The sequence below is a fragment of the Mobula birostris genome, chromosome 6 (assembly GCF_030028105.1).
Source record: "Mobula birostris isolate sMobBir1 chromosome 6, sMobBir1.hap1, whole genome shotgun sequence".
NCBI classification, from domain to species: Eukaryota; Metazoa; Chordata; class Chondrichthyes; order Myliobatiformes; family Myliobatidae; genus Mobula; species Mobula birostris.
Window position 1 is genome coordinate 141,080,574 of NC_092375.1, and position 64,086 is coordinate 141,144,659.

The following is a 64,086-nucleotide window of genomic DNA, read 5'->3' on the forward strand; positions in this document are numbered from 1 at the left end:
TTCCCATTCTGATATGTCAATCCATGGCCTCCTCTACTGTTGTGATGAGACCACACTCGGGTTGGAGGAACAACACCTCATATTCCGCCTAGGTAGCCTCCAACCTGATGGCATGAACATCGAATTCTCAAACTTCTGGTAATGGTCCTCTCCCCTCTCCTTTATTATTCCCCTTCCACTTTTCCCTCTCACCTTATCTCTTTGCCTGCCCATCGCCTCTCTCTGGTGCTCCTCCCCCCTTTCTTTTTTCCATGATCTTCTGTCCTCTGTTATCAGACTCCCCCTTCTCCAACCTGAATCTCTTTGACCAATCAACTTCCCAGCTCTTTACTTCATCCCTCCCCCTCGGTTTCACCTATCACCTTGGTTTTCTCTCTCCCCTCCCCATCCTTTCTTAGAGAGAGGGCCAAAAACCTCTTACAATACTCGAAATGTGGTTTGACCAATGCCTTAAAGTGAATATTAACATTATATTTGCCTTTGTTACCACCAACTCAATGTACAAGTTAACCTTTAGGGAATCCTTCACTTGAGCTCCCAATTTTGTTTGCACATCCAGTTTCTGAATTCACTTCACTCCCTATTTAGAAAATAGTCCCCATCTTTATTCTTCTGCTAATGTTCATGACCATACACCTCCCTACACTGTATTCACTTGCCACACTTCTTTGTCTATTTTCCTAAATGTCCAAATCCTTTACCGACTACCTGTCCCTTCACTTATCTTTGTATTGTATACAAACTTGGCCAGAAAGCCATGAATTCCATCATCAAGATTATTGATATATAACGTGAAAAGTAGCAAACCCAATACTGATCCTTGAGGAGCACTGCTAGTCACCAGCACTCAACCAGAAAAGGCTCCATTTATTCCCACTTTTTGCTTTCTGCCAGGCAGCCAACTTTCCATTCATGCTAGTATCTTTCCTGTAATGCCATGGCTCTTATCTTGTTTACCACCTTATGTGTGGCACCCTGTCAAACGCCTTCTGAAGATCCAGATCAACAATATCCACTGACTCTCTTTTGTCTATCCTGTCTGGTATTTCCTCAAAGAATTACAACTGATTTGTTAGGCATGATTTCCCCTTAAGGAAACCAAGCTGACATTGGCTTATTTTATTGTGTGAATTCAAGCACCCTGAAACCTCTTCCTTAATAATGGATTCTAACATCTTGCAAGTACTGAAGTCAGGCTAACTGCCCTATAATTTCCTGCCATTTGCCAGCTTCCCTCCTTAAAGAGTGGAGTGACATTTGCAATTTCTGGTCCACTGGAACTATTGATTTTATTCTATTTCGCTGTTCTACTGTGAAAGCTTGCAAGAAAATGAATCTAAGGTAGTGTATGGTGTAACATACAGCATACTTTGAAAATAAATTTACTTTGAACTCTGAACTTTCAACCATTTCAGAATCTAGTAATTCTTCAAAGATTGCTACTATTGTTTTACAATCTCTTCAGCTACTCTTTCAGAACTAAACAAAGAATTATTAATGATGAATTGTTAAACCTGGGCACTTCAAAGTTGACATTCAAAGGACTGAACAAGTCTTTGCCAAATATGTACATCATATTCTGCATCGTTATTGAGCTGTAATGATGTACATCATTAAGCTGTAATGTCGATAGATAAACTAATTAGATTGATGTTTTGCATCAAGAAGCATAAGTAAATGGGAGCAGAAGTAGGTCCCTCTACCCCTCGAGCCTGTCCTCCATTCAACATGATCAAGGATTATCTGACTAGGTCGCATCTCTGCTTCTGTTACAGATTCTCAACAGCTCCCTAATTCCTTAATCTTTCAAAGATTTATCAACCTTCTCTTTATATGTCTCCAATAGTCTACCTTCCACAACCCTCTGGAATAGAAAATTCTAGAGTTCTGGCACCTTCTGCAAGAAAAAGTTGTTATATATCTCAATTTTAAATGACCATTCTTTATCTTGTAACTTTGCCCCTAATTCAAAACTCTCAACCTGCCCCAGTTGTATAGACTCCCCTTGCATATGCTATTTATGAGTGTTGTCTATAATCATAGATCACTCCAAAATTAAGTGAAGAAGAAACACAGGCCAGTGTGGAAACTCCAATGCACAGGAACTCAAGAGATTACAGAGACTGGTGGACTCAACACACTCCCAGCACCTTTGCTCAAAGACATCCGCAAGGAGGGAATGCCTCAGGAAGGTGGCATCCACCATCAGCAAACCCACCATCACAGCAATGCCCTCTTCTCAAGGTTACAGGAGCCTCAGGACCCGTACCTCAATGTTTAACAAAACCTTCCTTCCCACTGCTGTCAGGTTCTTGAACCAATCTAAAAAAGTCCTAACATTACCCTGGACTATCTTCTTTCTCTCCCCACTTTCCACGAATGTTGCTATGTTTAACTTTTTCTTTGCTTTGCACATGTGTCGGTCATAAACAATTTATGTTAATTTCAGTTTGTGTTTACTTATATTGTACTGTGCTGCTGCTGCAAATTGTTAATTAGCATGACATTTGTACTGTTTATGTATGTCTATCATAACAATAAGCTTGAACTTGAGTTCTTCCTCAGGAACAAGTTAACAATGTTTGGAGAGCTTCCAATAATGTTCAAGAACAACATCCCCTCTCCCACTGGCACTGTGCAGACATTTTAATAACTAATAACAAACTTTATTCAGGGCATTTCAATCTAGGCTGCAGTATTTGATTGTAGTTACAAATCCCCAGCTGAACTTGTATTTCAATACACTTCTGGTGACGTTCCTTTTGACTCTTTTTCTTTTGATCTGCCTTTGCCGATATGAAAGTATTGATAATGAGATGTTTATTACCAGTTCATCGACATCTTTGAACTGTGAACATGGATTTATTCATCAGGTATAATTCCAAGCGGCTCAGGATGCTGGGATGTGAGGTCGATGGATATTCTACTGGGATCGAACACATGTCATCCACTGTTGTATCTCTGATCCATGACTAAGGAAAGCCAGCACCATTTTGCTATACTAATGCTGGGAATCCCATATAACACACACAAAATGGTGGTGAAGCTCTGCAGGTCAGGCAGCATCTGTGGAGATGAATGAAGAACTAGGCTCTGATGTCTGCAGAGTTCCTTAAGCATTTTGTGTGTGTTACCTAATTCCTATTACTGGCAATGATACAACAAAACCTGCTCTAATATTGCTGTCCTTTCCAGATGTCCAATCAAGCCTTATTTATCTGCAGAGGAAAGCAAACTCCTTGATGCTGGGATCAATTCAGCATTCATTTACCAAATGTTGAAACCTTCACTGAACCCTCAGGGTAGAAGTTGAGCTTCCCATGTGCTCAAACTAAAATTATGTTGACCATTTACACTGCACTCACTCTATTCATATAGCTTGAAAAATCTAAATGAAAATAATAAAAAAAGAGTCAGAAGCTAGTAAAAGTATTTAAAAACACTGTTAACTCATTTCAGATATTACAACAGACACAAATAATTATAAAAGTTATCTTATTCTTAACTTTGTTTATTCATGGTTGAAAATATCCACTGAAAATGATGCAGCTTGCGATTATAAGTAGATCCAACCTGCTGTAGCTTCACCCTGTTTTATGCTCCCTGCTTCTGAGTTCTGTGCCTGGATATGTAGAAGAGCACCCTGAAAGATCTGTCAACGGCATATCTCCATAGACATGTTCAAAGTGACCAACTGAGACCCAGAGTTCTCGATGGATCAGCTGGTGTTCGTCAGCTATCATTCGTGGGGTGACCAACGAATGTTAGGGTAGGGTAGGGTAGCGGTTAGCACAATGCTTTACAGCGCCAGTGCCAGAGATCACCAATCAGGGTTCAATTCCCGCCACTGTCTGTAAGGAGTTTGTATGTTTTTCCTGTGACTGTGGGGAGTTTCTGGGTTCCTCCTACATTCCGAAGTCATACAGATTAGAGCAAGCTAGGTTGGTGCCGTGAGCCTCCAGCTCATCCTTGGACTGTGTTGGTTGTTCACGCAAATAACACATTTCACTGTATGTTTTAAAGTTTTGATGCACATGTGACCAATAAAGCTAATCTTCATAAATACATGATTAGGAAATGAGATCAACAAATAAGATGTCTAACAAATTCCTAATCTACACTCAGATATGAAGTATCTTTATAAGATATCTCTTTTGATTTGGTTTTGTCCCATATTATAAATTTAGATTGACATTGTTGACATAAGGCTTCAGTAAATAGCCTCATGCAACAAATCCTATTCCCCTAAATTGTATAACTGTGAAGCTACCTTAATACTGGTTTCACCCCATTCCCATCAGTCACTCCTGCTGCCAACTGTCTTCAAACCTTCACACTCAAGTTCAAGTTTAATTATCATTCGACCAGACACATGAATGCAGCTAAATGAAACAGCATTCCTCTGAGGCTAAGGTGCAAAACATAGATCCAACAGTCACACACAGCCCATATAGTTACAATAGTACATACAGTCAGAAAAAAATAATACTAGCAGAAGTCCCTGAGTGTCATGGCCTGAAGATTGGTGGTGCATGTGATGTTGTCCTGGAGCCATGTTTCTGCAAGAGCAAGCATGCAGCAGTTCCTCATCTCGCGCTGGGTCAGCTGCAGAAGATAATCAGCTTGCCTCACACTGAACCAGACGCCAACAATCCTGATTGTCTTCCCGGGAGTGAACACTGGAGGGCAGCACCAATGGGAAGGGTCAGCACCCAGCCCAGTATGGATTCCAACTGTTCTGTCCACTGTGCCTCTGTTCTCTCCCACACCGCCTCCCTGGGTAGCTGCCCAGATAACGCTCCGGCATGAGGGCCTGATCTGTGCAACAAATGAGGCCACGTAGCTTCCCTGCCATCTGTCTCACCATTGAAGCAATGAACTGCTTACAGTATTTAGTATTACTGATCTCCATCACAAGGAAAACATTTAAGATACACATTTGCACCACATCAATATCAATGACATTATCAGCAAAATATGCAGCATGGCTTTTACAAAAAACTCTCTCTTGTCAATGTAAAGTAACATGTAATAAGATAATAGATGACTGTGAATACAAGACTGCAACAAGAAATGAAATACAACACACATCCAAGCCTATGCAGACATATCTCAGCACTAATGTTCCTTTCGAGGATATAATTCACTAACCACAGGGTTCCCAGTGATATAACTCAAGAATCCAACCTTTTTTCGATATGAACACTTTGGGTGGTGATCTTGGTGATTTCATTCAGCCTTTGAGCTGATGCTCTCCAAGTGTTGGCAGTCTTACAAAGAGAAAAGCCAAGCAAAACTAAATTATCAAAAATTTTCAGTGATTTTTACAGCAGCGATGGTGAGGAGGAAGGATTTCATTCTGCTTCATGTGAGATCAGCTGGCTTGTTCCTCTGAGCGAAGGAGCTGCTTCTCTCTTTCTCTGCCTCTTGATCTGCCTTCAGCTTCATCTCCTACACCTCAAATACTGACTCTGTGAAACTTATAGGCACAAGAACCAGTTGATGGGCAAGCTTCCTCTTAATATCATCATTGTGTGTGGGTTTGGTGGAAGAGGAGAAGAAATGATCATCCACAATGTCTACGAATTCTCATTCTTACTTCATGGAATTATTCATTATGATGTTAATGTTATTTGAATCATTTCCTGATGAGCCATTATCTTGGAAAGGTTGGCTATAACCAAAGACCTGTTCTAGCATTACTGAATTGAAAGGAAATCATAATCCAGATCTTGTATGATCCTCCTTCCCTCCTCTCATTTTAAATGTATTTCCTATCCGCCCCTTTTTTCACTCTCCCTTACGATGTTGTCTTTTTGGGGACTGGCTCATTGACTCCCCGAAGATGCCCTTTGCCTTTCCCATGTTTGACATCTAAATGGAAAGAGCAGCAAGTACTCAGCGTCAGAAGGCAGGACCAACGTTCAAGTACATTCATCCACTGCGTGGGGCTACTTACTGATCCACAGCCGGAACCCTGGGTGCTTCCTCTCCCACCACTGGCAAGGAGCAAGGAGTTATCATTCATCAAATGCATCTGATGATGATATTTCTGAGCATGGGGTGGGTCACTTTGGGTTATATGACACAGTTCCTAAATCAACTATCAGAGATGGTCAGCCTCAACTTTTCTTGAACTTTTCAGGCTTCCATTTTTTAAAAATCTAAACCCATTTGATATTTCACAGAGACTATCGACCATTGTGTTTACAACAGGTAACTATGGCATTGATCTGAAGTCTTTTATGAATGTAGCACTTTTAGATCCATTTGTTGCTATTCAGGGAGCACCGACCATTGTGTTTTCAATGGGTAGCAATAGTATTGGTCTGAAACCTTTTGTAAACGTAGTACTTCTAAATCCATTTGATGCCACTTAAAAACTATAAGCCATCCTATTTTCAACATGTAACACTTTGATCTGAAACCTTGCATGAATGCAGTGTTCCTTTAAAAACCTGGAGAAGTCTTTTTATGTCAGAACAAACCTTTCAGAAGTGAAGATGTAGCATCCATGGGTGCTGGCCAAATTTCCTTGTGTTTTTATGAGGGCTGATTCTTAGATTCATATTTAAGGTATGGTATACAGTAGATTGCTGCTGATGCTGAGACTGGAGCTATTCATTCAGCTAGCAATCCTCAAAGTTATGCAAAGGCCTCTACAGAAATACAGCACTCTAGTAGCAATTGGAAATTTGAGTCCAAGGCATTGCAATTATTTCAGGTAGAAATAAGTTTGAACATACTTTTGTTTCACTGTAGTGTCCTGAACAACACTCCTCAGCCTTTCATACCTCACAGTGTCAATTTACTATATAAAAGACTCTGGAAGGAGCCCACAGCAAACTCCAGGGTTTCTCTGCTTCACGTCACCGACAACAGGGGCCAGTCATCAGCGAGCGTGGGTGCTGCATGCAGAGATTTACTTTCGTCCAGATTCTTGTTGACAGTTGTGGAGAGGGTTGTGCTTGTTGCTTCCTGCCTGCCCAATTTGGAGTGGTCTCAGGCATGTGGGGGAGGGGAAGGATTCAGAGGCAGGAATGTAGAAGATGTGGGTGAGGATAATTATTGGTGGAGTAAACAACTGCAGCGGGAAAATATTTATTAAATCACCATCATCGGCTCAGAACATTATGTGACTGTAAAGAATGATTAAAGTGAACAAGAAGAGGATTGTGGAGATTACACTCTTGGGACTATTGTAAAGCTAAATCTGTTCTTCCAGATCAGTCTTTGCCATAAAACTGCACCATTGCCCAAAAATCTGAATAACAACTATACGATATGTTTGTACACTAATTATATTTTATCATTCTGACTGTTTTTCCCAGTTTACATTTCGAATTCTTCTTTATTTTCTCAACATTGACAAATGATTTCTGATGTACATGCACATAAATACAAGGCAGGGAGAAGTTATGAGTTTATGCAGCTCACATTTTTGAGTAGTTTACAAGGTGCTCAGCCTGTGTTCTTGCCCATAGGTAGTTTGTATCTCACTTCAATTGGTGCAATAAGCAGTGGTCATTCAGCATCTGCAGAGGTAAGTGGACAGTCAACATTTCAGTTTGTTGTCCTTCATCTGATCAGTCCAGTTGAAGGTCCTCGACCCAAAACCTCGACTTTCCATTTGCCTCCTCAAACGCTGCCTGATCTACTAAGTTCCTCCAGCAGGTTGCTTGTTGTTCCATATTCCAGCATGTACTGTCTCTTTCTGTCTCCATGGTGCAATTACTCATCTTTTTCAGAAATTATTGATTTGTAAGAACATTTGAAATGAATGATATTACATCCCATGTCATATAGCTCTCACTGGCAGTTCATAAGACATGATTAGTGACTGAAGAATTATTAAAAATGACTTGCATTCACACAGTTCTTTTCATAGTCTCAAGAATCCCAAAGTGATTGATAACAATTGGAGATCTTTTCTAAAAGCAGCCAAGTTTCACACAGCAGGTGAATATGACCCAACAATTTGCTTTCGGGAAGAACACTGGCGAGGAAGCAGGCAAAGCTGCCATGCTCTTCCTCAGGGTGTTGCACTACAAATTTCCCATTCTGACACTGGATCATTCACCTGAAACAGTAACGGTTTTTCTCTATTTAGTTGTGATACCTGACCTCCTGAACGACCCCAGCACTTCCTGATTTCCAGCCTCTGCAGTGTTTTTGATTTTCGATGTTTTCTTTGTAACCTCTGCGAAGTTATTTAAGATTTCTCTTTAACCTCTGCACATTGCCTAAATCTTTCAGCCTCAGTCTTGAGCTGGGCATTCCGGAGCAGGATTTGAACTCACCATCTACTAGTTCAAGACCAGCATGCTGCCTACTCACCGCAGCTGAATTTTATGTCACTGCAGAAAAAAATTATGTCAAATACAAAAACTTTTGTAAATAAAAGTTCACATCCAGAACGTTAGCTTCTGTTCTCTTGGTCTTTGAAAGAGTAGTGAGGCTAATTATGTTTCCAGAGTGAAAAACAAACTGCAGGAGGAACTCAGCAGGTCAGGCAGCGTCTGTGGATGAAAATGGTCAGTCGAAATTTCAGGTCGAATCCCTCCATCTGGAGCTACTTACCTTTCTACTTCATGCTTACATCATGGTGACCTACTTATAGATCAGTAAACAGTATAGCAGGGATAAAATCAAGGTCTTAGGTCACAGAAAGAGGCCCTTCAACCCATCAAATCCATGCGGACCATTAAACACCTATTTGCTGTAATGCTGCACTCACTTCATTTTATTTTCCCCACATTCCCATCAATTTTTCCCAGATTCTAAAAGGGAGAATTGATGGTGGCTGATTAAACTACCAGCCTCCACATCTTTGGGACATAGGAGAAAACAAGAGCACCCAGGAGAGTCACAGGGAGAATGTGCAAACCTCCACATAGACAGCACTGGAGGTGAAGATTGTACCCAGATTACTGAAGCTATGAGGCAGTAGGTCTATCAGCTGTGCTGTTGTTTGGGTCCAAGTTAGATATTTCGGCTAGGCAGGAGCTCTTGAGTCCTATGACTGGAAATGGAGCTCTGAGAATGACATTCCAATTTCCTGCTCTGTGACACTGAATACAATGGGTGACTCCTTCCTTTAATCCCAGGTGGCATTGGTAACTTCATTGTAGGACACATCCTGGGTCATGAGTCAGAGAACATAGAACATTGCAGCACAGGAACTGGCCCTTCAACCCACAAGGTTTGTACCAAATAGGATGCTAAATTATACTAAATCCCTCTGTCTACACATTAATATCCCTTCTATTCTCTGCATATTCATTTGACCAGATAACAATCCCTCAAATGTCATGATGGTATCTGCTTACACTACTACCCCCGGCAACATGTCGCAGGCACATACCACTCTCTGGGTAAAAATAAAACTTGCCTTGTAAATCTCCTTAAAACTTGACCCCTTCACCTGCAGCCAATGCCCTCTCATATTCAAAGTGTCATGGCTCCCTATTCTGACAGGGCATTTGACAATTATTCCCAAGTGTAGTGGACAGGAAGTGGTCACTTTGTTAGAATTGGGTTGATCACTGTTTTTTGCTGATGATTTAGACTAATCTTGTGCATTGGTGTTGGTGTAGGTTAATTGTTGTCACGTGAACCAAGATACAATGAAAACCTTTTTGTCTGTCTTTGACAGATCATTCCATCATTAAGGACCCTCTCCATCTCGGACTTGCCTTCTTTTCATTATCATCATGATGGGAGAAGTACAGGACAAAGTCCACATTTGATGATTTAGGAACAGCTTCTGCCCCTCTGCAATCAGATTTCTGAACGGTTCCTGAACTCATGAATATATCTCACTGTTCCCCTTTCACACTATATTATTTATCTGTTTGTTTGTTTGTTTGTTTGTCTATGTATATACAGTATTTACCTATCAATTTGTGTATTTATTTACTTGTTTACCTATTCATTATTTATTTGTAACTAATAGTATTTTTTTTGTGTCTTGCACTGTGCTGCTGCCACAGATCAACAAATTTCATGACCTGCCAGTTATAATAAGCCCGGATTTTGGTTCTGATAAATTGAGATAGTAAAAAGAAAAGCAGAATGCAGAATAGTGATGTAGTCACATAGAAAGTGCAGTATAGGATGACAAATAAAGTGAAAAGGCTATACAGATTAAGAGTTCATCCTTTAACATTTGAGAGGTCTATTCAAGAGTCGGCTGAAAGCGGGATTACACAGGTATCCTTGAGACTCATAACTCGTGCTCTCGGGCTTTTTAAAATCTTGCCTCAGTGGAAAGGGGAGGAGAGAAAATGGCCAGAATGACAAATATTTTTGACTATGTTACCTGTTGTCCCAAGGCAGTTGATGGACTCAATAGAGGGGAGGCGGATTTGCGTGACAGGCTAGGCTGTGTCCACAGCTCACTGCAAGATCTTGCAATCTTGCCAGAGCAGTTGCTACACCAGGCTGAGACACATCCGGGTCGGGAGGAAGGCTGTAATCTTGGGCTCACGGTTTAAACTCACAGTGCATCAGTAACAATTGAAGGGGTTTGTGATGTGGATCTGTGTTTCTTTCACAAATGATTAGTATTTTGATATTGACAAAAATAACAATTCCCTCCTGGTTCAGTCCCTGAGAGAGTGGTGTAGATAATTATTACCTTTAGACTAGCTGCAGGAAATCTTTTAGATTTTTCTCACTTGGATATGCCTGCATGTTTGACACACATCTGATGAATTCAAGAGGTTAAGGAGCTTCTGACATCCTATCTCGCCCTTTATAAGTGCCAAATCAACGCTAAGCATACTCTGTGACATTCAATATGATGCACTCCACGTACATCGCATCAAGTGGGTTTTCCTGGACCAGTTCTCTATGCCCCTTCTTGAAGGTGTCAGACATTAACATGTGACCACTATGTTTATTTGTAACCAACAGGGCACAAAAGGAGCAATCAAATTGCAAACTGTGCCAGGAGACACCAGATAAACACATCTCTGGAGCTACATAAGAACATAAGAAATAGGAGCAGGGCTAGGCTATCTGGCCCGTCGAGCCTGTTCTGCTATTCAATAAGATCATAGGCCAATCTCCACCTACCAGCCTTTTCCCCATAACCCTTAATTCCCCTTCTATGCTGAGATAGCCTCCACTGCTTCATTGGGCAGAGAAGTCCACAGATTCACCACTCTCCGGGAAAGCAGTCCCTCTTCATCTTCGTCCTAAATCTACTCTGTCAAATCTTGAGGCTACTTCCCCTGGTTCTAGTCTCACCTACAGTGGAAGCAACTTTCCTGCCTCTATCTTATCTATCCCTTTCATAATTTTATATGTTTCGATAAGATCTCCTCTCATTCTTTTCACTTGGATCTGCCTGCATGTCTGACACATATCTGGTGAACGCAATAGGTTATGGAGTTTCTGTCAACCTATCTCGCCCTGTGGTGAGGGACTGAATTAGCGGCAGGGATTTTGCCTTCTTAGTCCTACACTGAAACCTATTGTATCTGATCACCTTTTCGGAGAGTTTGCTGGCATAGTATATGGATCATTGGGATCACTTTTGGGGAAGGTATGACCTGTACAAAAGGGACAGTTTATATTTGAGCCGGAGAGGGTTCACTATCCTTGCGGGCAGGTGGGCTAGAGTTGTTTGGGTGGGTTTAATCAAATTTGCCAGGGGATGGGAGCCAGAGTGATAATGAAGATGAGGTAGTTGGTTTACAAGCAGAGGCAATGGAGGAGGCTGAAGGTAGGGCAAAGTTCCATTTGACAGGGCGAGATGTAAAATAAAAGGCAGACAAAATCAAAAAAGGTCTGAAGGTAGATAAATCACCTGGATCAGATGCTGTACACCCCAGGGTTTTGAAAGAGGTGGCTGAAGAGATTATGGAGGCATTGGTAATGATCTTTCAAGCATCACTAGATTCTGGAATGGATCCAGAAGACTGGAAAATTGAAAATGTCACTCTACTCTTCAAAAAGGGAGAGAGGCACAAAAAAGAAATTATACTTCAGCTAGCCTGACTTCAGTGTTTGGGAAGATGTTGCAACTGATTGTTAAGGATGTGGTGTTGGGGCACTTGGAGGTACATGATAAAATAGGCTGAAGTCAGCATGGTTTCATCAAGAGAAATCCTTGCCTGACAAACCTGTTGGAATTCTTTGAGAAATAACAAGCATGATAGACAAAGGAGAATCAGTTGATGTTGTGTACTTGGATTTTCAGAATGCTTTGACAAGTTGCCACACATGAGGGTGCTTAACAAGCCATGAGCCCATGGTATTACAGGAAAGATTCTAGCATGGATAAAACTGTGGCTGATTGGCAGGAGGCAAAGAGTGGGAATAAAGGGAACCTTTTCTGATTGGCTACCAGTAACTCATAATATTCCACAGGGATCTGTGTTGGGACCAATTCTTTTTACTTTACATGTCAATAATTTGGATGATGGAATTGATGGCTTTGTTGCAAAGTTTGGAAATGATACAAAGATAGGTGGAGGGGCATGTAGTTCTGAGTAAGTAGAGGAGCTACAAGAAGGACTTAGACAGATTAAGAGCTTGGGCAAAGAAGTGGCAGATGGAATACAGGGTCGAGATGTGTATGGTCATGCACTCTGGTAGAAGAAATGAAAGGGTTGACTATTTTCTAAATGGAGAGAAAATACAAAAATCTGAAGCAAAAAAGGGATTTGGGAGTGTTTGTGCTAGATTCCCTAAAGATTAATTTGCAGGTTGAGTCTGTGGTGAGGAAGGCACATGCAATGTTAGCATTCATTTCAAGAGGAATAGTAGATGAATAGCATTTGATGGCTATGGGCCTGTATTTACTAGAACTTAGAACAATGAGGGGTGACCTACTTGAAAGCTATTGAATGGTGAAAGGTTTTGATGGAGTGGATGTGGAGAGGATGTTTCTTGTGGTGGGAGAGTATAAGACCGGAGGAAACAACCTCAAAATTGAGGGATGTCCTTTTAGAATGATGAGGATGAATTTCTATTGCCAGAGTGTGGTGACTCTGTTAAATTCTTTGCTACAAGCATCTGTGGAGGCCACATCTTTAAGTATACTTAAAGCAGAGATTGATAGGTTCTTGACTGGTCACGGCATGAAGGGATGTGGGGAGAAGGCTGGAGACTTGGGCTGAGATGGAAAATTGGATCAAGCGTGATGAAATAGCAGAGCAGACTCAATCGGCCAAATGGCTCATTTCTGCTCCTATATCTTATGGTTTTATGGTCTGAAATCAGCGAGTTCAAAATGTTTATTTATCCAGTCCTGTCATAGCTTAATTCAAGATATTAAATATATCTTTTACACATCATGTATTGTCTCATTTATTTTTAAGAGCTATCACATTGGTCATCCACATACAAAATCGACAACAGTTAATTCTCTAGCACCTTTGAAAAGTGATGAAAGGTGGCCAATCAGTACTGTAAATTGAATTGAAAATCTTTTGTAGCTAATTCAGTGTGCAAGATTTTCTTCAAGATGCATTCTCACCCAAAGTAAAGTTGGATTACCAAAAATGTTCTTGAGTATCAATGCTGTTAACTGCAGTTTTTCATTCCGCCTTAGACAATGGTGGCGCTAGAACACAAGAGAAGTCAAACAGCAAAAATAAGCTGTAAATCAGTTAGTCTAGCCTCAGTGATGGAGAAGCTGCAGAGATAATAATCAGGACAAAAATATTAATTTACTGCCATGATGAGGCTACGCTTTGGTTGAAGGAGTAACACCTCATATTCTCATGTTGAGGTACCTTCCAACTTGATAACAAGAACATTGATGCCTCTAACTTTTGGTAATTTCTTCCCCTTCCTCCACTCTTTTTCCATTCACCATTTTGGTTCCCCTCCCACATCTTCTCTTCAGCTGCTGAACACCACACTCTGGTGCTCCTCTAACTTCCCTTTCACACATGATCCACTATCCTCTCCTATCAGATTTCTTCTCCTTCAGCTCTTTACTTCTTCCACCTATCAATTCCCAGGTTCTTACTTCATCCCTCACCTTCTCACTTACCTATCACATGCTACCTTTTACTCCTGCCCCCTCTCCCCCCTTCTTATTCTGGCTCCACCCCTCCTTTCCAGTTAACGTGAATTCCTCACATCAAAATGTTCCCTGTCTTTTCCCTTCCACAGTCGCTGCCTGACCTGCTGAGTTCCTTCAGCATTTTGTATGTGTTCCTCAAAATTATTAATCATCCAGATGGATGATTAACGTGAAGCCACTAAAGGTTGTGAGAGGCAAGTTACCATTGACCAAAGATGAGTTTTTTTGTCAAACAATGTGTTTGAGATGTTGTCCATGAACTTTCAAAGAGTGTTTCATAAAGTGGCCAGAGCAACCTTGCCATCAGAACTGAAACCAATGGATTAGATTAGATTAGGTTATGGGGACACTCAGTCCTCGTTTATATGAGGAAACCTGCAGATGCTGGAATTTCAAGCAACACACATCAAAGTTGCCGGTGAACGCAGCAGGCCAGGCAGCATCTCTAGGAAGAGGTACAGTCGACGTTTCGGGCTGAGACCCTTCGTCAGGATTAACTGAAAGAAGAGCTAGTAAGAGATTTGAAAGTGGAAGGGGGAGGGGGAGATCCAAAATGATAGGAGAAGACAGGAGGGGGAGGGATGGAGCCAAGAGCTGGACAGGTGATTGGCAAAAGGGATATGAGATGATCATGGGATACGAGGCCCAGGGAGAAAGAAAAGGGAGAGGGGGAAGCCCAGAGGATGGACATGGGGTATAATGAGAGGGACAGGGGGAGAAAAAGGAGAGAGAGAGAAAAAGAAAGTGTGTATATAAATAAATAACAGATGGGGTACGAGGGGGAGATAGGACATTAACGGAAGTTTGAGAAGTCAATGTTCATGCCACCAGGTTGGATGGCAGCAGCAAGAAGGGAGCATGACCTGGGTGGTAGGGGTCCCTGATGATTGATGCTACGTTCCTGTAACATCGTTTCATGTAGACATGCCCAATGGTTGGGAGAGCTTTACCTGTGATTGACTACAAGGATCTTGCCATAACGAAGACCTGAGTTACAGGGAAAGATTGAATAGGTTAGCACTTTATCCCATGGGGAATATCTTAGACGTAACACAGATAGACAGGGTTTTAAAGAGAAATTTTTAGGTCATTGGCCTTCATAAATCAAAGCATTGAGTACAGGAGTTGTTATGCAATGCTGAAGTTGTATAAGATGTTGGTGAGACTTAATTTGCAATGTTGTGCGCAGTTCTGGTCACCTACCTACAGGAAAGATATCTATAAAATCAAAAAAGTACAGAAGATATTGCTGAGACTTCAGGACATGAGTTATAGGTAGAGGTTGCATAGATTAGGTCTTTATTCCCTGGAGTGTAGGAGAATGAGGGGAGATTTGATAAAATTATGAGAGCTATAGACAGAGTACACGCAAGCAGGCTTTTTCCACTGAGGTTGGGCGAGACTAGAACTACAAATCATGGGTTAAAGGTTAAAGGTGAAAAGTTTAAGGAGAACATGAGGGGGAACTTCTTCACTCAGTGGATGGTGAGATTTTGGAATGAGCAGCCGCTGCAAATGGTGGATGCAAGTTCAATTTCAACATTTCAGAAAGGTTTGTGTAAGCACATGGACATGAGGGATGTTGGCAGCTATGGCCCAAGTGCAGGTCAATAAGACTAGAATAAATAATAGTTCAGCACATACTAGATGGGCCAAATGGTTGTTTATGTGCTATAGTGCTCTATAACTATGACTCTGTACCCATAGCTCTACTAATGAGTTGTTCTGTCAAAAGTTCTTAGCATTAATTGCAAATACTGAAAAGAGTTAAAATAGTTGATAAAAAAAATGAGAATTCAGCTGGCTGGGTAGTGTCACAACAAGCAATCTTGCACTCAGCCTGAGCAAGAACAAGGAACTGATGGTTAACTTCAGCAAGGGGAAGTCAGGAGAACACTCACCAGTCCTCACTGAGGGGTCAATGGTGGAAAAGGTGAGCCATTTCAAATCCCTGGCTGTTGTCATCTTACAGGATCTATCTTGAGCCCAACACATTGATGCAATTACAAAGAAGGCATGCCAGTAGCTCTACTTCATTAAAAGTTTGAGCCGATTTGGTATGTCTACAGATGTAGATTGAAGAGCAATCTGAGGGAATACATCACTAGCTAACATGAAAGCTCCTGGGCACAAGATTGAAAGAGGCTGCAAAGGGTTAGTGGTTCAGTCAGCTCCATTAGAAGCACGTCCCTCCCACCATGGATATCTTCAGGAGATGGTGCCTCAGGAAGGTGGCATCCACCATCGAAGGGAGGAGGTACAGGAGCACAAAGACACTCGCTTAACTGTACATCATTGGGTATTCACCAAGGAAGAACAAGGGAAAAAATGTTAGAGCTGCAGCAATGAGGAAAATGCCCATTTCTCATGTCTAATTATGCCTAAACTATTTCCTGGGTCCCAAAGACTCTTTCCTTCAAACTATAACGTTGAAGATCTTAAAAATTTAAAAAAATCTAATGGCAGATTTTAACAACCCAAATACCGTTTCAACCCTGCTGCAGTCCCACATGATGACAAATCATCCAGTGTTTAAGGCAGCATATTGCCGAATATGTCAGGAGATTCCAGCAGACAAAGGAGATACAAAGAGGCAGGCTGACTTGCGCATAATATCTAGATGAATTCTTAATGATCAGTGACATGCAAAACAATTCTACAAGCAAATCCATGAATATCTTTATTATCTTATTTTGATCCACAATATATTAAACAATCATATACAGAAATGACAGAACATTTACAAACAATCAAATCTCCCATTTACAATAAAATCCTCAGTCAGGAGCTCCAGGCCCCTCAGTCTTGTAATCAGTAGGTACAGTACAATTGTTAACATTTTATCTATTCTGAATGAGGTTTTCTTGTGTTCACATTGAGTTCAGACTCTGTGGAGTTTCATTCGTGGTTAGTGCTGGGCTCTCGAGTCCTCAGTTTGTTCCTGGAATGGAAAGATGAACAGATTTGTAATTTTCAGCTGGACTGAGCTCACTCTGATGTTAATATTTTGCCATTAGTTTTAAAGATGATCATGTAGACACAAATCCTCAGTTTACACTTACATTTGAAGGCTCCTCCAATGATAATTCCATTGACTTGCTTTTCATCTGTTTTATGAGATAAATTATTGCAGCATTAGAAATCATCTCCAGGTGCAAGGTTTAAGTAGTTTTTGTTTGTAAATGGGTAAGTGAAATCACTTTAAATTCAGAATTGCAAGTCACCGAGAAATCCCAGCAAACACTTCACTTCACAATCAATCAGCAAAATATTAACATAATGGGCTCAAAGAAGTTTTATAAGGGTGTTACTGAGAATAAGGAGTTTATAAGGAGATATTGGATAGGTGAGGAGTTGTTTCTCTGGAGTGCAGGAAACTGTGAAAAATGTAACAGAGGTTTATATAATTATGACTGGCATTGTTAAAACAAATAGCCAAAGTCTTTTCCCCAGGATAAAGGAGCCAAAAGCTAGAGAGCATAGGATAAATGTGAGAGGAGAAAGAAGTAAATGGGATCTGATGGCAACTTTTTCATACAAAGCTGGTGGGTTTATAGAATGATCTGCCCAAGGAATTGGTAGAGCCGGGTACAATTATGACACTTAAAATTCATTTGGACAGCTCCATAGATAGAAAAATTTTCAAGGGACATGGGCCAAGTGCAGGGAAATGGGATTAGCTCAGTTCGACAACTTGGTGAGCACAAATGAATTGAATCAAAATTCCTGTTTCTGCATTGTATGAGTTGAAGACTATTAATCTAAGAGAGGCCACTTCTTCCATCAATTGGTCTTGACTCTACTGACACTTCCCTGCAGCATACACTTCCAGTCCCAGAGCCAGTAATTATATTCAATTAAATGACGGAAATGGAAAGAATGCTCCTTTCATGAAGCCACCAGTTATATATGCCCACAGACCACGAACAGGAGAGTGTGCCCTTTCTAATTCTATTTGTTTTTCTAGGTCAAATATGATGGCAGACTATAGTATTAATGGTAAGACTCTTGGCAGTGTGGAGGATCAGAGGGATCTTGGGCTCCGAGTCCATAGGACACTCAAAGCAGCTGCGCAAGTTGACTCTGTGGTTAAGAAGGCATATGGTGTATTGGCCTTCATCAATCGTGGAATTCAATTTAGGAGCCGAGAGGTAATGATGCAGCCATATAGGACCCTGGTCAGACCCCACTTGGAGTACTGTGCTCAGTTCTGGTCACCTCACTACAGGAAGGATGTGGAAATCATAGAAAAGGTGCAGAGGATATAGATTTACAAGGATGTTGCCTGGATTGGGGAGCATGCCTTATGAAAACAGGTTGAGTGAACTTGGCCTTTTCTCCTTGGAGCGACGGAGGATGAGAGGTGACCTGATAGAGGTGTATAAGATGATGAGAGGCATTGATCGTGTGGATAGTCAGAGGCTTTTTCCCAGGGCTGAAGTGGCTAGTACAAGAGGGCACAGGTTTAAGGTGCTTAGAAGTGGGTACAGAGGAGATGTCAGGGGTAAGTTTTTATGCGGAGGGTGGTGAGTGCATGGAATGGGCTGCCGGCAACGGTGGTCGAGGCAGATACGATAGATTCTTTTAAGAGGCTTTTGGATAGGTACATGGAGCCTAGAAATATAGAGGGCTGTGGATAACCCTAGGTAATTTCAACGGTAAGGACATGTTCGGCCCAACTCTGTGGGCCGAAGGGCCTGTATTCTGCTGTAGGTTTTTTATGTTTCTATGAAAATTAAGCGAAGAACAAACTTGTAGTCAGTTGGTCATGCTCTGAAAATGAATAGAGAATGTATGCATTAATATGCCCTTTGTTGCCCATCTCCAGAAGGTCATTTAATTAAGATTACTCAAATTAGATTTCATCACTATATTATAGTTGAAAATCAATAGATAAATATTCCACAATTATACTTACATGAGAAGACTCCTCGACTGATGTCTCCTTTGACTTACTCTCTACCTGCATGAAAAGATCAATATTTATATTGTCAGAATGTTAATCCATAGAAGTTTAAGGAGTAACCCTTGAACAAATCTTTAATGACTGAATTATAAATAACCTTTGATATGATTTGTGTTCAATAATGCAGTGTAGATGTGCTCACCAAAACAATAATGTTTTGCAACAACGATCAACATAGCCTGGATAGAGTGAGGTGCGGGGATTGGTAGTTAATTTGGGAATAATGTCCTTCCATCCCAATTAATTGGCAATGGGTGTATGAAGCTGCTCTGCAGCAACACCTAGGCTCTGTTATTGCTGAGTGTTACAGCCAGTATCCTCATGTCCAGCACCAATATTGTTGATATCAAGCTCAAGTTATCCTTGTAGGAGACTCCGCATTGGAGTCAAATCAACAAACTGCCCCTCAGCTAGACATCCCCACCGGAATCAATCATCAGAATCCCTTTCTCAATACACCGATCTACAAACGTAAAATAAATGGCCCTCTGTCCCTTTATTCTGACATGGTTGAATCCAAGCTTTTAAACATTTTTTACTTGGATTCAAGGTCAGAGAGATCATCAGAATTTTTTCCATTTATACTCACATTGGCTGAATTCTCAAGTGATGTGTCTTCTGATTTGTCTTTTTCCTGTATGGAAATAATATTTATATGTTTAGGACAGGATACTGAGGAATTTTGAAAATGTATAAACTGAAAAACTACCAGCTTGCACTAGTAATAAATATTGGAATCTAATGGAGTCATTTTTCACTCTAGAAATTTCAGAGCAGTGATTCAGTAGCAAATGCAGAAGGCCATCAAGAAGGCAAATTGCCTTTATTGCAAGAGGACCTGACAACAAGAATACTACAATTATATTGAGCATTGATGAGTATTGGGTAATTTTGGTCTGCTTATATCAGGAAGGAAATACTTGAGAAGGAGAGGCAAGAAAGGAACTATCATCAGGATAGTTCCCAGGTCTGTCACCTGAGGACTGATTATTTAGGATGGTATCTATAGGCTGGAAGAATGAGATGTGATTGCCTTACAGTGATCAAAATTATGTTTGCCTGTTCGAATAGGCAAAATACTTCACCCATCTAACAGCTTGGGTCACAGTCTCAAAGTAAAAGGTAGACCAATTAGGAATGAGGCGAGTTGAAATTAGGTGGTAGAGCTTTGGAATTTGCTACCCGAGAGAGCTGTGGAGGCTGATTCAAAATTGGGATTGTTGGATTGTTGGATCTTAAGGGAATCAAAACGTACAGTGTTACTACAGAAAAATGGATTGATGTAGAAATTAATATTGAATATTCTCCCAGTCTACTCTCACCCATTGCCTGGAACAGATCTATTATGAAGAAAGATCCTCGGACTCTATTCTGACAGATCAATCTAGGTTTCACATCTTATTGAGACTCTGAAGGTAGCAACTCCCAAATTAAACTTACATTCAGAGATTCTTCTTCCAGTGAAGTTTCTTCTGACTTGCTTTTCACCTGCATAAAATAATGAACATTTATAATATTAGCACAAGGTATATTTATTAAAATAATGCATTAATAGATTACCTCTAACTAATAGAGCAGGATACGGAATCAAAAATGAGGAGATGTTGACATTTCAGTGATAATCCAATGATTTATCATTAGATTACAGAAGCCTCAATAAAAAGACTCAAAAATTTAAAAAAATGACACCAATACTCAAAAGAATACCTTGCCTAGAATCTGGTTCAGAGTGAATGGATATTCCTACAATAGAGGGCAAAGGCATCAACTGCCATCTCTTTTATTGAATCCTTCGTGCCCCTCCAAGAAGGAATGATACTTAATGATTCCCTTTGCTGAAAGTTTGGCAGACACTCTTCTGGAAGTCCTAACTTCAAATATTAGAGTCCTGTCCATGCACATCAGGATCACCCACTATTGCTCACACTTCATTGCTAACGATTGAGATCACAAGAAGAAAATTATAAATTACTAATTAATACTCACATTAGAGATTTCCTCAAGTGATAATTCTTTTGATTTGCTTTGCGACTGTAAGATGAAAGATACTTATTTTTAGATCTTCTGCATACGACACCAGTGAAATATTCAGTAAATGATTTTGTGTTAGAAATTCCATTGTCCTGAATTGTATGAATGCAGTTACCTCAATACTGTTGTCATTTGTTTCTGTTGAGTCACTCTCGCTGTCAACTGTCGTCAGACCGTCACACTCCACTTCAACGTCAGCTACCTTATCAGCAAAAAATTCCACATGGCTTTTGCAAAACCCTTTCTCCTGTTAGAGTGAAGCATAATGTAAGGAAATTATTCATGATTCCAAGCAAGGCACAAAACCAACATGATTATGATCTAATTCAATTCTTAGCCTTTATTTTGATATAACTACGTATGTAAGGTCATTTCCATCAAAAAAGTTGTTAATATAGCTCGTGTTTTGATGCTAATACGTACATGGACTTGCATGATCTAATATAACTCTGGACTCACCGCAATGTTTTTAGGGAGGAAGGAGCAGCTGGGATCATCAAATTCCTGTCCAGAATTCTTGGAGCAGACAGTTTCTTTCACAGAGAATGTTAAATCCACGCTGTGGGACAGTTTACCTGTACGGTATGTCTGAAGAAAGGAAAAGGGATTATTGGTGAATTACTATGTCTGATGTTCTTCCTCTGGTCTGATAAAGCTCAGTGCTGCATAGGGCTTTATTTTCAGCAGATAATTATACTGGCAGAATCAGAGTCATCAACCAAACTGGCCCAAGAGGCTTAATTTACCCAACGCTAAAATGGCCACTTAAACCATCATGATATGGATATGCAGTATGCAAGAACCGTTAATTATTGGTGGAAAAAAACAACAAATTTGAAGACATACAGTATGACGGTGATATTGAAACTGATTCTGATTCTGAAATTGCAAACAAAATTGGAGAAGTTTTCAGGGACTTCCAAAATAATTGGTAGAACTTTCATCCCTAGTGCTGTAACTTTGGTCCAATCAGAGTTTCATGACTCTGATTGAGAATTTAAATTCCTGATCAGATATTCGTTGAAAACACAGTATAGAATGTAATACTCAGCTCCTGTTTAATGACTAAACTTTATCTCATCTTAATGTATCCCTAATACTTAGATTTATACGGATTAAGGCCATTCAGCCCATCAGGCCTATATAGTCTCAACAGAACAATTCCATCAATCCCACTCTCTCGCTCCTCAAATCCCCATAATGCTGCATTGATCTTCCTATCACATGTCATTATCTCCCCTTTGCTTTTCTTTTTGCTGTTTATCTGCTCTGTGTAAATTTCAGTAGCCAATTAACCTGCACTCAGACACACCCACAGACTGTGAAACACAGTTAGCCAAGGACACACTTACATTTGTCACTCCACTCCTGGTGATACTACAGAGGTTGGTGATCTCGGTGATTTCATTCAGCTTTACAACTGAGGCTCTCAGAGCTTCCTTGGTGCTTGGCACTCCTGCAGAAAGAGAGTAGAAGTTGTACAGTACATTCCAACAAACTTCAGTAAATTCTTCTTACACATAGGTGAAATATCACTGACTGAAGCTCATTACCAACAACTCATTGCTCTCTGGGGTCCCACTCTCCCCTGGTACCTACCTAAGCAATGGAAGATCTGCACGGCAATGATGGTGAGCAGGAAGGATTTCATTCTGCCTTGTATGGAATCAGTTAGCTGGTTTCTCAGAGCGAAGGAGCTGCTTCTCTCTCTTTCTCTCTCTCTCTTGATATGCCTTCACCTTGCTGCCTTTGCTCTTTATATCCTGCACCCCCACCACATTCAAACACAGACTCGTGTTTGCTCAGCTTGCTGACCGTGGGCACCGGAACTAGATGAAAGGTGGGTTCTAGTTATGGGCAAAGCTTCCTCCTGGTATCGTCATCATGTTTAGATTTGCTGGGAAATTGAGTGAGATCATGTTTCATTCCTTGGAATATGAAATACTAAACTTAAAGAGGAGAAGAAACATTCAACTCAAATTGATATAAATTTTCATTTTCTTTTCTTTTCTGTCAATCCTTCTGTGTAATTTTGATGCCATTATTAGACGTGAAGAAGCTTTGTGGGCAGTTGGAAGAGATTGCTTGATGACTTCTCCAGGAATATCTCCTTTCAGAGTAAGCATCTTCAAATTGATTGTGTAGTGATTGACTTTGGAAAGTCGAATTTGAAGGCAGAATACAGGGTTAATGGCAGGAATTAGTTGTGTAGCAGGAAAAAAGGGATCTTGGGTGCCATGCCCATAGATACCATATGCCACAAGTCTTTCCATAATTCCATAAGACATAGGATCAGAATTAGGCCATTCAGCCCATTGAGTCTGCTCCACTGCACTATTATGGCTGATTTATTATCCCTCTCAACCCCATTCTCCTGGTTTCTCCTCTTTGAAGGCCTTACTAATCAAGAACCGATCAACCTCCAGTTTAAATATACCCAATTACTTGACCTATATTTATGACTCTGAAGTTAAATACAGCTCCGATGTCATATTTAAGTTTGCTGACAACATTGCTGTTGTTTGCTGAATCAAAGGTGGTGATACATCAGAATACAGGAGGGAGATCGAAAATATGGCTGAAAGGTGCCACAACAGCAACCTCTCACTCAACATCAGTAAAATCAAAGAACTGACCATTGACCACAGGAGGAGGAAACCAGAGATCCATGAGCCAGTCCTCATCGGGGATCAGAGTGTCAGCAGCTTCGGTGTTATCAGTTCAGAGGATCTGTCCTGGGCGCAGTATGCAAGTTCCATCATAAAGAAAGCACAGTTGTGCCTCTACTTTCTTAGAATTTTGCAAAGATCCGGCATGTTATCCAAAACTTTGACAGACTACTATAGATGCACGGAGGAGAATAGACTGCCAGAAATGTCAAAGCTTGGTATGGAAGCACCAATGCCCTCGAAAGAAAAGGCCTAGAAAAAGTAATAGATACAGCCCAGTCTATCACAGGAAAAGCCCTCCCCACCATTGAACACATCTACAAGGAGCACTGTAGCAGGAAAGCAGCATACACCATCAAGGGCACTCACCATCCAAGCCATACTCTCTTCTCACTGCTACCATCAACAAGGAGGTGTTAAAGCATTAGGTCCCACACCTTTGAGTCCCCTCCTTTACTCCCTGTACACCCATGACTGTGTCATCACCCACAGCTCTAATCTGCTAATTAAATTTGTTGACGACACTACATCGATTGGCCTTATCTCAAACAATAATGAGGTGGCCTACAGGGAAGAAGTCACCTCTCTGACACAGTGATGTCAAGAAAACAACCTCTCCCTCAATGTCACAAAAACAAAATAGGTGGTTGTGGACCACAGGAGGAATGGAGGCAGGCTAACACCTATAGCCATCAATCGATCTGGGGTTGAGGAAGTTTGGTATGGGCCCCCAAATCCTAAGAACTTTCTACAGAGGCACAATTGAGAGCATCCTGACTGGCTGAATCACTGCCTGGTATGGGAACTGAACTTCCCTCAATCGCAGGACTCTGCAGAAAGTGGTGTGGACAGCCCAGCGCATCTGTAGTTGTGAACTTCCCATGATTCAGGACATTTACAAAGACAGGTTTGTAAAAAGGTCCCAAAAGATCACTGGGGACTCAAGTCACCCCAACCACAATCTATTCCAGCTGCTACCATCCGGGAAACAGTACCGCAGCATAAAAGCCAGGACCAACAAACTCTGGGATAACTTCTTCCACCAGGCCACCAGGCTGATTAACTCACGCTGATTTGAGTGTATTTCAATGTTACATTGACTGTTCTATTTATTAAAGTTATTATAAATTACTATGATTGCACATTGCACATTTAGACAGAGACATAACGTAAAGATTTTTACTCCTCGTGTATGTAAAGGATGTAAGAAATAAAGTCAATTCAATTCACATGGTTCAGAAGCAGTTATTACCCCTCAATCATCGGCCACCTGAACCAGAGTGAATAACTTCACTCAGCCCAACACTGAAATGATTCCACAACCTATGAACTCACTTTCAAGGAGTCTACAGTTTACATCATCAATATTTACTGTTTCTTATTTATTTTTATTATTATTTTGTTTTTCTTTTCTGTATTTACACAGTTTGCTATCATTTGCACATTGATTGTCTGTCTTTGTCTGCAGCTTTTCATTGGATTTGTGTTTCTTTGTATCAACTGTGAATGTCCTCAAGAAAACAAACCTCAGGGTAGTATATGGTAACATACTCGGACTTTGATAATAAATCTACTTTGAACTTTAAAGTTTGAACATATGTCTGTAACAATGAATTTCACAGTTTCACTATTCTCTGGCTAGAGGAATTCCTCCTTATCTCTGTTCTAAATTGACATCCTTCTATTCTGAAACTGTACACAATGGTCCTGGGCTACCCCATTGTGAGAAACACCCTTTCCATCTTCACTCTACTGGGCCTTTCAATATCTGATAGGTTTCAATGAGCTACCACCTCATTCTGCTAAACACCGGAGAGTACAGGCTTAGAGCCATCAAATGTTCCTCACACATTAACCCTTTCATTCGCTGGTTCTTTCTCGTGAATTTCCTCTGAACCCTCTCCAATGTCAGCATATCCTTTCTTCGATAAGGGGCACAAAAGTGCTCACAATATTCCAAGTGTGGTCTGGCTAATTTCCTACAAAGGCTCAGCATTACATCCTTGTTTTTATATTTCAGTCCTCTCGAATGAATGCTAACGTTACATTTGCCTTCCTTATTATTGACTCAAACTGCAAGTTAACCCTTAATGGATCTTGCACAAGGAATCCCAGGTCCCTTTGCACCTCTGATTTCTGAATTTTCTCCCATTTAGAGAGCAACCTATGCCTTTATTCCTTTTACCAAAGTGCATGACTATGCACTTCCCTACACTATATTCCCTGCCACTTCTTTGTTCAATCTCTCAATCTGTCTCAGTCCTTCTGCATACTCCCTGCTTCCTCAACACTACCTGCCTCTCCACCTATCATCATATCATCTGCAAACTTGGCTGCAAATCCATCCATTCCAACATCCAAATCATTGACACATAACATAAAACAAGTTGTGTCCACTCTCACCCCTGAGAAACATCGGCAGTCACTGGCAGCCAATGAGAAAAGGTCCCTTTATTCAAACTCTTTGCTTCCTGTCAGTCGGCTAATCTTTGATCCATGCTAGTATCTTTCCTGAAATACCATGGGACTTGCCTTGTTTAGCAGCATCATGTTCAGCACCTTGTTTAAGAGCTTCTGAAAATCCAACATCCACTGACTCCTTTGTTTATCCTGCTGGATATTTCTTCAAAGAATTCCAACTGATTTGTCAGGTAAGATTTCCCCTTAAGGAAACCATGCTGACTTTTGTCTATGTTACCATGAACCTCCAGTACCTTGAAATCTCATCCTTAATAATGGACTCTAACATCTTGCCAACCATGGAAGTCAGACTAAACAGCCTATAATTTCTTATCTTTTGCCTCCCTCCATTCTTAAAGAATGGAATGACATTAGTAGTTTTCCAGTCCCTGGAACCATTTCAAAATCTAGTGATCTTTGAAAGATCAATATAGATGTCTCTTCAGCTATAGTTTTCAGAATCCTGAAGTGTAGTCCATTTTGTCCAGGTGACTTGTATACATTCAGAACTTTCAGTTATCCAAGCATCTTCTCCTTAGTAATAAAAACTACACTCACTTGCTATATTTACCAAGGAGTTGTTTGGAAAGCAGGAAAGTCTGAAAGGTATGGTTTATTAGCCTTCATTAGTCAGGGCATTGAGCTCAAGGGCCACTAGGTGATGTTGCAGCTCCATAAAACCTTGGCCAGATCACAATTGGAGTATTGTGCTAAGGTCTGGTTGCACCTTTATAGATTCAAATAGGTTTAAGTTTATTTATCACATGCACATCAAAGCATGCAGTGAAATGCGTCGTTTGCATTAGCAGCCAACACGCTTAAGGCTGTGTTGGGGGAAACCCAGAAGTATTGCCACACATTCCACACCAACAGAGCCAGAATCAGAATCAGGTTTAATATCACTGGCATATGTAGTGAAATGTGGTGTTTTGTGGCAGCAGTACAGTACATCACAATACCTAATTTTTTAAAAAACCTATAAATTACAATAAGAAATATATACAGAAAATTAAATTAATAAGTAGTACAAAAAGAGAGAAATAAAAGAAAAAAGAGATAGTGAGGTAGCATACACGGGTTCATTGTCCATTCTGAAATCTGATGGCAATCTGTTCCTAAAGCATTGAGTGTGTGCCTTCAGGTTCCTGTACCTCCTGCTTGATGATAGCAATAAGAAGAGGGCATGTCCTACGTGATGGGGTCCTTAATGACAGATGCTGCCTTTTTAAGGCATCGTGTTTTGAAGATGTCTTCGACACTGGCGAGACCAGTGGCCATGATGAAACTGGCTGAGGATGCAACTTTCTGAAGCTTTTTCCTGTGCAGTGGACCCTCCATACCAGACAGTGATACAACCAGTTAGAATGCATTTCACAGTACAGTTTGCTGTCTTTGGTCACCTACCAAATCTCCTTAAAGTCCTAATGAAATATAGCCACTGTCACACCTTCTTTGTAATTGCATCAATATGTTGAGCTCAGGATAGGTCTTCGTAGTTGTTGACACCCAGGCTCCTTGTCCTGGAGTATGTCCACAATGCTTGGCAGAACAACAACAGAACACAACAAGCAACAAATAGCAACAGTAAAACCAAGCTCCATTCCTCCTTTCCTACCCAGGCACATACACAGTTTTCTCACCTCTGGAGGGACAACAGGCTTCAAGTTCCCCTGCGGACTTACAGAAGTTTGTACACTTGGCCTTGAGAAACAAACTTTGACTTCTGGACTTCTGATTCATCCTCGTGCCTTGATCCTTGGCATCAATCCCGCTGTTCACCAAACACCAGGTCTTGAAATCCCAGATCTCCAATAGTAGGACCCTGAATGCTAGGCCTCAGACTCTGGTCTTACTGATTCACAAACCTGGGGGGGTAGGGGGTGGTCAAGAAAACTTATTCCTATCGACAGCATGGAATTCCAGAATCTCCTAACAACCTGCTGTCTTGCGGTGAATTCTCGTCCACTCTCTGTAAGTCCAACATTTGACATCTGACATCTGACCACAGATGTCCCACGTCCGTGTCACTTGTTTCAAACACATAGTGGAGATTTAGACTCCAGCCTGTTCTCTAATTCCCCCACATCCCTGTTCCCTAGCCATATCCTGACCCCTAAATGCCCTCTATGACCCAAAAACCATCGCTACAAACATAAATAAACAATTACAATTAAACAATTAAGTATTTGAGAGACAGAGAGAGAAAAACCCTTCCTCAGAGCTGTTCCGATCAACTAGTCAAAAACCCAAAATATCAACTGTTTCTCCACAGATGCTGCCTGACGCACACATTTATTCCCCCAGCATTTTGTGTTTTCATTTCACACTCACCCTATTGGTGACATATTAAATCAATGGGCCTCATGACTTGCTCTTCATTCTGAGGAAATAACCTCCATTGCCCCTACGAAATTCTGAACTGTTCTGTTAAATTCCTAATAAACTAATCCTTCCCTGCACCAATGGAAACTGTCTTGGTATCTCAAATTTCTGAACTGCAGTTTCTAGTCATTCCTAACAGGTAGATAACTCCATCCTATCCACACTTTGTGGGTTTAACTTCCTTTCTCCCACTCTGGTAGATTGATTCCTTGGTACCAGCAGAGCCAAACACAGGGTGTTACTGGAGCCAGTGACACGTGGCTAGCTCAATAGGTTTATTACAGTTGAGATCATTCTTGGCGTCACTAATGTTGCGTTTACTTGGTCACCAACCAGTAGGCAATGTCAAGGGGGATGTTGGAGAGAAGAACACAAACCTGAAACAACATCATTCAGCTCCACCATTCCCAAGGTACTGACGCAAGGGCATTTGGCTTGTGGTGTGCTGCAAGTCTCTAAGCACTGCCAAGCTTTTCCAGGCGTCATTCCAGTCACCTTAACTCATTCATTTTCAGTGGGTGAAACGGAGAAAACAGGCAGTGTTTGGTTAATCTGGTCTGTCAACACATGCTGACAATTTCACACAGTTGAGCATTTCTGAGCAGAGCTGGCCATTCAGGTGATCTACTGTGCTGTGTGTGGGTGTACCTGTTCACTCGTGCACTGGGAGCAGTAGGCACACGTTGGCAACATCCAAGGTGGTTTCGTGGGCGGCCTCTGACTGACTGCTTCTCTGTCTGCTGGCCAAGTTTGTGTGGGACACATTCTCCAGATCACTCCTAAGGCTCCTCATCACAGTTTGCTGATATATTAATTACCAATCGTGCAGATAAACTTCTGGCAAGGAATATGAATAATCCAGCATCCAGAAACTAAAGCATTCACACTGTGACAGGCAAAACAAGATGTTGCAAAGCCCCAGTGTGATCTGTGAGAAAGTTATATCAGAACGTGTTGTTTTTTTCAACTTACCTCATGTCAAGGCTAGCAATAGTTCAGTAAATACCTGACATGCTCATGACCTGGTGTTCAGATTTACGCCACTGTTAATGAAAAGAGGATTGAATAACAGGTTCTTGGGACAGTTTTTTAGATTATGAGAACACTCAGTCCTCTTTTATTGTCATTTAGAAATGCATACATGCATTAAGAAATGATACAATGTTTCTCCGGAGTGATATCACAGAAAACAGGACAGATCAAAGACTAACAATAACAGAACCACATAATTATAACATACAGTTACAGCAGTGCAAAGCAATATCATAATTTGATGAAGAACAGACCATGGGCACAGTAAACAAAAAGTCTCAAAGTCCCGAGTTGATCGACTCCTGAGTCCCCGATAGCAGCGGCAAAAGGGAGAAACTCCCTGCCATAAGCCTCCAGTCACCATCAACTCTCCGATACCTTGGAAGCAGCTGACCACAGCTGACACTGAGTCCATCTGTCCGAAAACTTCGAGCTTTCGACCAGCCTCTCCGATACAGCCTCCCGAGCACCATCCTCTGCCGAGTGCCTTCGACCTCTCCCCGGCCGCTGAAACACGCAAAGCCGAAGATTTCGGGGCCTTCAGCTCCGGAGATTCCAGTTACCACACAGTAGCAGCGGCAGTGAAGTGGGCATTTCAGAAGTTTTCCAAATGTTCCTCTGTGTTCTCACGTCTGTCCCCATCAAATCAGAATTGTGCACGGTCCCCACTTGACAGATAACAGATATTCATCACCAAAGTGGCCGCGTGCGCTGCCGTCGCGCCGCCATCTTCTCCCCCCTCCCAGGAGGTTTAGACCATGATCATAGATTGCTCCTCACTGTGTTGTGAAGAACGTCCATTTACTCAAACCTCTATATGCATTGAACTCATGTTATTGCAGCATTAAAGCAGAGGATTGTCAGAATAAAAGATCAGCCCTATTACAAAGCTTTCTCTGCAGCTTGTTCCTGATAACTGTAACCGTTTAGCTCTCCAAGCATGGGTGCTTCACCCAGGGCTATGTTTTAAACTGGGATTTGATGACAGTGGTACTGAAGCCTGTGGTCAGGCTTCCTGGCTCCTGGGCTGCACGCTGGCCCCAGAGTTCGAATGGGAGGGGAAGTAGAGAGTAAAAATGAGAACATCAAAACAAATAGTGGAGGTAAATAGGTCAAGAAAAGGATGACTGCCAGGGGAATGAGGTGTCAACATCTGCACAAAAATAGCAATCATATTTTGAACAAGAATTAAAGTTCAAAGTTCAAAATAAATTTATTATTGAAGTACATATTTGTCACCTTATACAACTCTGAGATTTGTTTTTATTGTGGGCATACACAGTAAATCCAAGAAACATAATAGAATTGATGAAAAACTGCACCCAACAGGACAGAGAATCAATATGCAAAAGACAACAAAGGGAGCAAATTAAAAAGAAAAAGAGAAATAAAAATAATAAGTAAATAAGCAAGAAATATTGAGAACGAGAAGAAGAGTCCTTGAAAGTGAGCCAATAGATTGTGGAAACAGTTCAGTGTTGGGGTGAATGAAATTGATCACAGTTGACTTAAGTTATCCCCACTGGTTCAAAAGCCTGATGGTTGAAGAGTAATAACTATTTCTGGACCTGTTGATGTGGGTTGGTGTGTGGCTTCTGTATCTACTTCCTGATGGCAGAATCAGGATGAGAGCATGGCCTGGATGGTGGGAGTCTTGTGATGTTGGATGCTGCTTTCCTGTGACATCACTTCACCTAAGTATGCTTTGTACTCCATGGTTCTGAGGGCTTTACCCCTGATGGACTGAGCCATCTCCACTACTTTTTGTAGGGTTTTCCATTCAAGGGCATTGGTGTTCCCATACCAGGCCATTATGTAACTGGCCAATATACTCTCCACCACATATCTATAGAACTTTGTCAAAATTGTAGATGTCATGCCAAATCTTCGCAAGCTCCTAAGTAGATGCAACTCTGTGTCGTGCTTTTTTTCATAGTTGCACTAATGCGCTGGGCCCCAGGACAGATGTTCCAAAATGATAACACTAATGAATTTAAAGTTGCTGACCTCCTCCACCTCTGATCCGTTGATGAGGACAGGCTCATGGGCCTCTGGTTTCCTCCTCCTACAGTCAATCATCAGCTCTTTGGTTTTGTTGACATTGAGTGAGAGGTTATTATTGTGGCACCACTCAGCCGGATTTTCAATTTCCCTCCCATATGCTGATTTATCACCACCTTTGATTCAGTCAATGACAGTGGTGTAATCAACAGACTTAAATATAGCCTTGGAGCTCAGAATCATGAGTATAAAGCAAGTAGAGCAGGGGGCTAAGCACAAGACCTTGTGGAGCACCTGTGCTGATGGAGGTTGTGGAGGAGATACTACCAGTCTGAAACGTCTGAGATCCATTTGCACAAGGAGATATTGAGGCCAAGGTCTTGAAGCTTATTGTTAGTTTTGAAGGGATGATAGTATTGAATGCCAAGTTGTAGTCAATGAAGAGCATCCTGATGAATGCATCTTTGCTGTCCAGGTGTTAAATAGTATTGAGTGAAGAGACAGTGAAATGACACCTGTTGTGCTGGTAGGCAAATTGGAGTGGTTTCATGTCGCTTTTCAGACAGGAGTTGATATGTCTCATCACTAACCTCTCAAAGCACTTCGTCATTGTGGACGTAAGTATCACTGGACAATAGTAATTGACGCGGGTTACCATGTTCTTCTAGGGCACCAGTATAATTGAAGCAAGTGGGTACCTCTGACTGCCAAAGTGAGAGGTTAAAGATATTGGTGAACGTGCCAGCCAATTGATCAGCACAGGTCTTTATTACTCAGCCAGGTACTAAACTGGGCCGGATGCTTTCCACGGGTTCAGCCTCCCCTCACATCGGGAAGTAAGGGAAGGATAGCCAAGTAATCAGATTGCCCAAAGTGCGGACTGGGCATGAAACAGTGGGGTTTCCTTGGTGTAGTATAGCAGTGGTGTACTGTGTTGGGACCCCTGGTGCTAGAGGTTACATGCTAATTGTAGTTGGGCAGAGATTTCTTCGAAGAAGCTTGACTGATGTCCTTGACTATGATTTGAAATGTGTTGGTGTGGGCTGTTTCATGTTTGGTAATGGCAGCATTCAACATCTTGAGTGCCTGATTCCCATCAGCTTTTGGCCGTATGTAAACAGCTCAGGATCATGGAGGAGAACTCCCTGGTAAGTGAAGTGATTGGCACTTAATTGTTAGATGTTCCAGGTCAGGAGAACAATATTGCCACAAGACCACTGTGTCCGAGCACTACAAGGAGTTTATCATGAAACACAGACCCCCACTTTTTCAAAGTTGCTGGTGAATGCAGCAGGCCAGGCAGCATCTCTAGGAAGAGATACAGTCGACGCTTCGGGCCGAGACAGTTAGTCCTGATGAAGGGTCTCGGCTCAAAACTTCGACTGTACCTCTTCCCAGAGATGCTGCCTGGCCTGCTGCGTTCACCAGCAACTTTGATGTGTGTTGCTTGAATTTCCAGCATCTGTAGATTTCGTAGTGTTTGCCCCCACTTTTTGCCTTCTCTAAATCACATGGTTCATCCAGGGTTTCTGGTTGGGAAACACTGAATGACTTTGTGGGGTCATACTTGTCCACGGATGTTTTTATGAAGTCCTTAACAACCATGCCATCTTCATTCAGATCCTCCAAGTCCTTGAACACAGCACAGCAGACCAACTCGAAGCAATCCTGTAATTGTTTTCTGCCTCCTGCAAACACCTCTCAGGTGTTTTTATGTTTGTAGCTTTGCTGTTATGCAGGCCGGAGGAGGATAACCAAATGATCATATTTCCCAAAATGCAGTCTAGGCATGGAACAGTAGGCACTCCTAATGGTAGTATAGCAGTGGCTGAGTGTGTTGGGACCCCTGGTACTGCAGGTTATATATTGATGATAATTGGGCAAAGATTTCTTGAAACAAGCCTGAATTCCCTGAGAATGATTTGAAAGGTGTCAGGGTAAGCTGTTTCTTGTTTGCTAACGGTAGCACTCAATATATCGAGTGCCTGTTTAATGTTAGCCTTTGGCGGTATGTAAACTGTGGTCAAGCTCATGGAGGAGAACTCTCTTGGTAGATAGAATGGTCAGCACTTAATCATTAGATGTTCCAGGTCTAGGGGAAATGAATATGACAAAATCACCACATCCGAGCACCGCAGTCAGTTTACCATGAGACACCATCTTTTTCCTAATCTAAATCCACAGTTTGGTCCATTCTGTGTGTTGAGAAGCCTTCAGTTTTAATTGCCAAATCTAGCACGGTCAGAGTGAGCCATGTCTCCATGAAACACTGTCTGTCTGCCTAGGTACCATATCCGATGCGGACTTTGGTGACCATGGTTTTCCATATAGATCTATCCTTCGTTTTTTGGATGACTTCCATTTCCTCGATGTGTAGACACCTGGCTATCCTTTTGATGTACATAAGCCGAGGTCTTCCTCTAGGTTTGCTCCCCTCAATCCTTCCAGAGAGTATGAGTTTTTCTAGTTCATCTTTCCGCATGATGTGTCCTAGGAACCTGAGTTGTCTTTCTCTTATTGTTGGTATGAGTGATCAAACTGCTTGGGCTCTTCTGAGAACTTCTTCATTTGATGTGTGTGTGGTCCATGATATTCTTAACATTCTCCTGTAGAACCATAATTCAGCTGCTTCCAGTCTCTTTTCCATTTCTGGAGAAATGGTCCAGCATTCACTTCCATAAGTCAGGATAGAATAAATGTAGCCCTGCAGTATTCTGTTTTTAGTGTACGTGCTCATCTTTCTGTCTGTTAATATGGTCTTCATTTTTTTGGAAAGCTTCTTTCGCCGTTGCTATTCTGTATTTGATAACTGTGTCACACCTGCCATTACTTGTTATTATGCTGCCGAGATATTTGAATTTGTTGACTTGTTTGATGTTTGTATTTCTGATCTTGATCACACATTGTGGGATGTTTGTCTTTCTGGAGATGACCATGCTTTCTGTCTTCTTGGTGTTGATTGAGAGGCCTCTGCGATTACGTTCTGCTGCCACTATAGTGAGTAGTTCTTGAAGTTTTGTTTCTGAGTCAGCTACTAGTACGATGTCATCAGCATATCTGATGTTATTTATATTATAGCCTCCAATTGTGAATCCTTTGTCTTTGATACTTCTCAAGATATCTTCACTATACAGGTTGAATAAATCTGGCGAAAAGACACAACCTTGCCTGACTCCTCTCATGATATTCACATACTCACTCACTTCTCCTTCTATTCTGATGGATGTTGTCTGGTCCCAGTATAAGTTTCTTAAGAAACGTATATCTTTCCCATCTATGTCAAGATCTTGAAGCATTTCCAGAAGATCCTGCTGTCTGACAGTGTCAAAAGCTTTTGTATAGTCAATGAAACACAGGTAGATGTCTTTTTGTACCTGGATGTCTCGTTCACAGATCACCCGTAGCATGAAAATTGCATTTCTGGTTCCAGTGTTTTCCACAAAGCTGCATTGTTCTTTACTGATTTCTGGTTTTATACAGCGTCTTGCTCTCATCATGATTACTCTGAGAATAATTTTTGCCACGCGGCTCATCAGGCTTATTGTATGATGTAACTCACATTCTGTTGCTCCCTCTTTCTTTGTAAGTGTGGTGAACACTGATTTACTTAAATCATCAGGTATCTCCCCATAATCATAGATTTCATTTGTTATTTCTGTTATTTTCTCTATTCCAAAGTCTTCTAAGGCCAGTATCATTTCTACAGCGATGTTGTCTGGACCAGTTGCTCTGTTATGTTTTGTTTTATTTACGGCTGCTCGAATTTCTGATTTTAGAATGCTTGGTCCTTCAAGATTCTTCTTTACGTTCGGCTTTTCTCCTCTTTGGTCTTCAAAAAGTTCTTTTATATATTCTGTCCATCTGTGTAGGATTTCCTTTTTGTTCATAATCAAGCTGCCATCTTTTGCCTTGATGCATCCACTTGCTGAGCAAGGTAATTTCCCTGTTAGTTCTTTAATCTTATTGTGCATCAACTTTGTTCTAGGGTTATGGGTTCGTAGCATTTCTATCTCTGAGCATTTCTCAATTCGCCATCTGTCTTCAGCTTCTCTGCATTTTCTTTTTATTGTCTTATCAAGTTGTTTGTATTCTTCGCTGTCTCTTAATTTGACGGTCTGTTTTTGTTGCATCAATTGTATTATATCTTCAGTTATCCGTTTCTTCTTACTTTTCTGTTCTTTTTGTGGGATGGTTTCTTTTGCAGCTACAATTATTGATTCCTTCAGTATGTCCCAGGAAGATTTGCCTCCTTCATCCTGCAGCAATCAAAAATGGTTTTTCACCTTGATTGTGTATTCTGTTTTAAGATGAAGGTTGTTTTGTAGTTGTTGATAATCCAGTGGTTCTGATCTTTTGGTTTCTTTAATTTTCTCATCTTTATTTTCATTTTGCAAATGACTGGCATGTGGTCGCTTCCACGGTCTGCTCCAGGGTAGCTTTTAGATTGAGTTATCGAGTTTTTGAATCTGTTATTGATGGTTATGTAGTCGATTTGATTTCTGTTGTTCCCATCTGGGCTTCTCCATGTCCATTTCCTCCTTGGATGTTGTTTAAAACAAGTGTTGGTGATTATCTGATTGTTTGTTTTATACCATGATATAAGCTTTTCTCCTCTTTCATTTCTTTCTCCCAGTCCCTGGTCTCCAACAATATGGTCTTCTCTTCCCTCACCAACTTTTGCATTGAAGTCACCCATGACTATGATGGCTTCTTGTGATTTGCATTCTTCTAATGCTTTGTCTAGGGAGTGGTAGAAGGCATTAATTTCTTCCTTTGAGCTTGCCATTGTGGGTGCATATCCTTGGGTGATAGAGATGTTGTTTTGTTGTCCTTTTAGTTTGATTAGCATCATTCTGTCTGAGATATGCCAGTATCCTAGCAGGGCCTTGGATGTTTCTTTGTTTCCATGAAACACAGAACACTGTAATTCCTCATTTCCCTCCAATACTGCAATCTTGCCCTTAGGTCCTCAGTCTTGTTTTCCAGTGACTGGTTAACAAGATGCTGGGTAGAGGGGGTTACAATCTTTGCTTTTCAGCCTGGCTTGGAGTCCATCTCTCCTCCTTCTCTTCCAGCCAGCATTTACCCTCATCGGTGTAAAGCTGCCATACCTGCACACTTGTGAGTTAAGTTGCTGAGTCCTTCAGAAGATCGTGAAACTGCTAGTTCATTAAGATAGTTCAAAAGTATGTTGCTTAAAGGAAAATTTCATAAAGCCTTAAGTTGCTCCATCAGTTTCAGTCTTCAGAGCAAGGCATCTCCAGTTGCAGTAACATTTGAAAAATTGCTGTTGATTGGCCTCCATGATGCCAAACTTTCCCCCATGTTTTTATATCTTCATAAAATGAGCTGTTTCTCTCCTCAGTCATATTACTGCATTGTTTCAATTGTCCGTGAACCCCATTAAGATTTTTCATCCATTTTCTATATCCAGAATAGCACAAGACATCTTTTCTGTATTGAGAGGTACATGAGCAGCTTTTCCTGGACTTGCAAAAGCACTGCTTTCCAGGCAAACATCCTGTTCAATGAAATTTCATTCTGGAAAGGCTGGGTGAAATGGGTTGTGGGCAATTTGATGCAAAATATTCCTGTTACCTTAGTCCGTTTTCATGAAAAATACTTTGGTATGCCTATTTCCCTACCCTGTTTATGGATGTTTGGCCAGTGTTTAGTTCTCTGCACCACACACCTGTAATTTACATTGGGCAGTTAACCTATGAGTCTTTGGGACATGGGAGAAATCTGGAGGACCTGGAGGGAAACCTATGCCACCACAATAAGCAGACTCCACACAGGCTCCCTGAAAATCGGGATCAAAATGCAATCTCTATCAGGGTGAGGTAGTAGTTCTACCTGTTGTGCCACTCTGCTGCCCAAAGCGATAAGACTACAGAATTATAACTGAGCATAAATTAAATTTGTTCGCTGTTCCCATAATGAGATTCTGGCCTTCCAGGTATATTATTGTCTTTACTTATGTGTCTCTCTCATGTTTAGCCCTGAAAATTAAAAGGAACTTTGAATTCAGTAAATCTAAGTTCAGACACAGAATATTGTGGCTTTGTCCATTCTGAGTACAAACTTTCACTTCTTGATATATATCTTACTTAGAGGCCCAAACCGTTTCATAGTTAAAATCTGGCTGGAAATCTGAGAGCAGTGCTAGGAATGGATTTGGATCTGTTTGGTGATAAGGCACCAGTGAAGTCCCATACTGCTAGGTTCATTGCTCTTTACAGAAACACACAGCTTCTTGTAAATTGAGGAATTCCTGTAGTCACTTCAGGTCAGCCATGGAGGGATTTGAACACAGGTCACTGGATTAACGTTCTAGCACTCTGGATAGCAGAAGAGAAACTTAATCAGAGTGCTAAACACACCCAACATATTGTTCTCATTTGAGACTTTGGGCAGAACTCACTTGTTGCGTGTGGGTTTTTGAGGGTGTGGAAATGGTGCAGAGGTTACCAGACCAGTGCCCGGTTTATAGAATCTGGGCTGTCAAGGTAGGCTGAAAAAGCAGGTACGTGCTACATTAGAAAAGTGTAGAAAAACTGAGTTCCACTGGGTTCCCGCTGAGTTCCTCCAGTGGATTGTCTGTTGCCCTACTGACCACAGGAGCTGGGTCTGAATAATAGTTTTGATCGAGCCCAATCTGGCCCACTTTCTATTACATTGTGAAATACATAAGTCACAACAGCAGCTTTCAGAGTTCGCACACATGCCCTTAAAAGTAGAAACATGAAGTTCCCAGGCAAAGTTCCACATCAACCCCATATATGGTAACTATGTGTTTCTCAGTTCACTTGGCTTTGATATCAATGCAAGGGCAGGAAGTCAAACAGCAGCAACCATCAATCTCCCACTTACTCTACACCTGCACTGCCCCTATTGCCTTCCCTTCATCAATTCCTCCAGTCTCCTCTGTTCACCTACATATGAGAGGCATATACAGTAGTACATTACCACTGCACCTGTTGACCTGTATGTCCTTGAGATGCAAGAAGAAACCCATACAAAGAAACCCACAGGGAGAACTTGTAAACTCCACCTAAGCAGCACTGAAAGTCGGGATCAGAGCCGGGTCCCTGGGGATGTGAGACAGAACTTCAACACTGACACTGTTGGATATTTACCACGGAACAAGGGAGAAAATATTTGAGCTGCTGTAAAGAGGCAGATGTTCATTTCAATAATATCTCCTTCCTATTAAAGTCTAAACAAGTTCATGAGCCCCAAAGTCACATTCCTTCAAAATATAATTATTGATATTAAACAAAACTTTAAAAAATGCTAAAGGCAGATTTTATCAACCAAAGACTCTATCCTTCCTACAGTTGAAATAAGCAGTCCAAGATGCAGAGTAACTCATCTGCTGCCTGACCTTAAGTTTAAAGCAGCAAATTGCCCAACATGTTAGGAGATTCCAGCAGACAAAGGAGATACAGCACCGGGTGATTACTCATCTGAACAACCCACCAGACAAAGCAGATAAGCAATTAGTCAGATACAGGCTGACCTAAACATAATAACTGGATAAACGGCCGGAGATCAATGACATGCAAAATAACTTCTAGAAGCAAATCTGTGAATATCTATAATTTTTTATTTTGATCCACAATGTATTACAAAATAAGACCATAAGACCATAAGAAATAGGAAAGAATTAGGCCATTTGGCCCATCGAGTCTGCTCTGCCATTTCATCATGGCTGATCCAATTTTCCCCTCAGCCCCAATCTCTTGCCTTCTCCTGCCTTCTCCTCGTATCCCTTCATGTCTTGACCAATCAAGAATCTATTAATCTCCACCTTAAATATACATAAAGACTTGGTTTCCACAGCTGCCCATGGTGAAGAATTCCACAGATTCACCATTCTCTGGCTGAAAAAAAAATCCTCCTCATCTTCATTCTAAAAGGACTCCCTTTTATTCTGAGGCTGTGTCCTCTGGCCTTAGACTCAACCCACCATAGGAAACATTCTCTCCACAGCCACTCTATCAAGGCCTTTCACCATTCGATTGGTTTCAAGGAGGTCAACTGTCATTCTTCTGAATTCCAGTGAATACAGGACCAGAGCCATCAAACGCTCTTCATATGACAAGCCATTCAATCCTGGAATCATTTTTGTGAACCTCCTTTGAGCCCTCTCCAGTTTCAGGACATCCTTTCTGAGCTAAGGGGCTCAAACATGCTCACAAGCCTCCAAATGAGGCTTCACAAGTGTTTTATAAAGTTTCAACATTACATCCTTGCTTTTATATTCTAATCCTCTAAAAATAAATATTAACATTGCATTTTCCTTCCTCACCACAGACTCAACCTACAAATTAACCTTTAGGGAATCCTGCACAAGGATTCCTAAGTTCCTTTGCCCCTCATTTTTTTTTTGAATTTTCTGTCCATTTAGAAAATAGTCAATCCTTTCATTTCTTCTATCAAAGTGTATGACCATATACTTTCCGACATTATTCCATCTGCATTTCTTTGTCCATTCCCTTAATCTGTCTAAGCCCTTCTGTAACATCTTTACTTCCTCAGAACTTCCTGCCCCTCCACCTATCTTCAGATCATCTGCAAACTTTGCAACAAAACCATCCAAGCCATTGACATATGTATCTCTCGCTTTGGCTAGCAGCTTAATATAGGGGATGATAGCCTCCAGCCTGGCCAAATTTAAGAAATCTCGTTTGGGTGGATGCTGCGTGATGTGTCACCTGTTACAAATCAGTACCCCAAAATAAAAAACAGTACACAATATGCGATTAAATGATTAAGTTTTATAATTCTTACTTTGACTATATGGTTAGTAAAAAAACGAAAAAAAGAAAAAAAGGGCCCAATCTTATTAAACAGTCTGTTGCGCAACGTTGGAGCTCACTGATAAGTCGATCGTCTACCCTCGACCTCCTCCAATTGTCGCTGCCCTTCGGACCCTCTCTCCAAGTCCACCCTGTCTGGCAGTCTAGTAACTCTCTCCATTCGTGTCTTCTCTCCTCATCCCTCCCCGTCAAAAGACCCCGAAAATCTCTCTTCCAGCTCACAAGAAAGAACAACAGCATTTCAAACCCCACTATCTCTAGTCATAACCCAAACATTGCTGTTACAACGAAACCATTACATTATCAGCGAAACCTTACAGCATGGTACACTGCAGTGAAATCCTACAGCATGTTACACATATAACATAAAAAGAATCGGTCCCAACACAGATCCCAGTGGAACACCATTAGTCACAGGCAGCCAGTCTGAAAAGGCTCCTATTGTTCCCATTCTTTACCTCCTGCCAATCAGTCGCTGCTTTGTCCATACTAGAATCTTTCCCATAATACTATGGGCTTGTAGCTTGTTGAGCTCCCTCATGTGTGGCACCTTGTCAAAAGCCTTCTGAAAATCCTAGTACACTACGTCAACTGATTTTTCTTTGTCTATCCTGCTTGTTACTTTTTCAAAAAATTCTAATAGAATTCTCAGGCAAGATTTTTCCTTGAGGAAAGCATGCTGACTTCAGCCTATTTTATCATGTGCCTCCAAGTACCCCGAGGCCTCTTTCTTAATAATCAACTCCAACATCTTCCAAACCACTGAAATCAGACTAACTGGCCTATAGTTTCCTTTCTTCTGCCTCTCTCCTTTCTTGAAGAGTGGAATGACATTTGCAATTTTCCCGTCTTCTGGAACCATTCGAGAATCTAGTGATACACTAAAGATCATTACTAATGCCTCCACAATCTCAACAGCCACCTCTTGCAGAACCCTGGGGTGTACACCATCTGGTCTAGGTGACTTATCTACCTTCAGACCTTTCAGTTTCCCAAGAACCTTCTCTCTAGTTATGGTAACTTCACACACTTCATGCCCACTGACACATGGAACTTCTACAATACTGCCGGTGTCTTCCATCATGAAAATAACGTACAGCAAAGGACAGAACATTTACAAACAATCAGATCTCCCAGTTACAGTAAAACATACAGTCGAGAGTTCCAGATCCCTCAGTCTGAGCGATAAGAAGAGGCTGGATAGGCTAGGAGTTGTTTCCATTGAGCATAAGAAGTTGAGGGAGAAGTAATGAAGTTTATAAAATGATGAGGGGTATAGATAAGGTGAAGAGCCAGAATATTTTCCCCAGTGTAGGGGAGTATGAAACTAGACAGCATAGTTTTAAAGTGAGAGGGGTAAGATATAAAAAGGATCCGAGGGATAACCTTTTCACACAGAGTTGGCATGTTTATGGAATGAAGTGCCAGAGGAATTGCTAGAGACGGGTATGACATTTAAAATGCATTTGGATAGTTCCATGGATAGGAAAAGTTCCAGGGATAGGAGCTAGATGTAGGTAAATGAGATTAGCTCAGTTAGGCAACATGATCAGAACAGATGAATTGAATCAAAGGCCCTGACATGCTCAGGGCCCTGTGTACACAATTACCTCTGTTAATGCTCAGAGGTTGAGTCGCAGGTCCTTGGGGCTGTTTAGACCACAGTCATGGATTGATCCTTACTTTGCTCATACAGATGTTCCTTTTGTTCATACCTCTACACACAATAAGCTCAGGTAATTGCAACATTTCAGCACAGTAGAGTCTGAATGAAATATCAGCCCCATTACAAAGCTTTCTCTGCAATAGCTTCCTGATAACAGAAGGGGAAAGTGGTGTCAACTTCTGCACAAAAATATCATTTCTATTTTGAACAAGAACTAGTTTATCACCTCTTTAATATAAATAAATTGCAAGGTGTTTTAGAAGTAGGAAAATTCAAAACCAGTTGCCTTGTGAGAATTGCTTCTGTCACTAATGTTTGTTGTGCAGTGCATTTGAGTTAATAATTTTCAAGACAAAATTCATTAACTGGGGCTGCTGTCCCTTCTTCATGTTGCTCATTGAAAGAAGGCTTCAATCAATAATGCAGCTGTTTGAGGTGCGGCAGATTCTTCTTTCAATGGGAATGGGATGTTGAGATTGGCATTGGCAGAAGAAACAAAGTGTGACCAAGTTTACACTCTATAATATTACAAGTGTGGATTGGGTCTGGAGGAACACCAGAGTAGGTCTTGATTATTCAGTAATAATTTGGCTGATCTGTGTCATTTAATCACTTGATCCTGCCATCTTTAGATAACAGCATCATAGATATCCATCTACACCCTTCATAAAGCTTCAAAAGGGTATCAATATATTGCCTCTGTGTCTCATTTTGTCAGATAAAGACACTACTTCATATCTACCTGCTACCTTTACACACATTGAGTTCATCTTATTGTAGTATTACTACAGATTAGTGTCTGAATAAAGCATCAACCCATTATAAGGATTTCACTGCAATTTGTTCCTGATGACAGAAGCTGTTTAGTACTCTGAGCATGGATACTTCACCCAGGGCTTTGTTTTGGACTGGGAGTTATTGACAGTGGTCATGAAAGCTGTAGTCAGGGTTCTTGGCTCCTGGGCTGCATGCTGACATCAGAGTTCATGTGGGAAGGGAAGGGGAGAGTGAAAGAGAAATCACTAAATCAATTAGTGCAGGTAAACAGCTCAGGAAAAGGAAACAAGTTAACATCTGCCTGGAAAACACATGCCAATATTTGCATGAAAATATCAATCATATTTTGAACAGAACCAGGCTTTCATCTTTTCAACATAAAGATTTTGGCTGATCTGTGCCACTTAATCACTTGATTCTGTCACCTTTAGATAACAACTTCACAGAAATCCATCTGCACCCTTCATAAGGCCTTAAGTTGCTCCATCACTTTCTGTCTTCCAGCAAAGAGTTCCAGGCTCCAGCAACTTTGAAGAATTTGCCTCTTGACTGATCCCCACAATGACCAGACTTTACTCATGCTTTTATATCTTCACAAAATGAACTGTTTCTCTCCTGAACAATATTGCAACTTTATTTTAACTCATTCAAGTTGTTCATCCATTCTCTATATCCAAAAAAACACAGAACACCTATTCAGTACTTAAGAACATGAGCATCTTTTCTTGGACTTGCAAAAGCAGTCCTTTCCACTCAAATATTGTCCTAAGTGCTGCATAACCCAACGTTGATCTCCCAGATCACTGCATAATCCTACTTTGGTCTCCCAGATCACTGCATCCAGTGCTCCCGATGCGACCTTCTATATATTAGCGAGACCCGACGCAGGCTGGGAGACCATTTCACTGAACACCTATGCTCTGTCAAAGTAGGATCTCCCAGTGGCCACACATTTTAATTCCACGTCCCATTCCCATTCCGATATATCTATCCGCGGCCTCCTCTACTGTAAAGATGAAGCCACACTCAGGTTGGAGGAACAACACCTTATATTCCGTCTGGGTAGCCTCCAACCTGATGGTATGAACATTGACTTCTCAAACTTCCGCTAATGCCCCACCTCTCCCCCGCACCCCATCTGTTATTTATTTATTTATTTATTTATCTAGCTATTTATTTATTTATTTATTTATTTATCTATTTATTTATTTATACATATATATATATACACACACACACACACACACACACACACACACACACACACTCTTTTTCTCTCTCTCCATTTTCTCCCTCTGTCCCTCTCACTATACCCCTTGCTCATCCTTTGGGCTTCCCCCCTTCCCCTTTCTTTCTCCCTGGGCCTCCAGTCCCATGATCCTCTCATATCCCTTTTGCCAATCACCTGTCCAGCTCTTGGCTCCATCCCTCCCCCTCCTGTCTTCTCCTATCATTTCGGATCTCCTCTTCCCCCTCCCACTTTCAAATCTCTTACTAGCTCTTCTTTCAGTTAGTCCTGACAAAGGGTCTCGGCCCGAAACATCAACTGTACCTCTTCCTAGAGATGCTGCCTGGCCTGCTGCATTCACCAGCAACTTTTATGTGTGTTGCTTGAAATTCCAGCATCTGCAGATTTCCTCGTGATGAGGAGATTGTACATCTGGCTGTCCACTAGACAAAGGAGATACATTATCGGTGAGGGACAGGTTGACTTGAGTATAATACCTGGATAAACTCCTGTAGATCAGTGACATGCAAAAGTACTTCACAAAGCAAATCCATGAATAATGTTATTACTTTATTTGAACCACAATGTATTACACAATGATATGCAGCAAAGGACAGAACATTACAAACAATCAAATGTCCCAGTTACAGTAAAATATAGTGAGGAGCTCCAGGCCCCTCAGCTTTGTATTTCAGTAAGTACAGTACAATTATTAACATCTTGTATATTCTGAATGAGGTCTTCTTGTGTTCACACTGAACTCAGACTCTGTGGAGTTTCATTCATGGTTAGTGATGGGATCTCGAGTCCTCATTTTGTTCCTGGAATGGAAAGATGAGCAGATTTGTAATTTTCAGCCGGACTGAGCTCACTCTAACGTCAATGTTTTCTCATTGGTTTTGAATATGATCACATCAGACACAAAACGTAGTTTAAACTTACGTTTGATGACTCCTCCAGTGACAATTCTGTTGACTTGCTTTTCAACTGTTTTACAAGATAATTTTTTGCAGCATTAAAAATCACCTTCAGACACCGAGTTTAAATAGTTTTAGTTTGCCAATGATTAAGTGAAATCAATTTAAATTCAGTATTGCAAGTCACCGAAAAATCCACAACAAACACATTACTTCTCAATCAATCTGAATTTCAGCAAAATATTAATGTAATAGATTGATTGTTACAAAGGATGGCATTAAATTGGAGAGGGGACACAAGAGATTTATGAGATGTTACTGGGACTGGAGGGCTTGGGTTATAAGGACAGGTTGGATAGTTGAGGAGCTGCTTCTGTGCAGCTCAGGAAACTGGGGGAAGACGTGATAGAGGATTATAAAATAATGAAGGGCATAGTTAAAATGAATAGCCAAAGTCTAGCATAGGTTTAGAGGGAGAGGAGAAAGAGATAAAAGGTATCTGGGAGGCAATATTTTCACGAGGAGATGGTGGGTTTATGGAATGATCTACCTGAGGAATTGGTAGAGATGGATACAAATATGGTTAAAATACATTTGGTCAGTTCCATGGAATGGAAATGTTTCTGGGGATATGGGCCAAATGCAGGAAAATGGGATTGGCTCATTTCGGGAACCTGGTCAGCAAAGATGAATTGAATGGAAGGACCTGCTCCTGCATTGTATAACTCCAGGACTCTATTAATCCGAGAGAGATGATTCTTTCACCAATTGGTCTTGACTGCTGAAATCTCCCTGCACAGTACACTTCAGCCCCATCCCCAGTAATTATAAATAGTTAAATGAGGAAAATGCAATGAATGCTCCTTTAATGAAAGCCCAGTTATATCTGCCCACAAACCATGATTGTCCCTAGGAGAGAGTGTCTTTTCTAATTCTTTAGATGAAGAACAAACTCATACTCAGGCTGACATTGGTCATGTTCAGAAAATGAATACAGAATTTTCTAGAGAATTTGTGCATTAATATTCCTTCCTCTGCCTGGCACTTAATTAGGTAGTTATTTAATTAAGATTGCTCATATTAGATGTCAGCACTTTACATGTTATGGTTAAATCAATAAATAGATCAGACTTACATGAGAAGACTCCTCAGCTGATGTCTCTTTTGACTTGCTTTCTACCTACAAGAATAGATGAATATTTATACACTCAGCATATTAGTTAATGAATAGTTATGGAATAGCCTTTAAACACAATGTTTAATGATTTAAATATAAATAACCTTAGATATATCATGATTTGTGATTCATTACTGCAGTAGACAAATGCTCACCAAAACAATTAGGTTCTGCAATAACTATCAACATAACCTAGATAAGCTGAGGTATGAGGCTCAGTAGAAAACTTGAAGATCAAAGCCACATGCAATCAATTAATTCGCAATAGGTATATTGAAACTGCTCTGCACCAACGTTTCATCTTTGTTACTGGTGAGTGTTACAGATGTTGCCCTCATGTCTAGCACCCAGTCCTCACATTGGCTCGATTCACGAATGATAGCTCCTTTGATCTGTCTTCTTCCTGTACAGAAATAATATTTATGTATTTAATACCAGACTGAAGAATTTAAAAAATATATACTAAAAAAATGACCAGTGTACACAAGTAATAAATATTGAATTATAATAGCGTCTTTGTTTACTCTGGGCATTTCAGCAGCAACTGCAGCAGGCCATTAGGAAGGCAAATTGCCTTATTGCAAGAAGGCTTGAGAACAAGAGTACTGCAGTTGTATCGATCCCTAGTGAGTATTGTGTAGTTTTGGTCTGCTGACGTAAAGAAAGAGGATGAGGCATAGTTCCACCTGGATAGAGTCTGGGATGGTGCATCTGGCACAAGAGGAATAATCTCTATTATTTACAGCTTTGAAGAAAAGAGTGCTGCCTTACGGTGAACAAAATTCAGAGAGGTCTTGGCTGGTTAGAAAGAAGGGATGTTTCATCCAAGAAGTTGAGAGCTTGAGTTGCAGTTTCAGAATAAGGGATTTGCCAATTAGAAATGCGGTTAAATGCAATCTCTTCACTCAGATGGTGAATTTTTGCAACTCATTACCCCAGAGAGCTGTTAAGGCTCATTTAGTGAGTTCATTCAAATCAGGGATTGGCGGATTGTTGGATATTAAGGGAATCTAGGCTTATGGCGTTCCTGAAGGAAATTGGTTTGAGATAGAAGATAATATTCAATGTTCACCTTGTTTTCTCTCACCCACTGTCTGGATCAGGCGTATTATGAAGTCAGATCCTCAGCATCTATTCTGACAGATCAATCTATGTAGATTTCTCATCTTATTGAGAATCTGAAGATAACTCCAAAATTAAACTTACATTTGGAGATTCTTCCACTGGTTTCTTTTGACTTGCTTTTCACCTATATAAAAGTACAAAGATTTATAATGTTAGTACAAGATATATTTATTAATAGAAAGCATTAGCAGATTACCTTCAAATAGTAGATCTGATACTAAAATTATAAAAGGGAAGCTATTAATCCTAAGCAACACACTCAAAATGCTGGAGGAACTATGCAAGTCAGTCAATATCTATGGAAATGAATGAACAGTCAACGTTTCAATCCTGATGAAAGGTCTCAACCCAAAATGTCAACAGTTTATTCATTCATTTCCACAGATGCTGTCTGACCTGCTGAGTTCCTCCAGCAATTTGAGTGTGTTGCTTTGGATTTCCAGCATCTTCAGACTTTCCAGTGTTTATGATTAGCTCTTAATCCTGACATTTCTGAATGATGATCCCATGACTTAGCATTAAATTGCAGAAGTTTCAATAAAAAGTATCACTCTCCACAGTACGCCAATGTTCAGAAACATGCCTGGTTAAGAGTGTGGTGTACGGTCAATGGATATTCCTACAGCAGGTGAAACAGGCATCATTACCATCTGTTTTATTGAATCCATGGAAGGATTGGTACTTCATGAATCTCAGTGATGAGAGTTTGTCAGACACTTCTCCTGTAGTCCTGTTCTGCTGATGCTCAGTTCATCTTCAGCAGAGAACAAACTCATCATGCACTGAAATCTAATATTAGGATCCCCTCCCTACACATCAGACTGGGACACATGCTGTCTCATCCACTATTCCTAACGGAGAACTTAACATTTTCTTGCTAACAATTATAATCACCGCAGCACAAACAATTGAGATCAACAAGAAAAATATCTGATAAATTACTGATTAATACTCACATCTGAGGTTTCCTCAAGTGGTGTTTCTTTTGACTTGCTTTGTTCCTGTAAGATAAAGATAGTTATTTTTAGATCTTCAACACACATAAACAGTGAAATGCTCAGTAAATGATCTTCTGTTAGAAATTCCATTGGCCTGAATTGTATGAATACAGTTACCTCAATACTATTTTCACTTGTTTCTGTTGAGTCACTCTCGCTGTCAACCGTCGTCAGACCGTCACACTCCACTTCAACATCAGCTACCTTATCAGCAAAAAATTCCACATGGCTTTTGCAAAACCCTTTCTCCTGTTAGAATGAAGCATAATGTAAGCGTAATTCCAAGCAAGACATGAAATCAACATGATTATGATCTAATTCAATTCTTAGCCTTTACTTTGATATAGTTACACATGTATAGTTCGTGTTTAATCCTAAAACATACACGGGTTTGTATGATCTGACATATAACTCTGGACTCACCGCAATGTTTTTAGGGCGAAAGGAGCAGTTGAGATCATCAAATTCCTGTCCAGAATTCTTGGAGCAGACAGTTTCTTTTACGGAGAACATTAAATCCATGCTGTAGGACAGTTTACCCGTACGATATGTCTGCAGAAAGGAAAAGAGGTTATTAGTGCATTAGTTCTGATGAAGGGTCTCGGCCTGAAACGTCGACTGCACCTCTTCCTAGAGATGCTGCCTGGCCTGCTGCGTTCGCCAGCAACTTTTATGTGTGTTGCTTGTTATTAGTGCATTGTTATATCTGGTGTTCTTCCACTGGTCTGACAAAGAGCAGAGCAACACAGGGCTTTATTTACAGCTGATGGTTATACTAGGTTAGTCAAAATAGAGAAGATAATTAATTTGTTTAATGGTAAAATCGCCACTTAAACTGTCATGATAAGGATACTCAGTTTGCAGGAACCTTTAATTATGGCAGGAAATTAGCAAACAAAATTTGAGAAAACTTTCAGTGATTTCCAAATCAAGGACTGGAAGAACTTCCAACCTTAATTCCAAAACTTTGTCCCAATCAGAGTTCCACACCTCAGATATTGATTGAGAATTCAAAGCACTGATCTGATATACATGGAAAACTCTTTATATAATATCATATTCTGGAAGTTATTCTCCCTATCACATAACATCCTCTCCCACTTGATTTTTTTTCTCGTTAACCTACTCTCAAGGTAAGTTTCAGTAGCCAATTAACCTGCACTCAGACGCATCCATAGTTTGTGAAGCACGATTAGCCAAGGACACACTTACATTTGTCACTCCTCTCCTGGTGATGCCACAGAGGTTGGTGATCATGGTAATTTCATTCAGCTTTATAACTGAGGCTCTCAGAGCTTCCTTGGTGCTTGGCACTCCTGCAGAAAAAGAGGGAAAGTTGTAGAACAGATTCCAATGAACCTAAGTGAATTCTGCTTACACATGGATGACATATCATTGACTAAAGCACAGAACCAACAACTTACTGCTTTCTGAGGTCTCTGTCTCCCCAGTACCTACCTGAGCAGTGCAGGATCTGCACGGCAGCGAGAGTGAACAAGAAGGATTTCATTCTGCCTCGTGTGCGATGGACCAGCTGGTTTCTCAGAGTGAACAAGTTACTTCTCTTTGCCTTCACCTCACTGCCTTTGGTCTTTATATACTGCCCCTCCACCACATTCGAACATTGACTCATATTTGCTCAGCATGCTAACCGTAGGCACTGGAACCAGGTGAAGGTGTGCTCAACTTATGGACAAAGCTTCCTACTAGTTTCATCATCATGTATAGATTTAGTGGAAAATTGATTCTGTTCATGTTTTATTCCTTGGAATATAAGAACATAAGAAATAGGTGCAGGAGTAGGCCATCTGGCCCATCGTGCCTGCTCCGCCATTCAATAAGCTCATGGCTGATCTGACCATGGACTTATCTCCACCTACAGTGGCATGCAAAAGTTTGGACACTCCTGGTCAAAATTACTGTTACTGTGACCCTATCTAAAGATTGTAGTAGACAGTGAGGAAGGTTTTAAGGGCCTGCAGAGGGACTTGGACCAGCTGGAAAAATGGGCTGAAAAATGGCAAATGGAGTTTAATACTGACAAGTGTGAGGTATTGCATGTTGGAAGGACAAACCAACGTAGAACATACAGGGTTAATGTTAAGGCACTGAGGAGTGCAGTGGAACAGAGAGAACTGGGAATACAGATACAAAATTCCCTAAAAGTGGCGTCACAGGTAGATAGGGTCGTAAAGAGAGCTTTTGGTACATTGGCCTTTACTAACCGAAGTATTGAGTATAAGAGCTGGAATGTTATGATGAGGTTGTATAAGGCATTGGCGAGGCCGAATCTGGAGTATTATGTTCAGTTTTGGTCACCAAATTACAGGAAGGATATAAATAAGGTTGAAAGAGTGCAGAGAAGGTTTACAAGGATGTTGCCGGGACTTAAGAAACTCAGTTACAGAGAAAGGTTGAATAGGTTAGGACTTTATTCCCTGGAGCGTAGAAGAATGAGGGGAGATTTGATAGAGGTATATAAAATTATGATGGGTATAGATAGTGTGAATGCAAGCAGGCTTTCTCCACTGAGACAAGGGGAGAAAAAAACCAGAGGACATGGGTTAAGGGTGAGGGGGGAAAACTTTAAAGGGAACATTAGGGGGGGCTTCTTTCACACAGAGAGTGGTGGGAGTATGGAACGAGGTAGTAAATGCGGGTTCTTTTTTAACATTTAAGAATAAATTGGACAGATACATGGATGGGAGGTGTATGGAGGGATATGGTCCGTGTGCAGGTCAGTGGGACTAGGCAGAAAATGGTTCGGCACAGCCAAGAAGGGCCAAAGGGCCTGTTTCTGTGCTGTAGTTTCTATGGTTCTATGGTTCTATGTGTATAGCTAAGTGAGTAAAAGATGAACTGATATCCAAAAGGCATAAAGTTAAAGATGACACATTTCTTTAATATTTTAAGCAAGAACATTTTTTTATTTCCATCTTTTACAGTTTCAAAATAACAGAAAAGGAAAAGGCGCCAAAGCAAAAGTTTGGGCACCCTGCATGGCAGTGCTTAGTAACACCCTCTTTGGCAAGTATCACAGCTTGTAAAAGCTTTTTGTAGCCAGCTAAGAGTCTTTCAATTCTTGTTTGGGGGATTTTTCACCCATTCTTCGTTGCAAAAGGCTTCTAGTTCTGTGAGATTCTTGGGCGGTCTTGCATGCACTGCTCTTTTGCGGTCTATCCACAGATTCTCGATGATGTTTAGGTCAGGGGACTGTGAGGGCCATGGCAAAACCTTCACCTTGCGCTCTTGAGGTAGTCCATTGTGGATTTTGAGGTGTGTTTGGGTTCATTATCCTGTTGTAGAAGCCATCCTCTTTTCATCTTCAGCTTTTTTACAGATGGTGTGATGTTTGCTTCCAGAATTAGCTGGTATTTAATTGAATTCATTCTTCCCTCTACCAGTAAATGTTCCCCGTGCCACTGGCTGCAATACAAGCCCAAAGCATGATCGATCCACCCCGTGCTTAACAGTTGGAGAGGGGTTCTTTTCATGAAATTCTGCACTCTTTTTTCCCCAAACATACCTTTGCTCATTTGCAGCCAAAAATTTCTATTCAAAAGGTTCAAAGGAATATCTCAACAAGCCTGATGCATTTTGGAAACAAGTCCTGTGGACTGATGAAGTTAAAATAGAACTTTTTGGTCACTATCTGCCCTTGCTCCAACTTTAATTATCTTACTATTTCCAACTTGTCTTGAAACTTCTTTTTTAAGTGTGATATTCTTTCATTATGGCTGGAAGGAGTGCTAGAGGTACTAGAAAGGATGATCTCCCTACCCCTTTGGATTCTATTATGGAATTGCTGCAAAGTCATACACAAGAAGCCTCTGAGAAGTTTCAACAATTCAGCTCTGAATTTAAACAAATAGATGGTAAATTCGATTCTATTCAACAAACTATTAGTGAACACGATAAACTTATTAAAAGTAATGAGGAAAATTTGTCAGCTCTGGAAACGGAAGTGGATGAATTGCAGAAGCTTTGTGAAAAGCAATCGAAGTCCATTGAAAAGTTAAGACAGAAGGTTATCGACTTAGAAAATAGAAGTAGAAGGAAAAGTTCAGCCTGTATTGTGTTGTAATGTCTCACTGTATGTTCTAATTCTGCAGATGGTAGAAATCTGGAGTAACACACAAAGGCATTAGAGAAACTCTGCAGGTCAGACAGCATCTATGGTGGGAGGTGGACAGGCAACGTTTCGGTTTCAGTCCCTTCGTCCAGGCTGGAAATAAAGAAGGAATCTAGTTAGTATAAAATGTTAGAGAGAAGGGGTGGAACAAGAGGTGACAGGGTACAACACTGTTAGTTGGTTTAATCATTATTAGAATCACTTCTTTTGCTTTATTGCTGTTATAACCTTCCTTTAAAGTGTACAGATAGAAGGGCAAGGATATTCTAGCTGCTCCACATGAACTGCCTCCAGTCTTCAGTTCACACAAGGTGGAAGCTAAAACATTTTATTTTATTTTATTTAGAGATACAACACAGAATAGGCCCTTCTGGACCTTTGAGCCATGCTGCCCAGCAACCCAGACAAACCCAATTTAACCTAAATCTAATCATGGGACAATCTACAATAGCCAATTAACCTACCCGGTACGTTGTGGGAGGAAATCAGAACACCCGGAGAAAACCTACACATTCCATAGGAAGGACGTTCCGAGTCTCCTTACCGAGGATGCTGGGATTGAACTACAAACTGCGATGTACCAAGCTGTAATAGCATGTTCTTTCTCCTATGCTACCATGGCTCCCCAATATCTGCAGGCACTGGAGATCTGAAATACGATTTCAGTGGCTAATCAGCAAATGAAGGCGGAGAAGGCATAGCTCACTCAGGTTTGCCAGTTGAGTACATAAGGCATCGATTTGCGGCGGCTTTGTGTATTGAGCAGCGGACAATCAGCAAACAGGATCGATTGGCAAGAACAAATTAAAATAAGGCAGTTGCAAGCAGAGTGGCCATTGTCGAAGTGTGCAGTGTTAGAGTGGTTATTTGAGGCTTCAGACCTTCGAGGCTTCAGTGCAGAGGGGCTTGTATGAAAGAAGATGAAAAAGCTGTCGGTAGATTCTTTTCCCCCAGTTTATTGCTTTCCTTCTTTATATTTGCACGGTTAGAGCAGTAGGGATGCCAGACAGAACAGTTGAATGTTCCTCTTGCAGGATGTGGGAAAGCAGGGAGACCTCCAGTGTCCCTGATGACTTCGCCTGTGAGAAGTGCATCCAGCTGCAGCTTCTAACACTGAGCATTAAGGAATCGGAGCTGGAACTGGATGAACTCTGGATCATTAGAGAGGCTGAGTGTGTGATAAATAGGATATAGAGAGAGGTAGTTACACTCAAGGTGCGGAAACCAGGGAAATGGGTGAGTCAGGAAGGGGAAAGGGGTTAAAGTACAGTACCCCTATGGCCAACCCCCTCAACAACAGGTGCACTTTGGATACTGTTGGGGGGGGGGCGCGGGGGAATGACCTAGCCCAGGAAGGTCACAGTGGTCAGGTCTTTGGCACTGAGTCTGGTTCTGTGACCCAGAAGGGAAGGAGGGAGAAGAGGTGAATCATTAGTTTGGGGAACAGAAAGAAGGTTCTGTGGATGAGAACTAGATTCCTGGATGGTATGCTGCCCCTCAGGTGCCAGGATCTCAGATCAAGCCCTCAGCAGCAGAGCTCGTGGTCCATTTAGGTACTCATGAGACAGGTAGGAAGAGTCATGATTTTCTGCAATGTTCATGGAGTTAGGTGCTAAGTTAAAGGACAGGACCTCCAAGGTTGTGATCTCAGGATTGCTTCCCAGGCCATGTGCAAGTGAGGCCAGAAGTAGGAAGATCATACTGTTTAACAGGCGCAGGTTAATGGGAATAGGTATTTCAAAAGGTTTGGCACAGACTAGATGGGTCAAAGGGCCTATTTCTGTGCTGTAATTTTCTGTGATTCTCTGACTCAAAAGAAAGTCTGTATGCCTTTGGGGAGAGAGAGAGAGTGAGATAGAAAGAGAAAGGAACAGCTGATGTTGCAGATTGATGACCCATCCACAGAACTGTTCTAATGATCATTAACCTGAAATGTTAATTCTTTCTCTATCGTTGATGCCAGACCTGCTAACCTTTTTTCCAGCATTTTCTGTTTTCACTTCACTCTCGCTCTCTTGGGGACGTTTAAATCAATAAGCTTCACAACCTGCTCTTCATTCTTAGGAGTTGATCATCTCAATTGACCACAACAAAACCCTGAACCATTCTATTAAGTTCCTATTAAATTAGAATCAGAATCAGAAATTTCCTAACTGCAGTTTCTTATCAGTCCTAACGTGCCAATAACTGCATCCTATCCACCTTTTTTTTTGTGATTTTAACATCATTTCTCCTACTCTGGCAGTTCAATTCCTTGGTGCCAGCTGCACCTAACACAGGATGTTACAGGAGCCATTGAAAACTGGCTGGTTCAATATGTTTATTGTTGATAAGACTGTTTCTTGGCATCACCAGTCCAGCACTTACTTGGTCACCTACGAGTAGGTCACTTTAAGCATGGCGTTGGAGAGAAGGACAGAAGCGCTCCACCTTTCTCAAGGTACTGATGTAAGGGCATTCAGAAACAGCGGCTGCACAGATTATCCTGTGGTGCGCTGCACATCTCTCAGCCCTGCCAAGATTTCCCAGGCATCATTCCAGTAACGTTAACCTTAACTCATTCATTTTCAGTGGGTGAAACAGGCAGTGTTTAGTTAATATGGTCTGTAAACACATGCTGATGATTTCACACAGCTGAGCATTAGTGAGCAGAGCTGACCATTCAGGTGATCCACTGTGCTGTGTGTGGGTGTAACAGTCCAGTCATTCACTGGGAGCAGAGGGATCATGTTCAACACACCCAAGAAGGTTTGTGGGTAGCTTGTGAACAGACGGCCTCTTTATATGCTGGCCAATTTTGTGTGTGGTACTTTCCCCAGTTCACTCTGAAGTATGCATCGTCACAGTTTGCGGAAATATAAATTATCAAACGTGCAGTTGAACTGATGGCAAGGATTAGGACTAATCCAGCACTCAGGAACTGAAGCATTCACACTGCAACAGGCAAACAAGATTCCGGGAACAAGATGTTGCAAAGCCCCAGTGTGATCTCTGAGAAAGTTATATCAGAATGTGTTGCTTTGTTCAAAGTCATCTTGTGCCAAAGCAATTAGTAGTGTGGTAAGCACCTGACGTGCTCACTGCCATATACTCACACTTACCGCAGTGTTACTGCTGAGATATTTGACTGGCAGGTCCCTGGGACAGTCTGGCCCATGGTTATGGATTGACCCTCACTGTGATGTGCAGATTATCCATTTGCTCATGCCCCCACATACAATAAATACAATTGTTGCAGCATTTACAACAGAGGAGAGTCTAAATAAACTCTCAGCCCCATTTCAAAGCTTTCTCTACAACATGCTCCCAATAACAGAAACTATAGAACACTCCAATCATGGGTGCTTCACTCAGGGATTTGTTTTGGATGAGGAATTGTTGATGGTGGTGCTGAACCTATAGGCAGGCCTTATACCTCCTGGGCTGCATGCTGTTTGTGGGGAGTGAGTAGAGACCAAAAGTGAGAATGTCAAAATAATTAGTTTAGAGAAAAATGGCTGCCTATAGCAGATGTCAACATCTGCACAAAAATATCAATTGTATTTTGAACAAGAGCTAGGTTGCCATCTTTTCAATGTTAGTGAATTGCAATTTGTTTTAGAAGGAGGAAGATTTGAATCCAGTTACCTTGTGAGAAGTTCTTGCTGGCAGTGCATTTGAGTTAATCATTTTCATGACAAAATTCAATAGTTGTGGCTGATTTTTCCTCATCATGATGCTGATTGAAGCAAAGTTTCAGTTAATATTGTAGCTATATGAGGTTCTGCAGACTCTTCTTCCTAAAGGAATGGGATGTCAAGATTGCATTGGCAACGTCATCAACTTTACACTCTATACGTTTTTAAAAGGTGAATTGAATCGCAGTAACACCAGAACACCACCTATAAATTTGACAATGTCACAAACGTTGTTTGCAGAATCTCGGGTGGTGATGAACAGCCGTACAGGAGGGAGATGTTGGCTGGTTAAGTGGTGTCGCGACAACAATCTTGCATCCAGTGTTAGTAAGGCCAAGGAACTGATTGTGGTTTTCAGGAAGGGCAAGGTTGGGGGAGCACATGCTAGTTCTCTTTGAGGGGTCATCAGTGGAAAAGGTGAGCAGTTTCTAGGTCCAAGGTCTGAAATTATCTGAAGTTCTATTGATGCAGTTATGAAGAAGGCACACCAGTGGCTACATTTCATTAGGATTTTGAGAAGATTTGGTATGGAACCAAAGACTCTCGCAAATTTCTACAGATGCACCGTGGAAAACATTCTGACATTAACATCTGATATGGAGGTGCCAATGCACAGGATCAGAAAAAAACTGCACAGGGTTGTAAGCTCAGAAAGCTCCATCATGGATACTAGCTTCCCCACCATTGAGGATATCTTCAAAAGGCGATGACTCAAGGAGGCGGCATCCATCATTAAATATCTTCAGCATCTACGACATGTTTTCCTCTCATTGGCACCATAGGGAGGAGGTACAAGAGCCTGAAGGCACAAACTCAACATCTTAGGATTAGCTTCTTTCCCTCTGCTATCAGATTTCAGAAGAGACCATGAACCTATGAACACTAGCTCACATTTACCTTTCTTTTTGCAATACCTATTCTTAAAATATTTTTTATTGTAACTTATAGATTTTTCATGTGTTGCACATACTGCCGTTGCAAACCAACACATTTCACAACAACACACATAAAAGTTGCTGGTGAACACAGCAGGCCAGGCAGCATCTCTAGGAAGAGGTACAGTCGACGTTTTGGGCGAAGACCCTTCATCAGGACTACCTCTTCCTAGAGATGCTGCCTGGCCTGCTGCGTTCACCAGCAACTTTTATGTGTGTTGCTTGAAATTCCAGCATCTGCAGATTTCCTCATGTTTACATTTCACAACAATTTCTGTGATAATAAAATTGATTCTGAATGGGCTTTGACTATTCAGTAGTATTGTGGCTGGTCTGTGCCATTTAATCATGTGTCCCTGAAACCTGTCGGTAATATTGTCACAGAAATCCATTTGCCCACCCTCATAAAGCCTTAAGTTGCTCCATCAACTCCAGTCTTCTGAGCAAGGCAGTTCCAGGTTCCAGCAACCTTTGGGAAATTGTCTTTTGATTGGTCTCTGCAATAGCTAAGTTTTACCACATGCCTTTATATCTTCATGAATGTTTCTCTCCTCAACAATATTGTTGCATTGTTTTAATTTGGTGAATCCCATGTAAACAGCTCATACATCTTCTGTATCCAAGACAACATAGGACATCTCTTTTGTATTTAACAGGCACGTGGGAAGCATTTCCTGGACTTGCCAGAACAGTGCTTTCCAGGCAAACATCTGTATAGATGCTACCTGACCTGCTGAGTTCCTCCATCACTTAGTGTCCCCAGAATTATTAATCATTCAGGTGGATGAATAAAGTAAACCCAGCATTGACTGTGAGAGACAAATTACCTTTGATCAATGATTGAGACGTTTCATCAATCAGTTCGAGGCGCCGTCCTTGAACTTTCGAAGAGTGCTTGATAAAGTGGCTCGAGCAAGCCTGTCAACAGAACTGAAGCCGCAGCATGAAAGCAGTAGAAAGAGCCTGAGTGAGAACAGGATCAGAGAGTCAGGGGGAGCAGTGTTTGTTGGGTAGATAGAAGGCATAGAGTGATATTCCCCAAAGGTCTCCACAGATCACCTGCAGTCCTTTCTCATACAACAGCCAATCTCTGTCTCCTAACCACCATCCAAACACCACACAGTCCTTCTACCCAGAGCAGCATTTAACCTGTATTTGTTACTTACCCCCATCCCCCTCTATCGAGTACCTCAGTCACCGCGCTACACTGTAAACTCCTTAAACCACTTTTTATAATGATGTTTATGTTGTAAATACATGCTGGTATTTGTGCACATTTTATTACATATTTGTTTTTGAACCTCTGTTTATACTTCATATAGTTTTTTATATTTTATAATTGCTAAATGTTTTTTTGTTGCACATCATACTAAAAGCCAACAGCAAAGAGCAAACGCCTAATGCCTGTAAATGTTTATGTAACCCTCAGGTTCGGCCGGCAGTGTGAGTCTAGGGAAGACCGTCCTTGGCTCTGCCAAATGAGTGAAATCTGAGGTGCAAAACCTGCTGTTTGTGAAGATGCTGCGTGATGTGTTACCCTGTTACAAATCAGTACCACAAAGTAACAGACGGTACACCATATGCAATTGAATGATTTAGCTTCATAATTCTTAATTTGACTAGAAGGTTGGTAAAGCAAAACAAAAAGAAAAGGACCCATTTTAATGAAATAGTCTCATGTGCACCTTGGAGCTCATGGTTTCCCTTCTGGTGGTCCTCCGTTGATTTCCACTGGGCTTCGTCGACTCCCAGTCCCTCTCCAAGTCCACTCCTTTCAGGCATCTTCTCTCTTCATCTTCCGCCGAACGAAAGACTCCGATCACCTCGTTCTCAGGCACACAGCGGGAAAAAAAACTCCCTTCATTGGATGGTGCGCATTCCAATGCCCCCGTTATCTCTAGTCATAACCCAAACACTGCTGCTACAGAAAACCCATTGCATTAGCAGTGCTTCTACAGAAAAACCATTACATTAACCATGAAACCTTTGCCAGGGCGTTACATATATGGCAGACAAGGTTGGTCTTGATGATCCATGATGCTTAATGATCCTTTTTTCCAGTCAATGCCCTGCAATCTCTTCTCAGGACTTGTTCTGCTCTGCAACACACAGATCAATGAAGGGATCATTATCCCAGTGCAAAGCCAGAATTCTAGTTACTTCATTTCCTGACTTTCTCACCCTCTGACCTCATATCTTGAATGTAAGTCTGAGGAACAACATAATATCTTCTCACTCAGTGTTGCATGAAATCAGGTCCATGGATTCAGTGAGTGGGGACAGAAGAGAATCACTGCCGGCAGTAAATTAACCATTTACAAGACAAGACAGACACTAAGCATTCAGTAAACCCTTCAAGCTAAACTCAGTTATCAATACTTATCTAAACGGAGCACCTGAAGTGGCAGGACAAAACAGACACTAAACATAAACGCAATGGCAAATGCTTATCTAAAGAGTGCACCCGGGCCCTCTTTACTGCAGCACACCCCCACCTTTACTGTTACAATGGCACCCTTGACTACCTGGTCCAGAGTGACCGAGAGAGAGTGTATGTTAGATTTAAACTCTACCAGCGCCATGATGTCATCAACTAAACGTACACACAGTGTCTAATGATTACCTAAAGTGTGCGCCTGGGCCCTCTTTACTGCAGCACACCCCCGCTCTTTACCATTTCCTTGATACCTTCGACTATCTGGTTCAAGGTAACCCGGAGAGTGAAAAAAAGACTGTGTGGTTACTGTGCGCTAGATTTAAACTCCACTGGCGCTGTGACATCACCAGCTAAATAGACGCTAGTGGGTGGGTGCTGCAATGTTCCTGACATGGGCCAATCTCCACTTCCCATGGGTGAGTGGCTTTTGATGAGCACATAAGATAGACACTGCAACGTATCACCCCTTGAAAGACACAATGCCATGACGCTCGGCTCGCAGACTAGTACAACCCCCCATGAATGTCCCGCCAAACTGCATACAAAGCATAACACAATAATACCCAGAGTTATCAGCTCACCAATGTATTACAGTAGTCCACCAGCCTCCCAACACCCCGGAAGACCACCACCTTTCCCCTGGGGTGTAGTAGTTATGGAACCAACCCCCTACTTTCCTGATCTTAGTTACTGACTGTTGGGTATGATCAGCCAGGTGAGGAATGTTCCCAGACTCGTTGGGTACGTAGGTGCAGCACTTCTGACCAATCACAGCACAGGTGCCACCTTTCTCCATTAGCAGGTAGTCTAAGGCCATCCAATTCTACAAGGCAAACCATTCAAATAGCCATCATCTCAGCTGGCACTGTTGGTCTTGATGACCAACCGTGATGTACCATACAGGGGAAAGGCTATCATCCAGAACCTTTCTGCCTTGGTGATATGTCCCTTACTGTGCCACCCCACCTTGGGCAGGTTGTGAAGGTGGTATATCTATGGCACCGCTTACCCCAGATAGCAGCAGCTGTGCCATCCTGCAGGCAGCCATGGGCAGGCCTGGGTAGCGCATATCTAGTACGTAACATTTGGCGTTGAGGGAGTGCCCATCTTCACAGTACCAATCAGTGTCGACACAGTCATCCAAAGATACTGCTTCCCCTCACTCTCGTTATGCCCTGCTGACTGTTTGGACCTGAGCTCATCGTACCACCTGCGCCATGCATCTTCCCCTTCCCTGTTGGCCAAGGGATCACTCTCTGAGAAATCATATGTCAGGAAGTACCAGTCCTGAAAACACTGACTCCACCGGGAACTACTGAGATTCAAGTTCTTTAAGGCCATTCCCATAATATGGGGTGAGGTTGGCTGGAAGGGGCTACCCCCTCCCAATTTCCCCAAAGCAGAATACCAAAACCTGAGAAGCTAGACGAGTTTCTCCTGCAGTCTTGTTCTTCTTCATTAAAGGGTATCGGTATTAGCAGCACCCTCATGCAGACCCAACAGTGTGAAGGAGTGTTGTGGATTGCACACTTGTATGCCATGGTAGAAATTTGTTTTAGGATCTCACACCCACCACCCCGTCAACATCTACGGCTTTGCCATTCTGTAATGCAAGGAGACAAAAAAACTTACTCCCTCCTGGTTAGTTGCCGGGTACTTAGGCAGACTAACCCCCTTTCCCCGGGTAATGCTACCTATCTTGTACTCCTTGGTTCCCCTGCCACGATCTCCCCATGCCTTGGGTGTCTCTGCGGATGATGCACCCAAACCTTCTCTGATTCCTCCTGCAACTCCACCTCTCCTATCTTTGGAGGATTCCACACCGCCAAGAGCCAGGACATCGGGAACTCTCCTGGGCCCACTGGCTGGGAATTCAGGTTATCCACCATCTGCTACATCACACTCAGCTGCCCCGGAAAGGTGCGGGGTGGGGGTTAAAAACTTGATCTGCTGTTTCAACAGCCCGGTCATTCACTCGATCAGACCCCCACCCGCCGCCTATGAGTAGTAGGGGACGTGGAACACCCACAGAATGCCGGACTCCGCAGCCCACTCCTGGACTTCGACCCCTGCAAGATGTGAGCCATTGTCTGAGCAGGCATGTGGGCTCCCACCAGCCATTCGCCCAACGCCTGCTGCCACTGATGATCCAATGGTGCCTTTTTCAGAGCTTCCAGTACGGGATATAAAGAACTCTGAATGAAATGCAAGGAATCCTGGGAGGGCAGAAGGAGCCCTCATTGGGGGAGGGCTTGGAGATTGACCCTTCTCCCTTAAAGGTCTCTTTGCCTCTCTTCTGCTGGTAATGCTCCCTCATCATGGTGTAGAGGGTGGGATTGGGAACCACAGTTACCTGCTCCTTAGAGTCGTTGACACTGAGCAGCACAAGAAACATTTCCTTGTGGGTTATGCAGGGTCCTCTACCCCCAGGCTGCGGTACCCCTTATCACCAGTACCCATAAGGGCAGCACCACTCCCTTTAGACCATGAGCTGCTGCTTTAACTAAGTACCCAGCCATGGTCAAGGTTAAGCTATGACCCTCCAGTAGGATCACAGTGTCCGGAGCCCATTGGTAAAGGGCTCCGGTCTCTTCCTCCACTGTATTCCACTGCAAATACCGCTCGAAGAGTGAGGAATAACTGATCTTCACGGCCACTATCATTCTGCCCCATAGCAATTCCTCACCCCCTTGGGAAGCAGGTGGCACTCTCAGGACATTGTTAATTACATGGTGAGATGATAGACTACCCCCAAGCCACCTTGCTCCCTGTTGGATAAGCTCACTCCAGCAAGTCCACATCCCTGATCCTCAGAGGCTCCCCTGGCTGTACATGTCTTCCAACTCTGCCAGTTCCTTAGTGGAGAACTCCTTGCTGGTAGTTGTCTCAGTGAGGCCAACAGAGTTACCCTCCCCGGGACCCTCTCCCTCATACTGATCCTCTCCCCCAGAATGGCTGTTCTTCCTCACCTTGTTCCATGGAGGCCAGAGGGGATATGGGCCAGTGGCCTCTTTTCTGGGTCTGGGACCATGTGACCACCAGTCTGGTTTGTACTAGTGCAACTGCACAGGGGCAGCAAAGGGCACTCACTTAGAGGAGGAGCCCTGATGCTCTCTTTTAACCTTTCACCCCCACCTCACCTTCTAACCAAACGTCTCCATCCCACATCCATGTGTATGGTCGCCTCCCCACAACATCAGGGCCTAGCCCTTAATGGGGTTCAGTTGCCAGTAGGCCCTGCGAGTAGACTTTAACTGCTGCAACTTTACTAGTCCACAGGGCCTCTCTGTATTCTTATCCTCTAGCTCTTTAGACCAAGTCTATGCTGACAGAGCAGCCTCCCCAATCCATTGTAACTCATCTCTGGTTTAGCACTTCCAGTTCCCCTTCTATGAAATTGTCTCGTACTGTGGCTTCCGATATCCAGGAAGCACCTCTCTACCTCTTCTTCCTCTTACGGATCCCTCATTTAGTACAGACACGATGTGATATCAGGAGTAAAACTTTTTAACCAATCTACAGGTCATAGTCCAGCAGTAAGTTGGCGGGACCCCCAAGTCCAGCACTGTTGTCAATCTACCCCAGGGCTCAACATTCCTCACACAGAGGTGGGGTGGAGGGATGGTTCTCTCTCTTATTTTTCCTTTTAAAGATATTCATCTTCCGTTCAATGAACAAACCCTGCTCACTGTGCCAATTGTGTGAAGTCAAGTTCACCTGTTCGGTAAGTGAGGACAGAAGAGACTCACTACCGGCAAATAGGTTTACAATTTATTTATAAGACAAGATAGACATTAAATATTCAGTAAACCTTTCAAGCTAAACTCATCTACAGATACTAAACTGAGCACCTGAAGTGTCAGGGCAAAACAGACACTGAACATACACACAGTGGCAAATATTTATTTAAAGTGTGCACCCGGGCCCTCTTTACTGCAGCACACTCCCACCGCATACTGTTACTATGGCACCTCGACTACCTGGTCCAGGGTGACCTGGAGAGAGTGTATGCTAGATTTAAACTCTACCAGTGCCATGACATCATCAACTAAACAGAAGCTATGCTCCTTAAATGAGCAAATCCCCACCAACCACGGGGGAGACAGTTACTTCCATATTGGGTCTTCCTGACTCAGCACTGCGGCCAACAATTTCAGTACTCAGCATTTCCGGCATGTTTAATCCAAATTTCCAGAATCTCTTCCACATTCCTCTTGTACATTCAGACTTAACATACATCAATGCTGGAGGAACACCTATGAACAGCAGGTTAGGCAGCATCTATGAACAGTCAAGACTGATAACAGGTCTCAGCCTTAAACATTGACTGTTCATTTCTCTCCGTGGATGTTGTCTGACCTGCTGAGTTCCTCTGTCATTTAGTGTGTGCTCCTCTAGATTTCCAGCATCTTCAGAATTTCTGTGTCTACATTCAATTTTCTTTTATTACTCTGTTTGTTTAACCGGCACCTTCTTTTTCCTTCAGCTTTCACTCTTTTTATTCTTTAGTTTCTACTGGCTTCCACTCTATCACTATTTCATTTGTTCTGCCCTCCTCTCCCACTTTTGTCTGCACCATATAAGTTGCTTCATCTATTCACAGCCTG

At 41.8% G+C, this 64,086-nt stretch overlaps 2 protein-coding genes across 2 annotated transcripts; both read right to left on the reverse strand.

The window, feature by feature from the left end:
* Window positions 1–16,719: 16,719 nt before the first annotated feature.
* On the reverse strand, window positions 16,720–22,692 carry LOC140198588 (secreted phosphoprotein 24-like). Its single transcript, XM_072259590.1, has 10 exons — window positions 22,641–22,692; window positions 22,394–22,497; window positions 21,501–21,629; window positions 21,157–21,288; window positions 20,997–21,041; window positions 20,451–20,498; window positions 19,600–19,644; window positions 18,963–19,007; window positions 17,107–17,151; window positions 16,720–16,985 (listed from the first exon to the last, which is right to left on the reverse strand). Exons 1-10 carry the CDS (start codon window positions 22,690–22,692, stop codon window positions 16,953–16,955), a joined length of 678 nt encoding a protein of 225 aa, XP_072115691.1. The 3' UTR covers window positions 16,720–16,952.
* A 22,177-nt stretch (window positions 22,693–44,869) lies between these two features.
* On the reverse strand, window positions 44,870–49,808 carry LOC140198730 (secreted phosphoprotein 24-like). The gene is made up of 8 exons (XM_072259745.1): window positions 49,757–49,808; window positions 49,511–49,614; window positions 48,722–48,850; window positions 48,416–48,547; window positions 48,257–48,301; window positions 46,134–46,178; window positions 45,024–45,068; window positions 44,870–44,902 (listed from the first exon to the last, which is right to left on the reverse strand). The coding sequence occupies exons 1-8, from the start codon at window positions 49,806–49,808 to the stop codon at window positions 44,870–44,872; spliced, it is 585 nt and encodes a 194-aa protein (XP_072115846.1).
* Window positions 49,809–64,086: the final 14,278 nt, after the last annotated feature.

Coding starts and splice junctions, on each gene's coding strand:
- LOC140198730 (XM_072259745.1), bottom strand. CDS start 49,808: ATGAAATCCTTCTTGTTCACTCTCGCTGCCGTGCAGATCCTGCACTGC. Junction 46,179..48,256: donor CACTTGAGGAAACCTCAGAT/GTGAGTATTAAT, acceptor CTATTCTTGTAG/GTAGAAAGCAAGTCAAAAGA. Junction 44,903..45,023: donor CACTGGAGGAGTCATCAAAC/GTAAGTTTAAAC, acceptor TTTCCATTCCAG/GAACAAAATGAGGACTCGAG.
- LOC140198588 (XM_072259590.1), bottom strand. CDS start 22,692: ATGAAATCCTTCCTGCTCACCATCATTGCCGTGCAGATCTTCCATTGC. Junction 22,498..22,640: donor GCAGATCTTCCATTGCTTAG/GTAGGTACCAGG, acceptor CTCTTTCTGCAG/GAGTGCCAAGCACCAAGGAA. Junction 21,042..21,156: donor CAAATGACAACAGTATTGAG/GTAACTGCATTC, acceptor TTCATCTTACAG/TCGCAAAGCAAATCAAAAGA.